The sequence below is a fragment of the Urocitellus parryii genome, chromosome 1 (assembly GCF_045843805.1).
Source record: "Urocitellus parryii isolate mUroPar1 chromosome 1, mUroPar1.hap1, whole genome shotgun sequence".
Lineage (NCBI taxonomy): Eukaryota > Metazoa > Chordata > Mammalia > Rodentia > Sciuridae > Urocitellus > Urocitellus parryii.
In genome coordinates this window covers 281802113-281873549 of record NC_135531.1, presented here as the reverse complement: position 1 = coordinate 281873549, position 71437 = coordinate 281802113, and the positions used below count along the sequence as shown (strand labels likewise).

Sequence of the window (71437 nt, the reverse complement as noted above, 5' to 3'; positions counted from 1 at the left end):
CCAGCTTTGGCATTGACCATGTCACAGCCAAGCCCCGAGGAGAACCAAGGGCCCCAGTGCGGCCCTCGCCCGCTCTCCTGGAGTCCATGCCGCTGGAAACCTCCACTTGGCCATTCTACGCCAACAAAATGTGCAGGAACACAAACCCACTGCCCTAGAGATGAGGGCTCAGCTCACTGCCAACGCCTCTGTCCTGGAGGCAGTCCATGTCCTGATGTCCTGCCAACCCAGACTCCAGGGCGAAGGCTTCTGGGCCAGGTTCTGGCACTTGTGACACCACGCACCTCCTTCCTGCCTCCTGAACTGTGTCGCTGCACCTGAGTCCCAACTGCTGCCACCAGGACACTGTCAGAATTGAGCACTGGGCAGGCCCGGCTTCGCAGGTCCTCCGTTGGTCACAGGATGGCGGCCACTTCACTGCACAGGTGATGGGAGACGCCCCTGGCCTGGCGTGAGCGCTCCACCTGCACATTCCCCACGATGAGGAGACTCCTCGGCCCCTCTGCTACCTCGGGAGCCCATGACAGTCACAGCTTAGAGCCAGCACCCCATCCCACCCACCCCTGCCAGTCCAGCATGCTCAGCTCTCCAGCCAGGACAGCAGTGTCCAGCTGTCCAGGGCTCAGGGGGAAAGTGGCCCCTGGGAATGCCAGCTGTGGGGGGGGATTCAGGTGCACCCTGCAGCAGGGCGCAGAAGCCTTCCTGCGCTGTTTATCCCTGCGCAGGTCTGCACAGCCTGCCTCTCCCTCCTCAGCCAGACATTAGGTCCTGCTTCTACAGACGCACCTCTCCCTGCCGACCCGTGAGCAGGAGCCAACGACGGTGGTGGAAATGGATCCCTCTGGCTCCAGAGAATGTCTTGGAGGGCTGAAGGCCATCACATCCAACTCCTGAGCTGGAGGGTGCTCCCAGGCCAGATTCCTCGTAATTAATCCTACTTAGCTTTTGTACAGTGATGACAACAGAACCCGGTTTATGATCTCATTTATCACCTTCCTGTCACTAAAGTATGAGATGCAAACACCCCACCCGAATACTTGAAGGAAAGCCAGTGAATGCAAAGCATAAATTCCTTCCCCAACACCACGGCTTGCAGTGTGCTCCTGGGGTGGCTCTGAGTGCTGCCTCCGCGCACCTCACCTGGGATTTGCTCATGGAGCAAGAGCGGAAATAGACTCAAATCAGTTTTCATCTTGGGAATCCATCTCCTCCGAAGCCAAATTAAATGCATGTATTCCATTAATGTGTGGTAAGAGATGAAAATGATGATCCACTTGGCTGGTCTTTTAGAACAAAAATGGCAATTGTCTGCTGGTGGGAGGGGTCATTGGTGAGTTTAAAAACTCTGAAAATGAGAATAAACACTCCTCTGACTCATGAGTGAGTCACGCAGGGGGACTTTCCCGACTCCCTGGAGCAGTCCACGTGTCGAGGTGCAGGTCGGCCATGCTGACCCCGCGCTGCCCACACTACTGAGGGCAGTCCACACTGGCTCTCCCGGCCCTGGCCCATGCCCACGTGTGCGTCACAAGACTCTTCTAGGAAACGGCAGTGACAGATGGGCACAGGACGGGCCATGCCCCTGGATGCAAGCCTGGTGCTGCACCTTGGGCTTCACAGAAGGTGTCTGGTGTTCTGGGTAATGGACACATTCCCCTGCAGGTTTTCTGGATCTTTCCCCCAGGAAGCAGGACTGGGGGACGCAGAACGAGCACTCGGGGAGTCCTAAGGAGCGACGGCTGGCGTCCACGCAGGAAGGACGTCCACCGAGCTGCCCCACGGCACTGCTGTCTGGATCACCAGCTCAAAGGCACTTCCTGTGGGACCTGGACAGAGGTGTGAGGGACGCTCCGAGGGTGGCCTCAGCAGTCCCAGCGGGGGGCCTGCTGTGGTCCCTCCTCCTGGAGGCCCCGCCACTCTGTCTGCAGGCTTTCTCCACGGGGTGATCAGGCCGGGAACACCAGGCCGTTGAGCCCAGGGAGTAGCCCTCTCCCGTGACTGACAGGGTCCTCGAAACGCTTGCTTTGACTGACCACAAGTTCTAGTGAGTCAGAGGTGCCCGTGGGAACGGCCGGCCACCCACAGCATCACCGACGTTCCTTCCGGGGCTGCCCGCTGTGTCTCACCTGGCATCCACCTGCACTGCCGCCTGCCCCACCCCCCGCAGTGTGTCACTTCCCCCACGACCTCGGCTCAGCGCCCGTCAGTGGGGCCAACTAGAGGGGGCTGCGCAGCGGAGGAGTGAGATGGGGGGAGGAAAGCTGTGTCTCACCTCTGAACTGCGACGTCTGAGCCTGGAAGGAAGAAATAGAAGGTGACTGACCGTGGTCAGAGGTGACAGGGCTGAAGCCAGGCTCAACTGGGCCACCACTCACCACACCCTGGGACCTGCAAGAGGGCCGGGTGGGTGCCGTGGCCCTCAGAGATCCGCCCTGGGAGCCCCACAGAAGCAGCGGCCTGGGAGGGTGCAGCCTGGGGCTCCGGGACAACGTCCGTGACGCCCCCCAGCCTCTCCTTAGACCCCCGAGCTCACCCTTGAATCCCCAAGGGCCTCTCACTGCGCGTCTGTGCACGTGTGTTAAATGTGTGACGATGGTGGCGTCACAGATCGGAGGAGAAGCATGGGTCACTGAAAGGTTTAGGCAACATTTATAAAGTCATAAAGTTAAACGCTCATCTATGCCTTAAGCTAAAATCATTTCAATCATGATTAAAACATTAAACATGAAAGACAGATGAACTTATGAAAATCCTAAAAGAAATGATCGGTGAATATTTACATGACAATAAGCTGAGATGAAGAATTTTTAAAATGGCACCAAAAACAAAAACTATAAAGAGAAAAATTGATCAGTCCACGCAAACATGTAAAGCTTCTTTATAGCAACAACAAAATAAAAAGGGAGACGACGAGAAGAAAACATATTTGCAACATACAAGACACTTACCAGTGTTTTCATGTACAGAAAGCATTTAAATAACAACAGTGAAGTAAAGAACAGGAATATACAGGCCACAGAAATCAGAGGAGAGTCACTCTTACGAGTAGTCCCAGGGAAATGCCACATCTCCTACCAAGAACAGAAGGCTGCAACCTGCCGTGGGCCATGTTGGGAGGTCAGAGGCCACACAGCGCACTACCTGACGCCAGGTGGGAGCCGCTGCTCAGAGCTGAAGATACAGACACCACAGTGGGGGCCCACAGACAGAGGACCCACAACCCGAGGGCTGGCTCTAGAGCTTCGTCCCTCTTCTCCAAATGTGAGCATCGCCCAAAACTCACATCCTAGAGACAGTAACAATGAGAGTGTCCCTAAGAGAAAACATCGGGATAGAAGTTATGGAACCATCCAGAAACAAGACTGTGACTAGTCCACCTCAGTACATCTACACAATCAGGTGCTATGTGGTCACTAAAATACTGTTAAAGCCACATATCCGTCGATACAGAAAATGTTCGCAGAGTGTGGTTAGGTGAGACCAGAGGCTCAACATTCTGAGGAAAAGATACATGAACCTAAAGGATCTGAAAGCCACCAACAGTGGCTTCACAGTCAGGGGATCATCATGGGTCTGTCCCACTGTGTTTTCTGAGTTTAATAAAAGTCTGTTACCTTGGGGGTAAGAAAAATCCATCCCTGAAATTTCACTTTGAATTAAAAACAATAAACATAAATCATCTATGCATTTAACTAAAACAGAAAGGGAACAAAAATATTACTAATTAAAATCTAAGAGGAAGGAAATCATAAGGAATAAAAAATGAATTAAGAAATTATCAAAGAGAGCAGCACCATTAATAAATAGAGCCATGTGTTCTCCAAAAGGCAATCAATAGACGAAAAGCAAGAGAGACACGTGCTCCTGCAGCATGAGCTCAGTCATGTTCTAAGCATGGAAAACACTCAGAAGCCAACGGCCTGGTGTGGAAGGCCACACCTGGGCGTCACGCTCACGTGTCTGTGTCTGTGATCTCATACTCTCATGGTTTTCCCAGTATTCTACCATGAACATGAGTGCACGTAACAGTTGACAGCAGAAAGCTATATGAGGGGGACAGAGGCAGGCAGAGGTCAGTGAAAATGTTGAAGGTGGGAGGGGTCCGCAGCTTAGACGGGCTGAGGGGGAGGAACCCTGGGGTGGGAGGTAGGTCCCTGCCCCCGGGAAGCACTTGACCCCCAGGAGGGGCTCCCCAGTGCCTCAGGCCAGGCAAGGCAGAGGGAGAGGGCAAGGCAGGAGCTGCGGGGCTGGTGGCAGGACAGAGGGACATGCAGGACAGAGGAGGACCGAGTCTGGAGGAAGGCAGGAAGGAGAGAAGGGCCACCAGAGCCCTGCTGACAAGCACCGGGCTCCCAGGTGACGACCCAGGCAGTGAGGGAGCTGCAGGACCATGGGCCGGGGAGACGTGGGGTGGACCCAACCTCAAGGTCAGCCTCGAAGCCAGCAGCACAGGCTGGGAGGGCACTGCCCTCGACGGGAGCCAGGGCCCCTCCTCCTTCCTCACACCTCTGTAAATGGGCTCTAGGTCCCCTGCTTCGAGTCATCTTGTGGGTGTCTAGGACTCAGGACTCGTTCGTGTCACACATTGTTTCTATATTAAGGTTATAGCCATGTTAAATCAAATGTTCCAGATATTTTTCAAAGACAGTGATCAAACAGTTGAATTTGAGAATGTATTGGGTTTTCCAAGGTTTGATGAAATATTTTTGGCCAGACTATGGAGAAACATTCACCCTCCTCATACATTGCAGAAGAGAATGTAAAATGCAAATCCTCCTACAGAGAGGAATTTCAAGATACTTAGCAAAATTACATATTCATTTAGCCTTGGATCCAACAATTTCACCTCTGGAAACACATCGGAATGGCACACTGGGAAAAACAAGCAACAAATATGCATAAAACTAAACTTGGTGACACTGGTTATAATAGCAAAAGACGAGGGGCCATCCAAAAGAGGGCTGGGGGGTAAGCCATGGCACGTCTGCATGTAAAGCAGTAGAATATTTCTACAAACCACCATGGCATGACATTTAGGACAGAGTTGTCGTATTAAAAAACTGAGGTGAATAACCGTAGTATCTTCAGAATGGTATGCTGCCATGTACCAAAATATGGGAGAATGTGAAAATATCATCTATTATAGTTCTAAATGGGAGGATAAAACGTACGTTCTACTTGCAGAGGGTGGAAGAGACAGAGATAGAAACTGAACTTCTCTGAATATCATGTCGTCTTATAGATCTGACTTAGGATCCATTTAAACAGTGCACATCCTCATACATCACACAAGAGACAACTTCTAAACAGTAAAATGAAGCAAGTGAACCTGATGTGTAACCAGTTGGCAAAGAACAGAATAGAAAGTGACCAGTGACCGTGACTTCACTATTCACCCCTGGTGGGACACACCCAAGGACAGACAGACAGACACACACACACACCCCCACAGAGTCAAACTGTCTTCAGGAATCATACTGCTGGTAGTTTATGCCGGTGTCATCATGCTGAGGTTGTGGTGTGTGTCCTATAGTACAATGCAAATAAGTAACCGTGTTGGAGTCATCAACACCAGGACTTGGGCTTTGGAAAGGAGATATACATGGATCAATCAACTTTAGGAAAAAGTAATAGTACTAAGCTGGAGCTGGAAGTAAATTACTTAGCTCAAGAAGTACATCTTTAAATTTTTTCTTTCCTCTCTCTGTCCACTGGAAAGACCTACAAGTGAGGGACGGCCAGTGGCAGTGAGCACTCCTGGAGCCTCCACCTTGGCTTCTTTGACAGGAGCCATGGCAGCCAGGGATGGTGGGGCTTGCCCGTCAGCACAGCAGCTTGGGAGGCTGAAGCAGGAGGACCAAGTCCATCCTGGACAACTTAAAAGACGGGGTCTCAAATTTTTAAGAAAGTGGGGGGCAGTGGGTGTTGCTGGGGATATACTAAAAAAAATCTTTGAAAAGAGCCACGGTTCTTCAGAGAAATGGCCAAGCCCAGGCACAGGACAGAACAACCAGAGGAGCCTGCAACTTTTTTTTTTTTTTTTTTTTTTTTTTTTTAGTTGCAGATGGACACAATCCCTTTATTTCATTTATTTATTTTTACGTGGCGCTGAGGATTGAGCCCAGGACCTTGCACGTGCTAGGCACGCGCTCTACCACTGAGCCACAACTCGGCTGAGCCTGGACCCTGTTGTCATACCAAAAGCATGAAAGACACCAAGAACTGCTAGGACCTGTCAAAGTCCCATGACTCCACTTGCAGAGGTTTTTATTGGACAAAGATGTGACAATTTGGACATGAATAAGTATAACAACTGAAATAGATTGAGATATGTCAAATTATTATATACATGAATTCATAGTTATACTACTAAAAAGTGTCTTACTGGTCAGCCTTGAAGGATGCTAGGAACCAAATCATTAGAAAATTGATAAATGAAGAGGGAAAAAAGCTCTTATCCTGTCTTTTCTATATGGCCTGGACCTCTGGGTAAGAGAGTTTGATAAGTGGAATTTTTTTTCATAGAAATGTTCACACTGATAATTGAAAAATAAATAATAGATTTGAAATATCAAAATTTTGCACACATGGGGGAAAACATTAAAATAGTGATCTAAAGACTCACTAATGGTTGCTACCATCATATATAGAAAGATGACCAGAAATTGCATGCCTCCTGATGGAAATACACCACTTACAATGTGCTTTTATTTTAAAAACTACAATTGCAAAATCTTGTATTATAAATAAACCATAATATGATCAAAATTCTAAACAAACTTTGCAGATAGAATCTATCAATATGTAGAAAGTATAAAATATCATGCAAAGTTGGTTTCCTCCCAAGAATGCAAAGTTGATGATTCAAAATGAGGATTAAAGGAGAAATTATAAAATCACCTTATAAATATGTTAGGAACACTTGAAAACTCAAAACTGACTCAGAAAAGGTGTAGCAAGCTAATAATAAAAGTGACTTTCCTTAACGTGATGAACAACATCTACAAAAACACAGCAAATATTATAGTTAGTGATGAAATATTAAAAAGTACAAAATACTGAAAACAGTAAAATATACAGATATCTGCTATCACCACCTTCAACACCATGCTACAAATCTAGATCTGAAAATAAGGCAGTAATATATTCTCTTGGAAATAAGGCAGAACATTATTGATATATAAATTGGAAGTAGAAAATTTAACTTATTATTTGCAAGAATTGATTATATATACAGGGAAAAACTATTCTACTAACTTCAAACTATTAAAAAATTTAAAATTACAAAGTTTAAGTAAACAAGAATAATTCTATGTATTAATACAAGCAGCAAAGGATTCTAAGTTGAAATTAAAATGATACTACTTACAATAACATTTAGTATCCTAAAACACCTAGAAAGAACCCTACACTGTATTGTTGAAAGTAATTATGAAAAATCTAAATAGATGGTGAGATGTACCATGTTCGTGGATTGAAAGATTCAATATTGTAAAAGATGTCAGTTCTTTGATCTAAGATTCAATATAATCCTGTTCAAAACCTCAACACATTTTTGGTGAGGAACTTAACAGAAATCATTTTTCAATGTATATGAATAGATAAAGGGTCACAAGTAGACAAGATAACACTGAAGAAAAATAAAACTGAAGGACTTACACTACCAGGTATAATAAAATTATAATGATCAAGTCAGATGAATTGAGAAAAGGATAAGATATAATATAATAAAATAAAATAAACGTAGATCAGTGAACAGAGTCCAGAAAGATTGAGACATACACATGATAAACTTGATCTTACAATGGTAGCTCTGCATTGAATTGGCAAAAGACTTATCTTGAAAATAGATAGCACTAATCAACTAAATATTCATATGGAGAAAAGAGAAGAATCTACACCTGTACCTCACACCATGCAAAAATAACAATAATAATTCCATGCAAATTGTAGACCCATACGGGAAAGATAGAACAGTGAAGACTTTAGAATCCACCATAAGAAAATGCATTCTTAAAAGTGTATTGGGCAAATAACCATAAAGGAAAACACTGATATGTTGGACTACAACAAAACTGAAAATTTTTGTTCAGACATAAATAAATATTTATATAGTAAAAAGTAGTAAATAGTAAAAGTCCAAGCCACACAATATGGGGAGAAATATTTTAAATCCATATAAATGATAAAGGTCTTATACCCGAGAAATGTTCTTGAAGTCCTACAAACAGGGAAGAAAAAGACCCACAGATTTTGAGGTGGGCGAGAGACTTGAAACCGTGCACCTCAAAGAGGAAATGCAGGAGCCAATAAGCATAAGAGGGGGCGAAGATGGCCTTCAGTCAGTGGGCAGTGGACACTGACATTGCAGTGAGGTGACACCAATAGTCACCCGGAGACCCACAGGTAGGAGCATCCGCAGTGTTGCTGAAGGGCTACAAATGGAATGACCCTTTGGAACAACTAGTTGGCGGTATCTAGAAAGCTACTGCACACTGACAAGCTGGCGATTCCACTCCCAGCACAGACCCAGGAGAGCTGCACCAACAACTCGTACAAAACACTCACTCGGGCTTTCTCAGTGGAAGCCTTGAGCTGGAACAAACCAAACGCCCCTCACACCTGGAGTCAGAAAACGAGCTGAGATGTTTCTATACACCGGAGCTTCCTCCACTGCAAGGGGCATGAGTGGTCCCGCTCCCTGCGTCAACATGGCTGGATGTCACAGACAAGTGCTGGGTAAACGCCAGGCGCCAGGCGCCCCGACTGTGGGATTCCACTCATGCAGATGTCCAGCATGGATCTGACTAGCAGGTGGGGCTGCAGGTCAGCAGGCCAGTTGCCCTTGGGGAGGGGATACAGCCGAGTGAGTGGAAAGGACAGAAAGGGACCCGAGGGTGTCAGTGGCATCCCATGTCCTGATCTGGGTGGGTGTTGTATGGATGTGTTCTTTGTGATACACATCCCTCCAGCTGTACCCGTGAGATGCGTGCCTTGTAAACATGTGTTTAGTAAAAACAGAAACAACACCACGTGCCCGGCAGCGATACTCCATCACTAAAAGGTGGAGGAACTCGGTGTTGGTCCAGGTGTGACGGCATAAGCACCAGGTGGCATGTACACACAGTAGTGTGTCAGTCAGTCCCAAAGGGAAGGACTTCTGATTGTACAACATGGATGGACCTCGAGGGCATGATGCTGAGCCACCTACCTCAGCCAGCGGCAAGCTTGCCCGTGCCTGGCCCTGGAGGAGTCAGACTCGTGGAGACCAGGGAGGAAGGGAGGTGACCGAGGCTTTGGGGAGGGAGGCAGGGCTTACTGGAGACAGAGTCTCAGCTCTGCGGGTTCCGGAGACGCTGGCTGCCCTACAGTGTGAAGGTTCGTACTGTCACTGCACACTTACCGATGGCTCGGTTGGACACAATCAGAAAAACTGTAGACAGGTGGAAATGGGGGGAAGCTGCCCAGGTCAGCAGCGATGGCAGCACTGCGGCTTAGGTCGTCTCTGACCCTCTCGCGCTGGACTTGAGGCAGGGGAAATTCTGAGGCCAAGTACAAATGTGGGCATGGGTCAGGTTGCCAGGCCCGTACTGACTCGCTAGGGAAGGAGTTTCCTGAGGAGGGGCAGATGAAAGACCCGTTTGAATGACTGCTACTTCGAGTCCTTATTTCACCCAGCGTACCTGCAGGGCCTCGCTGTGCCTCGAACCTGGGTGGCCTCCTGCCTTCCGGACCAGTGCCTCACCCCAGCCCTATCTGCCCAGCTTCCTGGGAAGAGCCTGAGCTGGTCACAACTGAAGGCAAGGGACGGAGAATACAAAAAGTGACCGAGACAGACCTCAACGGATCAGCGCCGCCTTATTCAGCACGTTTTCAAGAGGAAAATGGCCACTGGATATAACAAGTGTCTGTGTTTCACGGGGTTTAGCAGGGCCACACCACGGGAGGAGTTTGTCCGGTAGTGTGGTGGCTGGCTTTGGCAGGCAGGGGAACTGTGGCAGATAGAGAAACCACGACAGGTCAGTCCTCGTGTCCTTTCCCTGCGGGGGTTGTAAGTCTCCACCTCCTTCAGTAACATCGCCACCCTGGTCCACGCCTGTTAGGGTTCGTATCTGGAATGTCCCCCAAGGCCCACGAGTGGGGGCTTGGTTCCCACTGTGACAATGTTCAGAAGTGGACCTTTAAGGAAACGGATGGACCGTGAGGGTTCTGACATCATCCCGGATTACTCCCTGATAGGTTCCTAAGTGGACAGCGTCGTTGGGAGGCATGGGCCTGGAGGAGAGGGGCATGGTTAGCAGGAGCAGGTCGCTGGGGTGTGCCCGTGAGCACTGACTCTCGTCCCTGGCCCCTTCCGCCCCCTCTCTGCCTCCCGGCTGCCGGCTGCCACTGCTTTGCTGGGCCGTACCCTTCTGCTGGCCATGCAGTTCTGCCTTGGAACCAGCCGGCCATGGACTGAAACCTGGGGAACCGAGAGCAGTACGCAGTTTTCCTCAAGTGTCTCTCCCAGAGGGAAGAGCGTCTAACCCGGCGGCCTTGGCCCAGCTGGCTCTCTCTCCTCTTCCCTCCATAGGCTGTAGTTGATGGCCATGTTTCGGCCAGGACACTCACTGGCCTATACTCCACATAGGGACACAACGGGGAATGAGCTAGGAACGGGCCAAGCGTCACTGCTGCCCAACGCTGCCCTCAGCTCGTGTTCCAGCCGTTTAGGCAAAGACCACCTGGGGGGGAGGACACAGATGGTCACAGAAGCTAACAGACCACAGGAGCCTCTGATCCTCAGACATCACCTGATTGACGTAGACGGCTGGTCAGACTAGGGTCCCAGGGCCAGGGGAGTGGTCACCTGGTGCTCAGCAACGGCACAGCTGGGAGAGCAGAGTAGATATCCCCCATCTCAAGGCACAGCCGCCTCCCACCATTCCCAGAGAGGACTCTAAGGACCCGAGGGAGGACTGGACAGGGCTGTGAGGAGCTCGACCTCGGGACCCTCCGATTCCAGCATGGAGGTGCCCTGGTGTGTGGGCTGGTGTTTCCTAACATCTCAAAACCTAAACCTTGTGTTCAGGCATCCCATGTACACGGCGCTGCTTCAGCTTTCACTGTTGACTACAAATCACCACAAACTGTGCGAGCTCACGGCTCTGTAGGGGAGAAGCCTAGCAGCGTGACTGGGTTCAGCTGGGCTAGGATCTTAGCTGGAGGTTGGATTGAGGAAGAATCCTCTTCTGCCTTCATTAAGATGTTGGCAGAACTCAGTCCTTGCCGCTGGGTGATGGGGGTCTCATCTCCTTGTGGCTTAGCGATGGGGGTCTCATCTCCTTGAGGCTGGGCGATGGGGGTCTCGTCTCCTTGAGGCTGGGCGATGGGGGTCTCGCCTCCTTGTGGCTGGGCGATGGGGGTCTCGTCTCCTTGAGGCTGGGCGATGGGGGTCTCGTCTCCTTGAGGCTGGGCGATGGGGGTCTCGTCTCCTTGAGGCTGGGCGATGGGGGTCTCGCCTCCTTGAGGCTGGGCGATGGGGGTCTCGCCTCCTTGAGGCTGGGCGATGGGGGTCTCGCCTCCTTGAGGCTGGGCGATGGGGGTCTCGCCTCCTTGAGGCTGGGCGATGGGGGTCTCGCCTCCTTGAGGCTGGGCGATGGGGGTCTCGTCTCCTTGAGGCTGGGCGATGGGGGTCTCGTCTCCTTGAGGCTGGGCGATGGGGGTCTCGTCTCCTTGAGGCTGGGCGATGGGGGTCTCGTCTCCTTGAGGCTGGGCGATGGGGGTCTCGTCTCCTTGAGGCTGGGCGATGGGGGTCTCGTCTCCTTGAGGCTGGGCGATGGGGGTCTCGTCTCCTTGAGGCTGGGCGATGGGGGTCTCGTCTCCTTGAGGCTGGGCGATGGGGGTCTCGCCTCCTTGAGTCTGGGCGATGGGGGTCTCGTCTCCTTGAGGCTGGGCGATGGGGGTCTCGTCTCCTTGAGGCTGGGCGATGGGGGTCTCGCCTCCTTGAGGCTGGGTGATGGAGGTCTCGTCTCCTTGTGGCTGGGTGATGGAGGTCTCGTCTCCTTGTGGCTGGGTGATGGGGGTCTCATCTCCTTGAGGCTGGGCGATGGGGGTCTCATCTCCTTGTGGCTGGGCGATGGGGGTCTCGCCTCCTTGTGGCTGAGCGATGGGGGTCTCATCTCCTTGTGGCTGAGCGATGGGGGTCTCATCTCCTTGTGGCTGAGTGATGGAGGTCTCGTCTCCTTGAGGCTGGGCGATGGAGGTCTCATCTTCTTGAGGCTGGGCGATGGGGGTCTCGCCTCCTTGAGGCTGGGCGATGGGGGTCTCGCCTCCTTGAGGCTGGGCGATGGAGGTCTCATCTCCTTGAGGCTGGGCGATGGGGGTCTCGCCTCCTTGAGGCTGGGTGATGGAGGTCTCGCCTCCTGTGGCTGGACGATGGGGGTCTCGCCTCCTTGCTGGTCACAGCCGGGGTCTTTCTCAACTCCCGAAGCCTTGCTGGGTGCTCTGAATTGTTCATTCTTCAGTTCTCCGGCTTTCCCTGGCTCTGACTTCCAGACTCAGATCTCGTGTCAGGAGCCTGACTCGGCCATCTCTCCTTCCTCAAGTCAACAGTGCTGCATAATCACCTAATTGTGGGGGTGAGACCCATCGTATTCCCTGTGGCACATGATATGCCCAGGTGTGCACCCCAGGGCAGGTCTGGGGGCAGCCAACAACTCTTCATTCTGCCATGTGTCCCAAAGCAGCCCCAAAGAACCAGACACCCGGTCCACAGACCTAACACCCACCTTTAGAGATGTCCACGGGCTGCAAGGACCTCAGCAGTCCGGAGGCCAGCCTCCCCACGTGGGGGTGGACTTGAGCTCGGTCAGAGTGTAGCCAATCCCCGCTCTGCCGTCCTGGTCTGGCTCAAAGTCTTCGCATTCCCAGCTTCTCCCTCCACCTGCGAGAACCCTGTGGAAATTATTCCTAATGGTCCATGAAAAGATCAAGGACAACCAAACTCAGATGTCTTCAGTTGCTAAACTCTAATTTATTGGCAACATGTAGAGTAATGTTTTCCTGATTGTTTCCTGGTTAGGTTACTTTACCAGATGAAAAATGGCCAACGACAGTTATTAATTAAATAAAAATTCAGCAACTCAATGTGAAGAGCTCAAATTCTTTTATTCTAAACTACCCCCCCCCCGCTTTTTTTTTTTAAAGAAACACTGGGCAGAAAAGAAAGTTGACATAACTCTTAATTTATAAATTTATTTCCAACATCCATATGCAACTGGCTTCTGTTTTCATTTCCTATCAAACGATTCTTTGAACTTGTTTGCCTGCTAAGATCATCCCAAATAAGCCCATATTAACTCATGAGTCAGGCCACTTTGGTTTCAGAAAAACTGTGGAAAGAAAATTGAATCCATCTCCAGGTGTGAAGAGGAACAGTGCTGAAGGGACGCTCTGCCGGTCCCGCGGCTGATGGACAGCGCCGTTCTTGCAGATTTTATATCGTGCTCCAAACCCTGGCACTGTACAGGCCTGGAAACCAGGGGAGTCTCGGGCACCATCTCTTTGTTTGGCAGATGGAGAGGTCAAGGCGAGAGTTGGGGTGTCTCAGAGCTGCACAGTGGATTCCCCAGGGATCTTCCCACAGCCAGGTCATCTCCCGACCCCGGAACAGGGCAGGCGGCCCTCCTAAAGCATCTCCAGGCCGCCCCTGGCTTCATGCAGAGGCTGTTGCTAACGGAAACACAAAATGACGTAAATCAGGCCGACTCTCATGTGTTACTGTTTTGAACAAAGACAGAACATGTGTCTTCACTTTGCCCTTGTGGAGGGCCCTCTGCGTGAGTCTGCTGTGCGTCTCTGTGATGATCCTTGCAGGACGGGCCAGAGCAGGGAGTGAAGGGGGCCAGGCTGGGGGCCAGGCTCCAGAGACTGAGGACCCTCACTCCAGGAGGGGCTGATAGAGACCCCCAGACAACCTCCCAGCATGCCGTTCCACTCCCATCAGCCTTCACACCAACACCTCTCCAGTCCTCAGAAGCTGCCAGTAGCTTCTTCAGCTATTCAATGCCATTATTTTTATTAACAAAGCACATTTTGAAGATTAAAATTGCTTGTAATAAATCAATTTAAGTATTATGTGTTGGCATAAAAATCATCGATAATACTCTTCCTGTACTAAAGAGCGAAAAACAATTATAAAGGTTTATAAGTTTTGCAAACAAGAGCTTATAAATCCCTGCATGTCTAAGCCAGCGTCTGTCCTGGTACCCCTCGCATTGGGGTCTCACAATCCTGCGTTGTGGGGCACGTGCCTTGTGAGGTGTTAGCATCATTCTTGGCCTCGACTCACCAGACACCTACCCCTGGCCTACCCCTGCCCCTGTGACAATCAGCAATGTCTCCATGGACTGCCAAACGTTCCCCGGGGGCCAAACACACTGGCTGCACACTTCCAGGCTTTTCAGATTTGAAAGTAAATAGCATCTGCCACTGTCCAGAGCCAGGAGCTCTCAAAGGCAGTTTTACAACAAAGTCACTAACCAATATCACCAAATATGTCTCCACGGTTCCCACCAGAGGACTTCCCCTGAGGCAGAGGGCCCAAGGAACCAGCTGCCTGAGAAGCTGGGGTTCATCAGCGATGTGTCTAAGAGGACAGCCGGAAACCACCCGCTCAGCTGGGCTGGAGGGAGAGAAGCTGCCGGGGCGGGTGGAAGTGGCCAGGGCCACTCAGCTGTCTGAAGACTCGGTCAGAAAACTGGCATGGGCCTGTGAGAGCGTCCACCCTGGCCAGGCTTGGGTTCCCATCACGTAAGCATTTTAGATTGATTATAGTAATAATGTCACCTTGTAAAAAAAATTGGAAAGTACATGAAAGTACAAAGAGACATAAAAAAATGATTTCCCCCAGTCTCACCATCAGAGAGGTGGCTCTTGACGTGTGCATGTAGCTCTGTCCAGATGATGCTCTGGGCACATTCTTGCCTTGTTAACATTCCATTTGTTTTGCTTTAAAATTCTGTATTTGGGAACTTTTTCCTCCTTCAATAAAACTCTTTGGAATAAAAATGTATGGTAATGTAATTAACCATCCATGTATAAATACATGGAGATACAGCAATCTTGGTCTCTGCACGTGTTTCACACCTGTGACGTACACAGACCAGCACTTGGGGAACGCCGAGTCGGCTTGTGACATCATCATTGCACCGTCCCACACTGCCGGAAAGTTGCCTTCCTGCCGCAGTGCAAGAAAGCCTGTCTCACTAAACATTAACATCTCTTGAGTTCTTGTAACTTTATGAGTGAAGATGATATTGTTATCTTAGTTTACTTCGCACTTCTTCACTACATTTGAGGTTGAATAATCAGGTTATGAAACACTCTCTGAAACTCCTGTTTTGAATTTCCTGGGACTCACTTTTTTCTTTATACACCTGTGTAAGCTCTGCTTTTAATAAAGTTGTTGGATATTAACCTTTATCTTTTTCTGGGGCTTGCTCACAGCTATCTGTAGTTACACAATTAAACACAATTTTGCTCCAGGACCTGGGTCCCAGGCATAGTAAACTTTTAAATAAAAGTATAAAACACTTAACAAAATCTATTGCCATAGGTAATTAATAGAACCACTCATTGGAGAATTCTTACTTATTGATATAAGAAGAAAATGGAATGACTTAAAAAGAATTCTAAAATTAAGTTGTTGGACTTCATGGCAACAGAATGAATAGCAACTATTATGTGGAACAGAAATTTCAGGTTTAAGAAAGATCCATTTGGAAATCCTGGCACAGTTACTGAAATAAATAATCATCAAAAAAAAAATCCGTAGGTGGCTTAAACTGTATACTAGACATAAATGAAGAGAGAATCAATGAATTAGAACATAGATCTAAGGATATCACCCAGAACGCAGCATAGAACGATGAAACATGAAAGATTGGTTGGATGTCTTTAAGAGGCATATAAGAGGAGTTCTGGAAGGAGAGAGTAAAGGAAATGCGATATGGGAGCGTTTAAGAGATAACAGCAGAAAATCACCCTAATTGAAAAATGAGGGCTCAAGCTGAAGCTCACAGAGAGATGAGAAGCCTCCAGAAAAGACACGTGATGAGAAGCACCAGGGAAAGGCAAAACATTCACAAAACCTGAAGGAAACCAAAGACCAGCAGCAGAGGCTTTGTCAACGTGAATATGCCAAAGTCTTTCCGTAACAGACTCAAAATGCTGAGGAAAGAACCATCAGCTTGGAATCCTTTGCTCAAGTCAGCTGCTGTAGACATATTTAAACCCGCAGAGATGGGAGTGTTCACTGTGAAAGGACAGCAGTCCCCACGTGTCCATGTGTGGGGTCGCCTAGGGAGCCTCATTCAGTGGTGAGGTCTGCACTCACCCCAAAGATGGGGTTTCATGGTTTAAATACGGGTGTTCTCCCAGAGCCCGAGTGTGAGCCACTGCAGCAAGTCTAGAGCCTCAACCTAGTAAGTGTGTTGATCCCCGGGTAGGGATCAACTGGGGGGTAAATGCAGGCAGGTGGGGTGTGGCTAGAGGAGGTGGGTCCCTGGGGTCTAACTGAAGCTGAGCCTAGGGTTTGGAAGTTTTCTAATGTGAATACGAGTCTGATTTCCACTGTCTAGACCCTTGCATTAACTTCTGAAGAATGAACTTTAACATAAAGAAAAATGAATCCCCCAAAACAACAAAGGAGTGTAATAAAGTTCAGTGAACAAATAATTAAAAATGTTATTCAGTATTGAACTTTAAATATTATAAACAACCCAGGTTATATCTTCATTATAAAAAAATAATGATGATGAGCAACAAATTATTTTTAAAAATAACAGGTATTAAAATTCTGATTAATAACATGGGAGAAAAAGAAGCAGGAATTTCAGAGGAAAATTAAAGTCTTCCTAGATTCCTATTTTGTTTGTGAAAAATATAGAGTAAGTCACTTGTTAAATGCTATAGGTGACCACTTAAAATGCCAATAAAGAATACTTAGCTTTCAAAAGGTTGAGCAAGGAAATAAGGAAAACTTCCAGTCCAGCCAAGTCAGGGAAGAAAAAACAACAAGGAAAATGATAGTATATAGAAAATAAAACCAAAAAGCATGTAAAAAAAAAAAAAAAACAAGCCCAAATGCATCAATAAACACAATAAATGTAAATGAATTAGATTTACATTTCTAAAGACAGATTTCTTTTAACTACCACAGATCCTAAAATTCTAGTTTTGACCTCAATTGAAATCAATGTGAAAATCCTAAATGAAGTGCCAGATTCACAAAGGAAATGGTTGAGAGCCAGCCTGGAGCTTTAAGCCTACACACACTCACAAAGCAGCAGAGCTGAAAGAGGAGGGGGCATGGGGTTTGGGAGGTGTCTTTGGTGACGGTGGTGCTTACAGCTCACCACCCCCCAAGAGAGACGGGGAAGGACCACACTCCTCCACAAAGAGGAGGGATTTGACTGTGCCCTCAGAGAACCTGGCCGATCCTCTTCAGGTCCTGCCAGAGGACCAGCTGGAGGACTAAGGGGCTTGAGCCACAGACCCTGAGGTAGGAAGGAGGGAGCAGCCGCAGCTGGATGGGCCCCTGAGGCACAGCCCAGGGGAAACATGAGAACATAGGCCTCCAGAGGGAAGGGGCAAACGTAAGCCCACTTTCACCTCCGCAGAAACGTGCTCATTGCACACTGTCACCAGTGCCCCCACCATGCACCTGGAAACAGGCCGAAAGCAAAGAGACAGGAAAAGATACAGTCAGTTGCTAAAGAAAAGAAAGTTGGATGTCTTATAAATGTTAGAAAAACACAGATTTTAAGGCAAAAGTATTGTTAGGGATGAAAAAGACTATTTTATATGATAAAAGCAATAACTCTCCAGGAAGGTCAGTAATGCTCGACCCACACACATCTCTCAACATCATCCCAACACAAGAGACAAAAAGTTGGCAGGACTGCAAGACGTCGGCAGATCCAGAGTCAGAAACTGCTCCACTTCTCCTGCTAAAGAGGAATTAAGCTTCAAAATATCGGTAAGAATAAAAAAATATTGAAACACCATAGCAGACAGACCTCGGTATATATTACTGTATGTCCCATGCTCCTACTAATACAGAGGACACATTCTTTTTGAACACACATGTATGCTTTTAAATCAGGCACATGTGGAGTGATTCACAAAGGAAGTCTTGCAAAATTCCCAAGATTAGAAAACAAGCAGCTGACAAAGAATTTAGAAAGCTTTGGAGTCAGCTAAAATGCACCCATACATTTGGAAACTACATAACACTTAAATAATTCATGGGGCTGGAAGGAATTGTAATGGAGATTATAAACAATGAGAACCGAATGACAAGGAAGAACTCTACATAGAAGTCTGTAGAAGGCAGATGCAGGGTGTATCACAGGAAATTTAAAACAGTAAATATACACACATATTTAAAAACAAACAAGATTTTTAATTAATGAGGTAAGAATTAAATAGTTAGGAAAATGAATCTGTGGGGGAAAAAGACAATAAAAAAAAGTTGAAATCACTGAAATAGTAATTAAGTAAGCAAGAAGGGGAAGCAGAAATCAAAAGCTGATTCTTTACAAATGACTAATTAAAAAGTTTATTCTCAGGAAATAAAACATTAATAAAAATATTAAAAAGAAGAATGAAACTAATCAGTAGTGATTAAAAAGCAAAAATAAATGAACAATTTGAGCTCATGTATTTAAAATCTTGTGTGTGGTGGATGATTTACAATTTTTGATTACCAAAGCTTCTATTTTTACCAGTGTGCTCCAAGGAGCAGAATACCAGGGAAAACTATCCCCCTTCATGAGGCAAGCATTCCTGTGGTAGGACGGTAGGTAGCTAAACAAGATAGGGCAGAAGGAAAACTACAAACACAGACTCAACTATTCTAGATAAAATACTAGCAAATATAATCCTACAATGCACAGGAAAAAAATGTAAGTCATGACCAAGTTGGATGTGTCCTGGGAATGCAAGGATGGTTTAACATTAGAAAATCCAGGACTAAATCGCAACTCACCATGGAAACAAGCCAAGAAAAACCCTGTGGTGATCTGAATGAATGCAAAAACCATGCATTTGATATTAAATATCCATCAATGACTAAAGGAAGAGAAGGTAATTTCTTAATCTATTATATGTATGCAACAAGAACCTTCAAGAGATATTCTAATAGGGATATATTAATGTGTTCTCCTTAAAAATCCAAATTGGAGGTTATGCCCCCTGCCACATTATGCCTGGATTCTTCAAAAAAGATCCCAAAAAGCCAAAAAGGGATTGAGGATCTGTTCTTAATTAAAAGAGATTGAAGAGTGACAACCAAGTGCAACATGTTATCCTTGATTGTATCCTAAATCAACAACAACACAAGCAGTTGTGGAGGGTCTTATGAGACAGCTGATACAATTTACATATATATAGTACAATAGGTACTAGTCTTATCAAAGTAAATTTCCCAACTCTGGTTCCATAGAAGAATGCCCTTATTCTCAGTTGATGATTACTAAAATCATTAGATGAAATATCATAAAGTCTGTACCTTATACTTTTGTGGTTTAGAAAAACAGTGATAGAGCATTTAAAATGGACAGACATAATAAGATTGCAGTGTGGTTGCGCCCATTATCCACAAGAGATATGTTCCAAGACTTCCAATGGACCCGAGACCACAGATAGCACTGAGCCCTGTGCATACACCATGTTTATTTCCTATACATAGATACTTATGATAAAGTTTGATTTATTAATTAGGCACAGTAAGAGATTAACAACTAATAACAACATAGAGTGACTACAAAAATACTGTTACAAATTGCCAGTATCACAACCGTTATGCTTTATTAAGTTAATACTTGATCACAGGCACTGCACACCATGTCCATCTGATAACCAAGATGCTACTAAGTGACTAACAGGCGGGCTACATAGACAGCATGGACACACGGGACAAAGGGTAATTCACATTCCAGGAGAGTCAAGCAGGGTGGTGTGGAGTTCAGAAAGGCACAGGGTTTACAATTTATGAACTCTTAGACAGCAGTGGATCATAGGTAACTGAAACTACAGAAAGCCAAATGGTGCCTTAGGAGGTCTAAGGGAGAAGATGGTAGGACAGAAAAGAGAGCCAGAAACAGAGCCTTCTCCGTGTGAGATGGCAGGCACCAAGATGCCACTCCCCTGTGGATGGGGACTGGGTGCACTATACAACGTCTTCATACTCTTCACCAAAGCATCACTGTAGTTCTGAAAAATGTAAATTCCAAAGGGGTGGACTCACTAAAAGTAAGAAGCAAACCTTAAAATTTCTAAAATAAAGCATAGAACAGAATCCACATCTGACAACAGGGAAGATTTTTTTGAAACAAGCCCCTAAAGTGCACAGCCCACCCGGATGGCCGGCGACGGATGCTCTGAGGACCCACCTGTGTCCAGCTGCAAACTTGAGGCAAATCCCAGGAAACTGCTGGAATTCAGCCGATCATTAGTCCAACATGCTCTGCTCAGAGGCGGGTGCTCAGGAAGAGATGAAGCAAGACCTGAGAAGAGAGCATGGTCCAGAATAGCCAGAGGACATGGTCACCAGCATCAAGTTGGCAAGTGGGTAGTAGCACCCAGGGGACGTTGGAAAGCAGTGGGTGGCCCCATTGGCTATGTCCACTGTGTTCTAGCTCTCCAGGGGTACCCATAGGGAGAAGGGCCAGGCCTGACTCGTGTGGTGGGTTCCCACTGGGCCCCGGGAAGAGCTGTGGGTGGGACCTCGGGAGCTGGTGAGAGTGGACGGGAGGGTGAAGGGAAGCGGGTCTGGAGCCAGCAGGGGGTGTGAGTGTAGGCCCCTGGATAGGGGGTGACAGGGGCTGCAGGGGTGGGGATGGATGTGGAGATGAGAAGGTCCAGTGTGTGTCCAGGGTTGGAGCTACAGGAGGAAAGTGGCAGGCCAGCTGGCCAGGGCTTCCTAACAATTTCCTGTTCTAGGCAATCCCAGAACCTCTCCTCACAATGTCCAGACTCATTTCTGGGAGGGTCACAGAGGACAGACACACTGGACAGACACATTGTCCACATCCCCATAGCAAGGACATACAAGCCACCAGAGCCCTCTGTGCACTGTCCATCATGCACAGCGAGGGAATGGCCAGTGGCTCTCCTAAGGCTGCCTTAAGGGAGCAAACCAGGCCCAGTACAACCAGGAAAAGGAGGCCAGTCTCAGAGGCCCTGCCCCAAAGGCCCCCTGGCTCCATCACAACTCCACCTCCTCACTCCAACCCTGCCCAGGGCAGGGCTGCTGTCCTGCACAGGTTTATAGGGTACTTGTGACCCGGAACCCAGCGTAACCGGCTCCCTGGGGCTGTGCAAAGCCATGCCCTGCCCACCTAGGCTAGTGGAGGCCCACCCACTGCCCCGGAGGGCCACTGGAAAGAGCCCTTAAACCAAAGGTCTCTGGCTCACCCACCAGCCTGGTTCAGGCTGAGGAAGGCCACTAAGGTCAGACCCTGTCCTCCAGACAGCCCTGGCCCCTCCTCTGGTCCCTCCTGGGAGCTTTCCTGATACCTGTGGGTCTCTGTTCACAGGGGAAAGAATTCTGTACAGCATGGATTTCAGAAGGTGGAGACCTCCGAGATCTCCAAGGGCTGGAGATTGGCGAACCCTCTGGGGATGTGGACCGCTGGGCTGGCTGGACAACGGGAGATGGAAAGACCCATCCGCTCCTACCACGTTAGACGGAGAGCTTTCCTCCTGGGCACTGAGACCCTTCCAGGGAGAGCCCCGCCCCCCACAGCCACCTGGGGTTCCTCTCGGTAGTCACGGCACTTCTGCAGCTGGCAGATGAGGTGGCTCCCGTCACAGCTCAGCCTCCTCCATGTGGCTTCCCACACGGCCAGCTTCTCTGCTAAAAATAAAACCCGCTCGTCAACAAATGCTTGAGTATTGACTTGTTTCCTGAGCCCGCTGCTTACAGCTTACGTCACCGTGTACAAGGACATGCCAATGGTGGTGAAGGATTAAATCAAGTGACACTTGGGAACATGTGCCTCCTTGGAGCTTTCCTCACGTGCAGGACACAGTGGGCGGTCCTCGGGCAGCACTGTGTGGGGCAGGGGGCTTCCTGCCTGGTTCTCCCCACCTGAGACCTCCCAGACCACCCCCTGCGCCCTCCTGGAGCTGATGATGCGCATCCCACACCCACACAGAGGGGGGCAGTCTGCCCAGCCTCAGAGATAAGGGACTTCACCACTGCAGACCCCCTGGATGAGAGCCCGGCTGTTGACCCTGAAGCAAGGTCGAGAAGAAGGCCAAGGTGACCCTCCCCAGCAGTGCACCCGCCTCCCGCTCCGACTCCGTCTCCAGGAGTCCTGTGGAAAGTCTGCCCTCAGGTTGCTTGTGTCCCTGGGTCTGCCCCCTCGTCCCTGGATCTGCCCCCATGTTCCTTGTCTCTGTCACCTTCACGCCCATTCGTCTCACCCTGTGGCACCACAGCTGAGCACTCTGCCCTCTAGGAGCCCCTGGTCCAGCTGGAAGGAGACCGGTGACCAGAAGCAGCCATGTCACGTGTGCAGGAGCCGGAGGGTGGAAGGAGCAGCAGGGTTACTCCTCGGGCCAGGCCCAGCGGGCAGTCCCCAGAGGACAGGCACAGAGTGGCCTCAGCACCTCCTTCTCAGTAGCCTCAAGGCCCTCCCGCTGTCCAGTGCCCTGGGTTCCTTCCCGACCGACTGAGTTGTTGGCTTCTTGCTTTGGCTTCTTCCGGAGCGTCTTCTCTCCAGAGTGACTCCAGTCTTCAGGAAGCGGCCTCACACCCCAGCCCCACCCAGCCAGCACCGGGCGAAGGCTGCAGGTCACTGTTGGGAACTCTGCCACCCCAGCCATGGGGAGGCCCCAAACTCCTGACCTCTGGATCTGACACATCGCAGAGCAAACGAATGTCCACTTTTTAGTTTGACTGTTGGCCATTGGACGATCTTCCAGATCCACACGGACTAAAGCACAAGCAGCCAGCAGGAGACATAGACAGAGACGGAGGTCGCGTCCCCTGCTGTCCACCAGGACAGAAGTCCCTTATCAGTGACATCCACATGAGTGCTGCCCAAGGGTCTCCAAATACATTTAAGTGTCTCCAAAATGAGAATCTTAAAAAGAACCGGTGCTTAGGGAAAGGGCAGTGTCGGGGCGTGGTGCCGTGGGACAGGCCTACCCCTGCCGCAGTGTCCCCACAAGTCCCTGCGAAGAGCCCAAATGTCAGGCCTCACAGGCTGCTGACACTGAGCAGTCATGGTCACATGATCTCAGCATGGCCACCGCACATCTGCCCACCCCAAGGAGCAGGGCAGGTGTGCCTGCTACCAGGATACTGGGCCCCTGGGGTCCTGCCTCGGGTGCACCCAGCATCACCTGGCAGCATGGCCTCTCACTGGCTCCTGGGAGGTACTGCTGTGCTCCCAGCCAGAGAGCCAGCTGCCCCAGGGCCTCTGCTGGCCCCCTCTGGGCTCCCGTGACTCCTTGCTGCCCTTTATAAAGTGGTGGCCACTCACCCAGCACGGTGGGGGCTGGTCCTGGTCAGGGGTGGAGTCACTGAGATATGCCAAGTTTATAGAATAGAAAATGAGCAGGAGGAGCAAGAGGCTGGTGGCCCTGATGTGGACGGGGGTCACCACAGACTGACTGGCTCTGCTGGTGGACGTACCTGGTCCCCTCTCTCGATGACAGAACAGGGCTAAGGACTCCCCAGGTCCTATTTGGGCCTGGTGTTGGGACCCTGTTGTCCTACTCACCTGTGCTAAGGAAGAGCAGGAGGGAAGCCCGTGGGCCTCATTAGACGTGTTCCCAGGTCACTGAGGCTCACTGGGGAGACCACGAAGCCGGCTGGAGCCTTTTAGTCCCGACGGGCATTGAGGGCAGCGACTCTCATGGCCGGGAGTTCCCGCTGCCCCTTGAAGGGGGCCAGTACTAGAAGCAAGCTTCTTGGAGTCCCCCATGCAGGTGGACAATCCAGGGAAGACGGGCCTTGGAAGGGGATGCCGCAGTCTGGCTGGGCACAAATCACGAGCCACTCAAGCAGGAACGAACTTCATTTCCAAACTCCCACGCACGCGGCTTCTCCGGGACACACCACACACCCACCGGAACTCCCACCACCGGAACTTCCCCCACCCACGCGAACTCTTCAGGAATCCCCGCGAGAGCGCAAGGGAACTCCACGGGAACTCCGCGAGAACTCAAAAGTCATCATCGTCCTGGCTCGCTGGCGTCACCTCTCAACCACTACTTCCGGCAAAAACGCCATGCGTCATCCCGACTCGGCTGTGGCCCTCAACAAGGGGATACCCTGTCCATCTGCTCGAGACCCCCCACCTGCAAACTGCTGCCTCCTAAGCAGAACCCCACCCTGGGGCTCCTGACAGACAAGGGGCTGCTGCCCACCGTGGCACACGGAGAGACGCCAGGCCCAGACCCCGCAGCTGCTCCCCAGAACCCAGTGAGCCCCAGGGAAAGAGCCGACACCCGCCAACAGACGCAGGGGAGGGCTGCCCTCTACCCACGTGCCGGCTCCGCTGCGCTCTGCGCCTCGTAAGCTCTAACTGTGCCAAGTGTTTACGTGACGGCGATGACAAAGGCTAAGTACTGAGTCGGCCAAAATGACCCAGCACATCCACACCTGCCTCCACACCTGGGGAGAAACGCCACACAGGACTTAGGAGCACGCAGCAAACACCTCGGGAGTCCCACAGTGAGAGCAGGGGCTGGCTGTTCAGAATCAGCCATTTGCACCAGTGTTTTAAGTAGAAATCACCACCTGAGGCGTTCCTTAATCTCTGGGGAACTTCTGAAAATTTTAAACTATTAGATTTTTTTGTGACTGAAGACACCTCCTACGAAGCCTGGCACAGAGACATTTTCCGATTCAGACCCTCACCCTGCACACACAGCACCTGTGCACACACACATTCCCTAAAAGCTTTGTGAACACACCACAGGTGGATGATTCGGATGCCGAACTGAGAGTGCAAACGTATGGAAGATGTGGCAGCTAGTAATATGGACAGTGATAAGAGCAGTGTGGTAAGAGGATGAGTCTCTGGGCATGGTGGCACATGCCTCTCATCTCAGAGACTCTGGAGGCTGAGGCAGGAGGATCACAAGGTCAAGGCCAGCTTGGGTAACTTAGTGAGACCCTGTCTCAGAAAATAAATAACAGGTGGAGACGTGGCTCAGTTGGAAAGTTCCCCTGGGTTTAATCCCCAGTACCAAAAGTGATTAAAGTAAAAGGATGAGTTTAAGTAAGTACCACTAGAATATTTATGAAAATATCCAATTATTCCAAGAAGAGAAGTCGCTGATGTGGATTCAACACACTTTGGATATAAAGTTCATAAAACAGAACAAAATCTTCAAAGCAACAAAATGAAATCTTCAAAGCAAGGATGAGAGTTCAAAGAGGTCTTGACATGGACACATTATGTCGTCCTTTTAGTGGCCTTTCTACAGGGGAAAGAAAAAAAAGAGCCACCTCCACGTGTGGACAGAGAGGATCAGACAATCTTGGTAAATCCAAAGGACGGTCTTGCAGGCCACTCCACAAGGTGGCCCAGGAGAAGTGTCCAGCCATCCTTAATGCTCAGCAGCCCCTGGAGAGGCCGCAGAGGCCAGCACCACCTGCAGAATGTGGCCACAGCAGGAAAGGCCACGGTGTGCCCAGGGCCCGTCCATCCTCCAAGGTGGCACCTGAGCAGCGTCCCCGCAGAGCTCAAGGCTGCCCCTGTACGGGGGTCACGTCCACTGTGTGTGGGGTCATGTCCACTCTGTGCTGGGGTCACGTCCACTGTGTGCAGGGTCAGGTCCACCCTGTGCAGGGGTCACATCCACTGTGTGCAGGGTCAGGTCCACTCTGTGCTGGGGTCAGGTCCACCCTGTGCAGGGTCACGTCCACTCTGTGCTGGGGTCACGTCCACTGTGTGCAGGGTCAGGTCCACTCTGTGTGGGGATCACATCCACTCTGTGCGGGGTCAGGTCCACTCTGTGCAGGGTCACTTCCACCCTGTTCAGGGTCATATCCACTCTGTGTGGGGGTCACATCCACCCTGTGCTGGGGTCAGGTCCACTCTGTGTGGGGTCAGGTCCACCTTGTGCGGGGTCACGTCCACTCTGTGCTGGGGTCAAGTCCACCCTGTGCTGGGGTCAGGTCCACCCTGTGCGGGGGTCAGGTCCACCCTATACTGGGGTCAGGTCCACCCTGTGCGGGGGTCAGGTCCACTCTGTCTTCTTTTGGCCTTGCTGTATTTCCCAAGGTTCCTCCGGTGACACTGCTGTTCTCCTGTGGGTCACAGGAAGCTCCGTGGGCACAGAGCCGCTGGTTCCAGCTGGGAGGTGTCCTCTTCCTGCTCTCGGCCTCTCTTCTTCTCCTTTAGAAAACTGAAAGAGAGTCCAGTGGTGCACTTTGACCTCCCAGCCACTCTGCCCTTGCCACATGGTGGTGTTGGGTGGTGGGACACTGGGGGAGGCTCCTCTGGAGACCAGATACTGGAGCTTGGCTGTGGACGACTTCTGAGCTGCGGTCAGTGCGGGTGCGAGGATGGTAGGCCCGGGACCTCGGGGTAGACGTGAGCCGGCTTTCCACCACCGCACAGGCTCCCGGGGGAAACCAGACCGCGTCCGACCTCGGTGTCATACCCCAGGTGATGAAGAGCCCCGTCCCACTCCCTGGGATGCTGCAGGCCACAGTGACCCAGGCAGGGCCCCTGCCCACTGCACACTGAGGCCGCTGGCCGCCAGCCAGGCCTCCCCGCGTCCCCCTTGCTGCAGGATGAGGGGCTTCTCTTCCTCCTGCAGCTGTGGCAAGCTCTGCAGTCCCTTCACTGAGGGGGATGTTTGAAAGGCAGTTTAAGCCTGAGGGGAGATGGCACCTGGAAGTCTGCATGTTGGCTCGGACCCCACGTGCCATCTCACCAGGGCCATCGGGGCCCCTCCGAGCTGTCCCAAGTGCTGAGGATGCATGTGTACCTTCTCAGGGCTGGGCTCGGTGCTGACCCTTCCTGGGCAGCAGGAAGAACCAGCCAGCCAGCTCACCACGCAAGGCCTGGCCCACACTCGCTCTCGGCCTCGGGCGTGGGCAACCTGGCTTCTGGCAGCCAGAAGTCCAGCCAACCCCTGGGGCCACCCCTGGCCAAGGCTGCCCAGAAAGCCCTTTACACAGGACAGTGACAAGTATGTGACCTTGCAGGATCGTGTCATTCACTTCAAAGGCCACTTTACAAAAGAAGAGCAGAAGTTTGTCCCTTAAAACAAATCTGTGTGTGTGTGTGGTGCTCGGGATTGAACCCAGGGCAGAACGCAGATGGCTGGTACCAGGCCTGGGCAGACTGGGGAGATGGGGAAGAAGCTGCTTCTTTGCGGGGTTGCTTTGGAGTCATGGAAGTGTGTTGAGACCAGTGAGGGGCGCTCGCATCACCTGGTGCGCGCACAGCACCAAGGCCCGGTTCACTTCCAAAGGGTCGAATCCATCTCGTCGAGTACCTCAAAATCCATTCCAAGTCCTCTCCCTCTGAACGGCAAGGCTCTTCAGTGCGGGCACTGGATAGGACACACATAGCTGGCTCCCAAGGGCCTGGAGTCCACTTCCCAGCCTGCTCTCCAGCCCAGGTGGCCTGGTGCAAGATGCTGCTGGGCAGAGAAGCCCTGTGAACCGGGTTCCTCTAATAAGGCGATGCTGGTGTGTTGAGACGTGCACAAATAAGGACCACAGGCCCAGCCAGGCCCCTGCTCAGAGGGGAAGCCCTGCGCTGTCGCACAGGCTTCTACCCTCCGTCCACCTGTGCTCAGGCGCCCCCCTGCCCCCATCACTGCTCCTGGGCTGGCTCCAGGACTCATGGAGTCCCCCGCCTGGCCCTAGGAAGTGCTTCCTAGATTGGGAAGGGGATCGGAAAGACCTGTGAGTTGTACCATTGAGATTGGCTCTTTTAAATCCTTAGGTTCTTTGTGCCCTCCTCTGTCTCCAGTGCTGGTTCAAACAGCACCGCTTTTCCCTCTCCTCAGAGCATCTGTTTATTTTCTCTTCTTTGACTTTCAGAAGCCCAAGGCATGACTCGTCGTGTGTATGCATGTGCGTGTGTGTGCGTGTGCATGTGCCTGTGTGTGTGTGTATCTAGCAAAGCAGTGAAGGGAGGGCCATCTAGAACAGCTATGGGAATCTGATTCTCCTGCAGATATCTCAGTGAGAAGCACATGTAGCTTCCCGTGACAGGAATCTGCATGTTCGCTATGAGCCAAGCAGAAGGTTGGCTGCGACTCTGAATGTGGCCAGCTGCCCTTCTGTTGAAGGGAGCAGTTCTCTGAGGCCCGGGTGCCAGGAGGCCTGTGTCTGCACTGCTGGCCTGCAGGACCCGACCCAGCCCAGCTCTCCCTCTGGGCCGTCTCCACCCCTGCAGTCCCTCCTCGCTCTCCTCCCATTCAGTACCTATTCATAGTCCCCTGTTCCCAAAGGGCAGCTGGTACCACCTATCCCCACAGTCAAGTAGCCGCAGCCCTGGAAGGGCCACTTCTCTCTGGCAACAGAATAACTAAACCAAATAGGTCCCCGTGGTGGAGTCCAGGGGACCAGGCAGAAGTCAGTGGCTGCGCTGGGACAAGGGCCCCGGAGCTGCTGATACTCTGGTTCGTGGGAGGGCAACCCAGGAGCCGTGCGGCCTCAGAGCCCCACCTGGGGCCTCTCTGTCCCTCAGGGCCAGCCACAACACAGCCGGCCCAGACCAGGACCCAACCCTGCCCTGTTCTCCCCGGTCCCGTGCCACCTGCAGGGTGCCGCTTCTGCCTGTGGGCCGCTCACGGGAACCCGGGAAGGGGCGCATCAGGGAGCTCGCAGGCTCGAGACCACAGCGACCTGGGGTGGACCTCACTTCCCACCTGCCCCAGCTGCTTGTATCCATGGCTTCCAAAGCTTTAAGTTTTCCAAGAAGTTTCCTTGAACAAATCAATATGTCACTGTCACCTAAAAGCCCCCCCAACCCAGCACTGCCTCTCCTCTCCCTGCATCTGAAAGGCAACCAGAAACGAGAAGCTCTTTCTGACACTCTGCACCCCTCCAGCCTCCAACAGGGCTGCTCCAAGGCGGGAAGGCCGGGCCCAGCGCTACCCAGCCAGCCGCTGCACACCTGAGGGTTTCCGAACCAGGAAGACGCACAGGCCACCTCCACGATGGGAGCCAGTCCCCACGGACAAAGCCGGCAAAGGGTTTGGGTGGAGCCAGAGGCCCCGTCCAGGGGCTGGGACAGACTGGCTGCTCTGCTCCTGTACCTCAGCTTGGAGCCCAGGCCACCCCAGCGCAGGATGAGGTCATCTGGACCCGGACCTGAACTGTGCCCATGGGGGTCGGGGGGCACCAATCCCATCAGCCCTGCAATGCTCCAGAAGCCACATGGGGAACCCAGGCCACCCCGGGCACTTTCCAGCATTTCCCCACCCAGTGCTCAAGGTCATCATGAAGTTCAACCACCCAAGGAAGGACCGCTCCCCTCGGTGTGCAGGAACCCGCTCCCGAGGTCCTAGCAATTTGAACCTACAGACAGAACGTTCATCAGGCCTGTGCGCCTCCTCTCCAAGGACGTTTCCTATACGCTGTCCATGGGAGTGACCAGGAGGAAGTCCCTCTCCATGGATGGATCCCGACTGATTAAACGGAGGAGTGATGGGCTGAGAAGGGGACCCCCTGCCTCCACTCCTGAAATAGTGGCTCTGCACAGAGGCAGCCGATGGGGGGCCAGGCCCCCGGGAGGTTCCTGGCCACAGTCTGCCTCTCTCGGCATGTTGGCCACCGGTCATTGGCCAGGCCAGGAGAAGGACAATCTTTTTCTTCCTTCTTTTTTTTTTCTGGTTTAAGGAGACTTTGGGGACACTGTAGGACCCTGAATGTAAAGAGTTTAAAGAAATAATAAAATGCATAGTTGGATTTCAAAGCACAAAGCCCCATGAGATAGATACCCTTCCTAAGCATTTTACAGCTGCCAAAATCCACAGCTACCTGACGGAAGACTCAGCTGTAAATCAGAACCTTCCCCTTCCATCTCAGCTCCCCTCAACAGTGAGAGTTGCTTAGGATTCTTCGACTCACCACAAATACAAGTCTCAGGTTCTTTTCTCCTTCAAGTGACAATTATCAAGGTATTAGAAAGAAATTACATACTTGTGAATTTAGCATTTTATTTATATATCGTTAAATCTCATTTCTCTAAAGAATAAGCCATGTTTGCCTTGCAAATCCCAGACGTGCAGGAAAAACAAAGAAAAAAAAAAAAGCTTTTAAACATGTGTTGCTCTTAAAACCAGACAGCAATGGCCGTTGCTGTGGTCCTGGAGAGCCGGAGCCGCCCGGCAGTGCCCACATCAAGCACATCTGAATACGTTTCGTTGAATCGTTTCCCTCAAAGCCGTCCCTCTGGTTGATGTCTTCAGCATGTCCTTTGGTTTCAGCGTCATGGAGGAAGGGGAGGAAGAGGACCTGAGGTGCACTTGCATTTCCTGAAACTTTCCATGTGGTCCTGTTTGCTGAGTTTCCTGAAGTCATGTCAGTGTTGACGATCTGTTGACTTTCATGCTTGATAGTCATCATGCTGGCACCTGCTAGGATCCAGGTCACCACCAGGAGCGTGCTTCTTGGCTCTGTGTCATTCTGATGGCATCTGGAAGGCGGTCACTAGGGCTGCTCCCCGCAGTCCTCTGTGCCTCTCCTGTGCACCACTGCAGGGTGGGGCTTGCAGGACGCAGCCAGCCAGGCCGACACCCATCCCACCAGGAAGCCAAAGCTGCTCTCCCCAGAGGCCCCTGGGACAGGAGGACAAGGAATCCTCCACTACCACCTTCTCAGACTCTGCTGAGAGCTGACCACCCAAGGATAGAAGTCAGCCAGGCTAACAGACCAGAAATCATAAACTCTGGGGACACACAGGGGATGGTGGGTAGCATTTTCTGGAAAAGTGGAGCTACTCTTCAATCTCTTAAAATATTGTAGTTGACTTCTCTGCCTAAATTTGTAAAGGAAAAGTCACTGAGTGTATTTGATCAGTGCGCAGCTGAGTGAGCTTGGAGGACCGTGGAGAGGAAGATTCCCACAGCTCCATGTGGCGGCTGTAGAGAGAAGAGTTGGTCTACACGCCTCCGAACTTCCTTTCTCTTCAGTGAATCCACAAGATAAATTTATTCCTTGTGCTTTTCTTCTTTCTCCTAAAAAGTACAATGTACTGAATTTTCCTTTCCATTTATTCAAGGCTTTCAACATCCGAACTCCAATAGTCTCACCATCTCGTCTGTAAACTGAGTTCTAAAATGTTCCCGACGACTCTTTCCACAGACCTTAGATTCAAGGTGGAGAAGGACCAGGAATCCCCCTCTCACCAGAGCTGAAACTGGGACGTGGATGCTCAGAACCCCAGCTGTTGAGAGCTGCCGGGGGAGCGCATGGACATGAAAGGGGCTTTGGTTCTTCTGCTCTTGGGGACGCCTAACATCTGGGCACATCTCAGACAAACCAAAACTTGAAGAAAATTTACATGAGAGTGAGATCCTGGAGAAAACCTGGGCCTCTGCGGGGGTCTGCCTCCGAGGGGGTCTGCCTCCGAGGGGGTCTACCTCTGAAGGGGTCTGCCTCCGAGGGGGTCGGCCACAGGCCTCAGGCGAGGAAGAGCAAGTCGATCACACGCAGCCCGAGGTTTCTCTGGAAGGAGCGGGAGGAGCCTGTCCTGCCGCGGGGACTTATTCTTGCTTCAGCCAGCTGGCCACACGGTCTGTCTCCTCTGGCCTCTTCTCACCTGCAGGGAGCGGTGGGCACACCATCCCCTCGAGGCCCCCAGCCAGTCCCCTGAGGGCCGCGGCTGTGGTCCCTGAGACACACAGGACTCCGCACCTTCACCTGGATGCAAGATGGACAAGAATGACCACAGACTGCCAGCAAGGGCCACCAACAATACGGCCCTGGCACCCAGGGCACTGCTGGACGAGGCGACGATGGACCTGTGCCTCAGTCTCTCCGTCAGGACTTCCCCACGTCCTTTTGAGGGCGGCCCCCACTTCCCAGGTACATCCACTTGCACTAAAGTGAAGACCACACGCCTCCCCCGGAACAGCCCTGCCAAGAGATGGGGGGCCAGGGTGGGATCCGCACACGTCAGTGTCCCCAGGCTGGGTCAGGAGCTCCTGAGAACCACCCTGGGCGCCAACAAGATGCACAGTGCTGCCCAGGCGCGAGAGCCACCCGGGGGACGGGCGCTGCCCCACTGTCCCAGCGTGCAGCACTCCGTCACCCCGTGTTTCCCAGCTGCTCCTCCCCCGCGGGAGGCCAACCCTCTGAAGGCCACTGCCGCAGGAGCGCCAGCTGCAGACCATTTCACCTGTCCGTCAAACGCTGGCCCGAGTCGCATCCACTCATGAGCAGGCATGACTGTTAGATGTCCCAGCTGTCAGGACAAGTGGCAGGCTCAGCAGGTGAGTCCCAAAGCCTTCGAAGGCCAGCGAGATGCTGGTGGCCTTCCCTGCAGTGCCGAGCAGAGCAGCTGTCTTCTCCTGTGTCACCTTGGTTCACCACAAAGAGGCACGTGGTCCAAAGTCAAGACGGCCTCCGCCTCGAGTCAGCAGCAGGCCTGCCTCAGACCCAGCGGCTCCGTGGCTGAGACCCGGGCTGCCTGACTCCGGGAGAGCACGCCATCGCCTCTCAGGCCAGGAGGGGCTCACACGGGGCGCTGCGCGCAGACAGGACTTCAGAAAGTGCAAGCTGCCCTCGGGAAGCCCCGGCCTCTCCTCATTCTTTCTCTTGCTCAGCTTCATGGAACACGGGTGCAGAACTCCAGTGGCAGGCCTTGCTCCCCCGAGGACGCTGGTGCAGCAATGAGGCCAGGCTCAAAGGCCCCACAGAGAGGCTGCGCCTGCCCCTGGGTCAAACCCACGGGGCAGACGCCAGGAACCTCACAGTTGGCATCTTCAAGTGCAAATGGGATTCGGAGATGGAGCCTGGCCGCCCAAACCACTGGACCTAGAGATAAAGGAGCTGTGGCCTGAGGGTGGCACTCCCCTGCTCCCCTGCCCAGGGCTCATCTCGTGGGTGGACCACTGAGAGACTGCCAAGCCCTGGGTGGAGGCCTGCCAGCCAGGTGAGCGGCTGCCGGTGCCTCGGCTGCCTGAGCCAGCCCCTGCTCTGTGGCGGGGACACAGCTCTCCATGACCTGAGCTCTCAGCTCAGTACACTGTTCCCACTCCTGACAGGCCATCTGGAAGCCCTGGGGCCTCGTCACCCACTCTCCAGACATGGCCACCAGTGCACTCCAATTCCTGGTGGCTCCACCTTCTTTCCTAGTCCCTGCCTTGGTGCCCGAGGACATTCCAGCAGTCCCTGCTCACAGCCCTTGGCAGGTCTCCCGCCAGCCCTCAGGGCCATGGCCGACAGATGGCTGACCTCCACAGCTTCCAGCCCTCCCCACCTGCTGCGGCCCTCGCTGTCCCCAGGCAACCCTCTCGGTCCCCACTGCTGGCTGATGTGACAACCAGGCCTCTGGCTCTGGTGCTGTCCTCTCACTTCACCCTCAACCCGCAGGAGCTTAGGTGACATCCTGCTTACTGCTGCAGCAGGAGCAGCTGGCAGCAACCCCGAGAGAGGCTGTGTCTCCTGCACAGGGACAACCCCACCACCAGGGGTCAGCCCGCAGGCCAGGCCTTCAGGAGCCGGCCACTGTCCTACCAGCCTGCCTGTGCTGAGCACCGAGTCTCCCCATCTGGGCTGCTGACAAGGCGGATCCCTAGCTCACAGGGCTCAGGGCTAGGAGTCCTGCAGCTCGTGGGCCACCTGGCTCTGACCACACAGCCCCTCCATGGGCCATCCTGCAACCAGCCAGATCCCTTCAGGGCCAGCAAGGGTGTGTCTGCCACTGGCCTTCACCACAGGGTCTCGGGACAACAGGGAAGGACATCCCAGCCCTGTGCCAATCTTTTGCTGGTCAGATGTAGTCAGATGCCAGCCACAGGTCACCCCACCCGCAGGTGAGGGGTCATACAGAATGCTGAGGCAGGATCATCCCTGATGCTCCCACCACTCGGTCCTGAGTCAGCCCCTGGGTGGCTCCTCTTGTCCTCAGTGTCACCTCGTTTGAGCTGACGGGAAGGCCAGTTCCCGGAAACATGGAATGGCAGCACTGGAGCCAGAGGGGCCAGGGAGGGTCCTGGCAGAGTGGGGGCAGGACTGCAGCTCAGGACCCCTCCATCTGCCACACTCTCTGCAGGAGCAGTGTGTCCATCACATCTCTAAGTGGCAATGTGCCCCAGGCCAGCAGAGACAAGTAGACATCGTCCTTTCGGGCCACCTGCATCATATTGTCCCTCTTAGCCATGGCCAACTGCTCACTTCCAAATCCCAGCGCTTCCCTGTCTGGAAGATCTAACCAGGTACAGATCTTAAGGAGGACAGTATTCATGTCACCCCGTCCTTGGTCACATCCATATTGATAACAACAGTCACAGCTACTTGTCAGGAGTGCCAAGCCACCTTGTCCGCAGCCTGGATGTGGAGACTCGGTGCTCAGCACAGGCAGACTGATAGGGCAGTGGCCGGCTCCTGAAGGCCTGGCCTGCGGGCTGGCCCCTGGTGGTGGGGCTGTCCCTGTGCAGGAGACACAGCCTCTCTCGGGGTTGCTGCCAGGCCCTGGGAGGGAACAGGCAGGGCGGCGGACACTTTGAAGGAAATCGAATCTCTTTGGCATCCTAGCTTCAACATTCTTGGAGACGGCTGAGGCCTGCTGAAGAGGGACAGTCCTAACGCATACAGAATGTGAGCCACAGGGCCGAGTCCAGGAGGCCAGGGCCTGCCCGTCACCCACATGTCATGGCTGTGTCTGTGTCACGGGAGAGCGTCGACACCTGCAGGCACGAAGGAACACCATGCATTTGCCACTTGGAACACAGTGCTATCTGTGCAGACTGCCAGGGAGGCTCCACACGCAGGATGGAGACCAGAGCCCACGGGGGGACTTGTAGGCCACGCCGGCCGCCCGTCAGGCGGGCTGGGGTCAAGCGGCAGTCCTCTGCTTCTTCCTGATCTCCGCAGGAAAACAGATTGAAAGTCCCGCCAGCAGATGGGAAACAGAAATCCCCCTTTTGCATGGGGATTTGAATATTTTTAGATACCTAGCTCAAGCGCCCAAATGAGGTGTGTTTCAATTAAAGTGGATTCAACTCCCAGCCCCCAAACAAGAACCTCATAAAGAGCCTTCCGGCAACTTCTAACCCTGTTCTCTCTGCCTCTCTCCGGGGACATCTGTTCGGAAAGCAGATTGCATTCAGCTGATGTGTTCACCAGATGAGAGGGCCATGCCCTCCCCGGCTGGAAGAGGCCGCGTGTGTGCTGGGGGTGCAGGAGACACAGATGTCGGGCCGCGCTCCTTAGCACACAGACCCTCTGACGCACGCGAGCCTGTGATGTTAATGCCGGGCGGCATCTCTCCTGGTGACTCACCAGGGGGTGGGTGCGTGGGCCGCCTGCTGACCTCTGCAGCCACTCGGCCCTTTGGAGTGTGAAATCTCAATTTCTACATCAGAGCTTTGCGTGTCAGTCCCCAAAAATGCTCCATGTGAGAGCAAGGTTGATGCTTTCCAGGTCGGCGCTGCAGCGGGGAAGCAGGGAGGGAGACAGAGGAGTAATTTCCACCAGGCCCGCGCTGCCTTTGAAATTGTGCTCTGCGAGCTCACCACGCGCTCGGCAGCCCACTCCAAAGACACCCCCCACAGAGCCACAGGAGACGGAGCGGCCTTCCAGTGCCGAGGATCCCCCGGACTCCAGCCGCCAGGCTCCCCAATCCTCTCTACAGCTGGCCAAGAGCAGGATGCAGGCCCAGGGCCGGGCCAAGGGAGCCCGCAGGGCCCACTGGAGGCTGGCTGTCCTTGATGGTCGGCAGGAAGGGGAGGGACAGGTTGGTGTGGCTACCCACAGCTGGAGCCCCAGCACAGCTGCCATTCTGTGACCCCAGACGCCTGGCTTCACCCCCCTGCCAGTCCCCTCACGGTGGCTTGCCCTCCCTGCCTGCACCCACACTGCTGGCAGGTGCCATCCTGGGCCCAGGAAGCCCTTCCTTCGGCGTGAAAGCCAGGTGCATGTCTGAGCCTTCTACTCTGAGGCCAGGTGTTGAAAATATGCCCACCTCTGTTCCAGGGGATGAAATGACCATTCTTCTCCTGCACACGGTACAGCAGAAGGGAGTGGGACAGAGGGACAGGACCCCCACTGCAGACAGCGCGACCTCAGCCACTTCCTCTGGTACGGAACTCTAACACATGCTGGTGGCCTGAGGGTCACCCGTCTGCCCCAGGAAGGGAGGTCTGGAGGACTTCCCTGAGTTTGGATCAGTCACAGCCCCTCTGTCGGTGGTGGCCAGTAGCACAGTCGTGCCTGTCCCTGGGAGCACCTTACAAACCAGCCCATTCTGTCCTCGGAGGGAGGATTTGAGGGCATTAGGAGCACCAACGGGAGCCACTGGCACCTGAAACTAAGGTTATGGGGACCCAATGGAGCCAAGGCACTGGGCCGGAGGTGGCTAGGGCTGTGGATCATCAGGGAGATAAGGAAGGGAAGGAGCTTGAGGTCCCCCAGACGTGGACTGCACCCCCAGGAACAGAGTGGCCAGAGTGCAGAGGAGGTGGCCTGGCTCCCCGGGGGCCCTGTGCCATACCACTTCCCAGGCTGGTGTTGGGGCCAGAGTTCAAAGTCTTGGATTCAAAGCCATCAGAGCAGAAATCCCAGCAGAAACTTGACCCCAGCTGCTTTTGCAGGAGGACCCTGAACTGGGAGACGCACTGGCACCCTACCCAGCTGCGCCTCCTGCTGGCTGCAGGGGGGAGTCCTGTGCACACACACGTCAGGTGAAGTGAGTAGAGTCGCGTCCCCAGGTCAGGTCACGTCCCCAGGTCAGTGGGCCCCAAATGAGCAGTGATGCCCAGAGGGCCTCAGAGAACAGTGCATGGGAAATGCCAGGCATTTAAACACAACAAAGATGAAGCTTAGCCAGATCTGGATCAGCCTGAAACACCAACACCCATGCCTACAACTCCGGCAGAGAGGGGTCTGCGCCCGAGAGCCTGGGAAGAGAGCCGGTCTTGGAGAGCCAGCGCCCCTCCAGGGGACCAGGACCAGGGCCTCTCTTCATGGAGTCAGGGGGCTTCACTGAACAATTCTCGAAGGACTTTTCATGCTAGATAGAGCAACCCAGGGTCCCGGCTCCTCAGCGCATGGATAGGGCTGCTCACAGGCCCTGGGGCTTCCATGGTGGGTCCCTGCACCCACTCACCATCCACGCATGCCCACCCCACCCACACAGGCCACACCCGCACTGCATGCACCACTCACTCCCAGCCCTGGTCAGGAGGGGCAGGAGCGCAGGTGAACGGGTCCCAGGCCCACTCTCTCCCCTGTAGGTGGAGGAAGGGGTCCTTGGCCACACAGATGGGAAAGCTCCAGTCCCCACCATCAGTCCCCCTGCATGTCACCAGGCCCCCTCAGGGTCCCCCCACCTCCTGTGCCTCAGGTGGCTTGTCCAGCTCCCCGTGCCTGTGCCCCAATAGCAGCTCAGCGCCTCCCCCTGACCCCCTGGACAGCTCCTGGCCCTGCTCCCCTGCTGCTCCCCTGCCCTGGGCACCTCAGCACTACCTCTTTCCCTGGAAGGGCATGGCACCTACAGAGGGCACAATGACCAGAGGCAGCTCCCTGAAGGCCCTGAGCCACTATGGCACACAGTGGTCACACAGGCCTGGTGACCACCAGGTCAGGTTTACCCAGCTCTGTCACTGACCTGCACGAGGTCTGGCTTCTTCCAGGCACTGAACCTCCAGCTCCTCTGAAAAGCAAGGAAACCAGCTGAGCAATGAAAGGCAGCACCCAGACCAAACCAGCACCCCAATGAAGCACCCCAGACCAAACCAGCACCCCAAGGAAGCACCCAGAACCAAGTCAGCACCCCAATGAAGCACCCCAGAACCAAGTCAGCACCCCAAGGAAGCACCCAGAACCAAGTCAGCACCCCAAGGAAGCAACCAGACCAAACCAGCACCCCAAGGCTGCACCCAGACCAAACCAGCTCCCCAAGGCTGCACCCAGACCAAACCAGCTCCCCAAGGCTGCACCCAGACCAAACCAGCTCCCCAAGGCTGCACCCAGACCAAACCAGCACCCCAAGGAAGCACCCAGACCAAACCAGCACCCCAAGGCTGCACCCAGACCAAACCAGCACCCCAAGGCTGCAGCCAGGCAAAACCAGCACCCCAAGGAAGCACCCCAGAACCAAGCCAGCACCCCAAAGCATCACCCAGACCAAACCAGCACCCCAAGGAAGCACCCAGACCAAACCAGCACCCCAAGGCTTCACCCAGACCAAACCAGCACCCCAATGAAACACCCCAGAACCAAGTCAGCACCACAAAGCATCACCCAGACCAAACCAGCACCCCAAGGAAGCACCCAGACCAAACCAGCACCCCGAGGCAGCAGCTATCTCATTCTCATTGATGCCTCAAAATGTGCCCCAAAGCAACTTCACAGCCCTCAGATACTGGCCACATGTGTGACAGCCCTTGATGGTCCCAACTAGCCATGTGGCTCATCCTGGCCTCAACCCATCAGCACCCTAGAGAAGGCCAGCACCCAGGGAAGGCCAGCACTCAGGGAAGACCAGCACCCAGGAAGGCTAGCACCCAGGGAAGACCAGCACAGCCCAGGGAAGACCAGCACCCAGGGAAGGCCAGCACCTAGGGAAGACCAGCACCCAGGGAAAGCCAGCACTCAGGGAAGGCCATCACCCAGGGAAGGCCAGCACCCAGGGAAGGCCAGCACCCAGGGAAGGCCAGCACCCAGGGAAGGCCAGCACTGCCCAGGGAAGCCTCTGCCTTGGATCCACACGAGTGTCCCTGCCTGTGATGGGCGTGTCAGAGTGCACTACATCAGTAGTCCTTTCTCACCAGAAGAGAGGCACAGGCTCTGTGGACAGTAAGCACCCCTTGGGCCCCAGGGTTCCACGCTTGATGAACACACAGAGCACTCACAAGAGATGAACTGCAAACCAGGGGAGGCCTGCCCAGGAGGAGGCCCCGTGGGCAGTGAGGAGGATGTAGGGGCACCCTGTCCTCCAGGGCCCAGGGCAAACAGATGCCACAGAGGAGCTCCCCGGCCCGCCATCACTGTGGGCAGGGACCTGACTGGTCCTTTTCCCTCTCTGGATGACCCTGCCAGGAGGACCTCTCAGCACCACCATGCACATGCAGGGACGGAGATACGCAGGCTCCATGACCTCCCCAAGGCCTGAAATCCGGGTCTGTCAGCCTTGCAAGGTTCTAACCCACAGCAACGTGCCGTGGTCTGTACTCGTTCAACAAGCATCGGGCAGGGCTCCACCTGGACAGGCAGAGCCATGCCCACAGCAAAGGGAGGAGAAGGGCCAATGCAAGCGCCCACCCTCACCCAGGAGTCTGGGTCCAGTAGCACCCGCCCAGGCTGCCCTGTGTCCACTGGAAGCACCCCTGGACATCACCATGGAAGGAGTCTCAGGCCCAAGCCAGAAAAGGCCCGGCCAGACTCAGTGGACCTGGGGCTCCCACGGGGGCTGCAGGAGCCCTCTCAGGAAACATCCTCGACAGGTTTCCAGCAGCTGAAATGATTGTCACCCAGTGATGGTCCCTGGTGGATCAGCCAGGGTGACTTCAAGTCACCAAGCAGGGGCACCGCCTGCCTTCCCACAAAACAGCAAGGGTATATTTTTATTTTTTCAATAAATAAATAGGGAGCCTTTAAAAAGTGAGAAGTCATTTAAAATAAAACATTGAACAAATCAGAAATCACCAATTGCAACCTCTCCAGCCTGTCACCTGGTTGGATGCAATTTAACATCTCAAGAAACAGAGACTAGATTCCAGGGGAGAGACAGCTATCTGGGGACACAGGCCTGGAAGGGGGACCTGCCCACTCCAGGAGTGGCTCCAAACTGGGATCTTCAGACAAGGTGAAGCACTAGGTGTGCTCTGGGGGAATGAGCCCAGAGACGGGTGGAGCCCAGAGGCCCACGCTGTCCCGTGGGACCTCCCAGCAAGCACAGAAGAGCCTGGGAAAGGGCCGGAGACACATGGCGAACGGTGGCAGTGGGTCCCAGAAGATGGTGCACAGAGCAAATGTAGGGATGCCTGTGTTGTGCCAACGCTGGTTCCAGAGAGTGCGCCCGGAGTCAGCGCAGATTCTTCTCAAATTTGCCAGGAGATGCCACCACCTGGCCTGGGGCTGGGCCTGGGGCTTCCCAGGAAAGGACTATGCCCCCACTTACACCATGGTGGACATGCCACCTCCTGCCACTTGCACAGGGCCTCCTGCTATCCGTCGGTGCAGAGGAAGTCCTCAAAATCCCCACTGGGTCATCAGCCCTGACGAGGGCCACTGGCACCCTCATTGAGCACCCAGGCTTTTGCTGCAGGTTTGCCAGTTTCAGTGCAAGACCATCACACCCGGCCACTTCCAAGGCACCCACCTCACAGCAGAGGAGCCTCTGTGGACCGTGGAACCCGGCCAACAAGTGCTGCCAAGGGACAGATGGAGGGCTTTGCTCTCCCAATAAATCTTCAATTTAAAAGTTTAAAAAGGCCATCGTGACATTGGCCAGTTGTGTGGCCACTGATAAGCCTCCCCAGTCCTCTGTCCCCAGATCCTCTGCCAGTTGTGACATCCATGTTCTCACCACTCCCCAGCACAGGGTAGACCAGGAGGGAAAAACGCCAACCTGACACAGGAGGGACCTCTGCTCCTTAGCAGTTTTCAAATAGCTTTTCTGCTGCCGTGAGTGTCATTACCGGAACTGTCACCACGATCCAGGCACCGCAGGGCACTTCAAACCTCGTCTTACCTGTCCCTCTCAACCCCCCCAAGACGTGACACGACCTCAGAGTGCTTTGCCGGAGTGCCAGGCATGGCCCGCAGTGCCGTGCTGGTGCCAGCCGGCCTGCTAGGGGAGGGACGGGGAGCACAGCCTGGCGTCAGTGCTCACTGGGCTGAATGGCCTCATTGCCCTGCCCTGCCGCCCCCCGGCAGTCCAGATGGGGGACCCGAGGACCAGAGTCAGCAACACCAAGAACACGTCACTCAGCACGACCACCCAGGAGGCCACAGAGGTGTTGGGATTTGCACACAGCTGACACCCTCTACAACACGTGATGGACACGCTGTGTGATGGACATGCCGTGTGATGGACACACTGTGAGATGGACACACCGTGAGATGGACACACCATGTGATGGACACACCGTGTGATGGACACACCATGTGATGGACACACCGTGTGATGGACACGCCATGTGATGGACACACCATGTGATGGACACACCGTGAGATGGACACACCGTGTGTTCACTGAACCTTCCTCAACACAGCAGGCCCAGCCCACTGAGCATGTTGGTCCAGCAGCCCTTCCAGCTGCATCTCTGCAGGCCGCACACCCTCCTCCTGCCCAGCCCAGGGTGTGCCCAATGCAGCTGGCCACACAGGAGTCGGGGCCAGGTGGCAACAGGGACGCTCTGCACTTAGAGCTTCCCTGCCAGTCTAAGGTCACACGTCACCCCCTCTTGGGAGTCAGCATGATTCCACCCCAAGCCACCACGGGGCGGGCTTCTGGAATGGCAGGAGGAGGGAGCCAGGCCACCTGGGGACACCCCTGACTGGGCCAAGGACACGGCCTCTCCTGGGGTGAAGCCAGGCTGCAGACTCTGGGCCTGTTCTCGCTCCCGAGCTCACGGGAGCACCACCTTCCATGGGCGCGGGGACCAGATCACAAACGGAGGTAGGACATGGTCCCCGGCTTCTGCTCTCCAGGGGCCTCTGGCTGCAAAGGCAGCTGTTACCGAAAATCACCTCCTCAAACGCCTTAGTCCTCTCTGTCATCACGCGCTGGTGGGAAACTGAGCTCAGCAGTGACACTGCAGCACCCTGGAGCAGCCGGCCGAGTCCCGTCTCTGGGGTTTGTTTGCTTCTGCTGTATACAGATGGCGTCCACTCTCGCCACCCTCTTCCCTCTCCAGCCGCCTGGGTTTCTCTGAGCAGGAGACGGCTGAGCTGTGCTGGCCCAGGGCAGAGGCAGAGCCTTTCTGTGCGGGCACAGGGAGGAATGCTTGGGCCCACAGGAGGCACCTCACACGGCTCACCTGAGGGGCTGGTCCTCACGGTCACAGAGACAAGTGGACGCCGGGTGGCCTCGGTGTAGTGTGAAGTCTGCGAGTCGGAGAATGGGTGTGCAGACTCCAGGCCAAGTCTGAAGTCCTGAGAGCAGAAAAAGATGGCCGCCCCGCACAGGCAGCCAGGGACAGCAAGGACACCCCCCTCCCGTCTTTGTCCTATCCAGGCCCACTCACCCTGGGAGTCCGTCTACACTCAGTCCCCCAGTTTGAATGGATCTCTTCTGGACACTGCCTCTCAGACACAACAGAAATGATGTTTAAGTCGGCAGGAGGGCATCCTGTGAGCCCCGTCCAGCTGACATGTCAAACTGACCACCACTCTGGGGTCTGCTACCCCTGCTCCATCTGAGGCCGCGTGGGCACCTGCATGCGGCTCTGCCCTAACACAACGTCCATCATTTGCAGTGAGCCAGACCCAGCCAGCAGGACGACGTTTGCCAACCTGTGGTGCGTGGTGCTGATGCCCTGGTACAGGAGTCCAGTGAGCCCCAGGGCCCTGGCAGAGGTATCCGGGGCCTGACCTGGGCTGGTTAAGGGCTTACAAAAGGGTAGGATGGGCCATGTTTGACATGTCGACTCGGCTGGTCTTTGAACGTGGTGCCTGGGCTTTGTGCTGTCAGAGCCACTACCACATCTGAAACTGCCTCAAAGCACCTGTTCCCACAGCCTGTAGGGTGCCGGCGTTCGGGACATTCAAGATGAAGGGTCACAGGTGAGCTGGGTCAGTGTGAAAAGCTAAGAAGCATCTAGAAACATGTCAGTACCAATGAAGATCCTGGGTGCAGGAATTCCTCCCCTCCCTCCTGCCTCCTAAAGTGCCCCCAGCCCCTGTCCACGTCACCATGTTTCTGGTGGCCTCTGGGTCTCTCTGTGTGGGTCATGTTGCGCCCAGCCCAGCCCAGCAGCCCAGGCCTCTGCTGCAAACTGCAAAGTGAGGCTTTCCAAAGGAGTGTTCCCAGCACCACACCCCTGGACCTGGCCACGCCCCTGGGTCACACACCCCTGGACCTGGCCGCTCCCACGAGGCTGCGGTGTCAGAGAGAGTCTGTCCCCCTGGTCCCAGGGAAGCACACAAGAGCAGAGCTGGGCAGAAGAGGGGAAGGCAGTCTGCCACGGGCTTGTCCTCACCAGGCCACACTGGGCCCCCTCTCTCGTCCCTCTGCATCCAGCCTTCCTCCTCCGTAAGTCGGGGAGAGCCTGCGTCCACCTCACTTCCAGGCTCGCCGGGCAGGTGAGGGGAGGGTGGGCGGTGCCCCAGGGAAGCTCCGTCACCCCCTCCTCTAGCTGACTCTGTACCTGAGCCACAAAAGGGCAGGATGAGCCACACCTGACATGTCCAAGAGCTAAGCTCACTGAGAGGCAGAGGACGCAGGGGACAGTGGCCAGTAGAGGACAGTGGACCCACCGCCGCGGCCTCAGGCACCTGGTCAGTCATGAGCAGCTTTCCTTCCTCCTACTTCCCACTCGGGACTGCCCAGGGGAACAGCAGCCCAGACCACCCAGGACTCTTCCCAGGCCAGTGACCCCCAGCTGGGCACCCTGACCTCCTCCATGGCGGCCCCTAGCTACAGGAAGCCCTGAGTGGACGGGGCTTGTGCCACCTGGGTGGTCCTTACTGATGGACACATCCTCAAACACTCACTGACCCTGAGCCCCTCGCCTGTCACCAGGCAGGCCAGTCTCTCCAAAAGAGCTTCAAAGTCACGTTGAGTGAAAGTGCCCGTCACTGAGGGCCTGGCCTCCCCACAGGGCTCCTGCGCAGCTGCCCAGCAACGGACCTCAGAGGCCTCCCTCCCAGGCCCACAGCTCGGGGCCCTGCTCGCTGCCTTCAGGACCTGCTCAAACCCCCAGCCACAGCCCTCACTGTCCCCCACAAGCCCACTGTGCCCCACCAGCTCCCACCTGGTCACCTCAGTGATACTGGCCACTCCCCATGGGTCCTCTGAGGCCTGTTGACTTGACCCTCCTCAGCCAGAACGGGAAGCTCAGGCTGTTCCCTCCCACGTGGGTGAGTCCACTCACCCTCTCCACGCACACTGCTCTCCTTCTGGCCATCACTAGCCCTTGGCTGGATGGAAGAGGCCCTGCGAGCAGATGCTCAAGCCCAGCAACCCCTGCCCGACCACCTGGCCTCTCCCTACGGGTGGCCACAGTGACCTCTCTAAAACACAGACCTGGTCCAACTGTCTAAACACCTGCAGTTCCAACGGCGGAGAGAGATGGTGACTAACTGACCTCCCAGACCAAAACCATCTCAGTGGGGTCACGCCAGGAGCAGCAGCTTGAGGCCACTGGGGTACAGGGAGAGTGTCCCCTCTCCAGGGTCTGCTGGAAGCCTAGAGAGAACATCCCAAGTAAGTACAGACCCACAGAAGCTTCGAGATTGGAGGCATCTTGAGGGACAGAGACTGTCATGACAGAATAAAACACGCGTGAGTCACCAAAAGATGACGACGATCGATTTGTACCAGCAGCAGCAACAGATTGACACCAGGACACCGGAAGGGACAAGTCCACAGTCAGCACAAGTCCACACAACTGCGACCACCAGGCGAAGGCCATGAGAACCCTGGGAAGGCACCAGCCGGGCAGAGTCGGCAGGCACAGGGCAGCAGGCACGTGGGCTCAGCTGCCCAGAGGGATGGCCTCCTCTAGGCAGGAGCCCCGACCCCTCGCCACCCCGGAAAAACCAGGTCCTCCCGCTGTGCGCTCACGAGGCACACCTGAAGGCATTTTCTAAACATGGGCCCCACAGGGAGGGAACCCGGTTCAGGTCCCGGGGCCATACTCGGGAGGAAGTCCAGCCAGAGGCAGGCTCCCGCAGTGTCCAGGAACGTCACCCCACAGCCTTGTTATGGACACTTAATGCAATCGAGTGGGAGACAGGTGTGTGGGCAAGGCCACACATTGAGAAAATGATTCTGAAAACATTCATGTGAACATGTGAATCGTACCCGGATCAGAAAGGCTTGGCCCTAAGCAATGATAAAGATGCCATTCACCAAGACACAGCCGCAGTGGCTCTCTGGAAAGTCATCGGATGACAAACTGGAGGTCAATGACAAAGTGTCCAGTTACGTTGGGTTTTTTTAATGGAGTCAATTCAAAAAAAGAGAAAGTCATCCACAAAACTATAGAGAAGTCGGACAGCACGAGGGACCGGCAAGCCGAGACGTGACTGCTCGGGAACACCGGCCAGAGGAGAGGAGAGTGAGCCGAGGAGGTGGCAGAGGGGCACGGGCACAGCCACAGGCCAAGCAGAGGCTGCCACAACCACGGGCCGTCTGCGGGGCCCCAGCCGGGCAACGCTGCTGACCCCTGTAAAGGCTCCTTCCTATCAGGGACGTCAACTCTTGCCTGCCACGCTGCTAGGCCACCTCTGACTAAGACCCAGAAAGGGCAGTATGAGGGTGAAGAGCAGGGTCTGTGGGGCCCGCCCTCCGGACGGACTGAAAGACACACGCAGCATGTCAGCAGCAGTCGGCTGCGCCCAGGAGTGTCCATGGCAGGCCCGCAGGCTGTGTGGCTGGCCTTTGGTCTCCAGGTGAGCTGGGGAACGCTCGAGCGGTCTCCACGTCTTACTGTCTTGGGACTGATGGCAGCCTGCCTGGCCCTGTGGAGCACGTCCTCCTCTGACGGTCACTGCCTGGCCCTGTGGAGAGCCCCCTCCTCTGACGGTCACTGCCTGGCCCTGTGGAGAGCCCCCTCCTCTGACGGTCACTGCCTGGCCCTGTGGAGAGCCCCCTCCTCTGACGGTCACTGCCTGGCCCTGTGAGAGCCCCCTCCTCTGTCCTGCAGGTCTCTTGCTGCTGTCTGGTTGAGTAGCTCAGAAGCTGTTTTGGTGCTTTTCTTAGCAACAGTTATTTTGAGGAATGAATTTTTTAATCTACTAACACCAGCTTTGCAATAAACAAATCTCTATTTAAACCTTTACTACTTTACAAAAATCAAGAAAAGCTCCCTCTGTCTTCTATTACGTGGAACCCAGAGCATTTCCACCCCATCTGTCCACAGCTCAGCTATCAGTCCCTCCCTAAGGCCATCTGCAAAGCCAGCCGGCGCCCTTCTCCTACGGAACCTCTAAGTGTCCAGCCAGCGGTGGGCTCAGGCTGGTCTTGGTATTGGGTCACTACTTCCTGACTCTTCTCCCACTGAGTTGATGTGTGTCTTTAAGAAATGACAGCACGGTGGCATCTGAAGGCTGGATCTGACAGCCCTTGTTCCCGAGGCTCTTGCTGTTGCCCTCACCTGTGACTGCGTGGTCACTGTGGGGATCTGAACACATTGTCCCCTCCCCTCGAACTCAGGGCCAATGCCTCGCCCTTGCACCTCCTGCACCCCCCACTCCCAGCTCCGGGGACACTGCGTGCAGAAGCTGAGCACAGGGCCAGGTTCCAGGATCTGGCAGGGGCCAGGACAGGGCCAAGTGAGCGGGCAGACCCTTTCCTGATTTTCAGATCAGAAAGTCTCAACCCACGTTAGAGCCAGGAGGAAGGGTCCGGAGCCCAAACTGTTCCTGACTGACCGTCCAAGATCAGAGCTGGGCTGACCAAGAAGGTGTTCCAGGAGTTCCATGGGCAGCCAAGAGCCGTCCCCGCGCAGTGGTGGGAAGAGTCTCAGACACCCCAGGAGGATGCACCCAGAGGCCCTCTGAACACTGCAGCCAGCAGAGGAGTTCAACAAACGGATGCTGAGGGGCAAACATGGACGGCAGGGCTGGTGTAAGGAGGACCCGAAATCCAAGGCCCTGGGCCCAGCACGGGGCACGGAACTGACGTACAGTCAAAGCCATCGCTCCAAAGTACTGACCGAAAGGTACAAGTACGTTACATGGTGATTCTAAGCTCAAAGGCACAGGAACAGGGCTGCTGAGGGGAAGGGAAGGCTTAGCCTCACCCAGAGTGACCTCCCAGAGGGACAGCAGGCTCGGCAGGATGACCAGGTGCTGGAAGGAAACCCGCAGCCCCCAGTCTCACCGGGAGCTACTCGGGGTTAACTGAGGAGTAGAGAACCTAAGTCTTTACATGCCCAAAGAGTTTAAGACCTTATTACCCCGAAATCTCATCACTACACACAAAATTACGTATTATAAAGATTTTTAAAAATACAAGAAAAAAAGTAACATGAAATTAGCTGTAGTTTGGGCTGGGGATGTGGCTCAAGCGGTAGCACGCTCGCCTGGCATGCGTGCAGCGCGGGTTCGATCCTCAGCACCACAAACAAACAAAGATGTTGTGTCCGCCGAAAACTGAAAAATAAATATTAAAAAAAAATTCTCTCTCTCTCTTAAAAAAAATTAGCTGTAGTTTGAGGGACTACATGCAAATTACAGCTTTCTTCTGTTTTTGATCATTTTTCCTGATAATAAACATGTATCATTCATTCTACCACAGGACACTAGCTGTGATTCGATGAGATCATAAAGTGATGTTTATAGTATGATTCGGAACACAGCTGAGTTACGAGAGCCTTCTTAGAACAACCTGGAGAGAGGAGGGAGCAGCGTGGTCAGAGGAGGACAACTGACCACGTTCAAATGAAAACCAAAGATATGACAGCGCAGATGTCTCTGGGCTGGAAAATACAGAACACAATGTGTAGAGGACAAACTGCCCGCCACTCAAAGAGGAACTGACCAAACGTAACTGCGTGGGCACGTGACCCTGTCCCACAAATCAGAAGGCAAGTCTGCGGGCAGGGTACTGAGCGTCTGAGTGACTTAGACAAGAGTCTGCTCGGCTGATGGAAACGGTCCCTCTCCATCATGGGGCACTGCTGCGGTCATCATGGGACACTCACCAGGATACATCATGTGCCAATGAGGAGCACTGTGACAGGTCTAGAAGAAAATGATAAGTCACATTATCAATCAATAGTTCAAAAACCGTAAATAAGTAGAAATTCACAGCCAAATCCCACCCCTTGAAAACCATGTGCACGTGCGTGTGCATACGTGGGTATCCATGGAGTGACTGACAAACACTGGAAACGCCTGATTACAAGAAAGGGCTGTTACCGAGGAAGCAGCTAGGACGCCAGCACGTCTTATCACCGCACACGGGACACGTTGAAGCTGCACTCAGAGGAACCCGCGCCACAAGCTGTTTGTCTGATCTTTGTGCTAGTCGGCTTTCCGTCACTATAACAAACACCTGAGATGACCAGCTTAGAAAGAGGAAAGGTTTGTTTCCGTGAGCGGTCTGTCACTTGACTCTGCTGCTTTGGGGCCTGTGATGAGGCCGGGCGTCATGACGGGAGCACATGGCAGAGCTAAGCCACTCGCCTCAAGGCAGGTAGCAAAGCACCGAGCTAGAGGAAGGGACTGGGCTCTGTCCCCATCAAGAGCAGCACCCAGGACTAACCCCTTCCCACCCGCCCCCCCCCACAGGTTCCGTCCTTCCCAGCAGCACCAGGCGGAGCACACCTCCCCCCACGGCCCCATGTCTGTGCCTTGTTGGTGACGACTGTCTGCTCAGTGCTCACCGCGTTCCAAGCACAGTACCCAGCACTGAACACACCCAACCGGACACGATTATTTTCTGCATGGCCCCAGGAGACGTTAGACAGCCAGCGTGAACGGGAAGGGCACCCCCCGACCCCGGAGGGGGACATAGAACACATCACAAGAATCAACAAGATGGAAAAGGAGAAGCAGGGGGGTAGGAGAAGGGGGTCAATTAATCACCCCCTCGCCGGGCTTCCCTGTTCTCCCACAGGACACACAGGTGTGGAGATCGAGGGACAAACAGCGTTTGGGAAGGAGCAGCTCAGAGCAGCAGCTCTCGTGTGACAGCCGCCAGCATGGTTCTGAGCAGAGCCTTCTGGGGGTCTGAGGCTCAGGAAACCCCCGCCGCTGAGGGCCGAGCAGCAGGAACGAAGGCAGGCGCGGGCCCATCTCCCCTCAAGACTGACAGCCAGTCGGGCACCAGACTGGAGGCCAGAGGGGCTTCCCAGCCCTGTCCACCTGCTGTCCCCCAAGGCAGCCCTGAGCACACCTGGCCCTCCCCTGGAGGAGAGGGGGAAGAGAGGAGACCAGGAGCCATCGATTAACAAGTGATCTGGACAATACTGTCCCCACACCCACCCACCCACCACAAACTCCTTCCCCCGGGACCTGTGAGCAGGGGGGTCAGTCCAGGGCCAGGAACTGGAGCCTGGTGACAAGCTGTCCTCTCTCGAGGGACTTGGATACAAGAGGGAGACATCTGTCCACAAAGCTGTCTCTTGAAGATGGCATTAACAGAAAGTCATCCCAAGTCTTAAAATAACATAGAACCCCTGTGTCCCAGTAGAAAATAGCAATTAATACAAAATAGAAATGTTCACAGTTCATCCTGAACCAAGCACCATCCCTTCTCCAATCCCCCTGTGAGCACACATGCCTAACCCCACCACCCGGAGCTGGGGAGGCAGACCAGTGGTCCACGCCGGAAAACACTGTCACCAAGGAGACTGTGCCAGGAATGCAAGACAGGAAATCTGGGGTATAAATCACGTCAATCAGGGAAGGGATGAAAACCATAGGATCATCTCACTCGGTGCCAGAAAGGCTTGTGATGGAATTCAGCCCGCGTCCTTCACCTCGCACACGCACACACCCAGCCCGGCACTGCCCGCCAGCCGGGAGACCCCATCTCACTCCTGGTCACACTGCTGCTGAGAATAGGGTGTCCAGTCTGGACACGTTGAGAAGGGGAAAACAGAGCTGGGCAGAGCCAGCGTGAGGGAGCAGGGGGCGCGGCAGGAACCTGACCCTCCTGTGCAGGAGGCCCCAGGCTCTCCCAGTGAGAGCCTGCGGAAGGAGGGCCGGGGAGGGCTGCCATGCAGAGCGCGGCTCGCCGCAGCGTGGATCCCAGGTGGACCAGGCAGGATACGCCCTATTCCCAGCAGGGTCCACCCTAAACCTGGATCCACCCTAATCCAGCAGGATCCTCCCTAAACCCGGATCCACCCTGGTCCTTGAGCAGGGTCACCTTTCTCAAACATACATGCAATGTCACTGCAAATGACCTGGGTCCAAGGCAAGCCCATTTCCACAATGGAGAGTCCTTCCTCTAAGCAACATTGGGTAGGCTGACAAGGAAATTGCCATGCGTCATTCCTACTTAGCTATGGCTCTCAGCATCTCCCCCCTTCTGATTAATTAAACAACAAGCAATGTGGCTTAGGGACCGTGCCTGGTAGGTTGTCCAATTCAACATATGGTTCTTACCCGTCATGGGATGAACTGACCTCTAGGCATCAGCCTCCTGTCTTAGGTTGATACCACTGCAATTGGATCACTGACTACCGGTCCAGCATACAGCCATGCTTGTGGATAGGCCTATGCACCAGTGGGGGGGTGAGATTCTTTGCCTCACCTCTGTTGGCCCCCACATTTGGCCTTGGTGCCAGTGGGGGGGGTGAGGTTCTTTGCCTCACCTCTGTTGGCCCCCAAATTTTAGACCATCACTAGCAGAAGGGAGGAAGATACAGAAATGCCACGACACCAAACCAATTGACTGCTCCTTTGGAAAAATTGCATCACTGGTGACACCATCAGCAAAGATATGCCAGCAGTACCACAATTCGCTGCACCAAACAATAGTTCACAATGCATACAAGTGATACATAGTCCAGGCAAGTTCTGCAAGCAGTTCAAAGTGGAGGAGTCTATCAATATGTCCATTTCCTCCCAAAGTAAGTCGACTCCTTGACTGAGCATTACTTGTTGAGTTATATTCATTGATGCATCAGTTTATACAGTTTACTGTGATAGCTATCGAAGAAGCTGTAGTTTGATTTTATCTTTGTCTTCACTGGCACTGGGATGAAGATAGGAATTCTGGCAATGATGCTAAAGAGACATTATCGTGAACAGAATTATTAAATATAATGAAAAGGAAAGGTGAAAGTTAACAAACAGATCTGTTAACCTCCTTTAAAAACAATCCTTAACAGCTGTTTACCTAATTTAAATTAAACCATTTAAATCACGTGAATAAAAAAAATTTGGATCCATTTTTTCATGAGCGCTCCTCATATATGAAATATGGACATACACACATACAGACATACAACACAAAACAGAAGTGTGCACACATAACATACAACACATAAGACAATAGTAAAGGCCTTGTAGCTTTACCTAGGTGAAATTTCCATTGCAATGTTTAAAAATTCCACAGTCAAAAAATAAAACTGATCAGAAAAACATTAACCTAGGTTTGTATGAGCTCAAAAATAAAATAGAACTTTATGATGTGGGAAAAGTCAATAATAAAACAGATATTGGAAAAAAAAGCATCCTGGTTAATCACTGTCACAGATGTAAGAATAGACAAGCTGGAGCTCTGGATATCAGCTGTTATGGATTTGAGTCAAATCATCTTCTTTTTGGTCTGTAGAAATCGCTTTGGTTAGTCTCTCTGGAATCCAAATCGGCTGCTGTTCTCCCTGTGGAAACACACAAACAGAACCCCGACTCCAGACAATCACTGGGTCAGAACCTTTCCATTGTCCTGTTAGAATATTTTTCCAAAGTACCTCAGGCTTAGGTACATTTTTTGGATACATATGTCTTTCTGCAGCACTAAGCCCTGATGAATCCAAATTTAAAAAGTTTAGAGTAAAAAGGGTTATTTTAAGTTTATCTATGGGGGATATATACCCCTTTCTAATTCCCTCTTTTTGTTTTAATAAATACATTTTAATAGTTTGATGAGCTCTTTCAACTATGCCTTGTCCCTGTGGATTGTATGGGATTCCTGTTATATGAGTAATGCCAAATGATGAGCAAAATTGTTTAAAAGAGGTAGAGGTATAGCCAGGACCATTATCTGTTTTTAACTGTTTTGGAACGCCCACAGTAGCAAAATTTTGTAAGCAATGAGCTATAATATCTTTAGTTTTTTCTCCATCATGAAGGGAGCCCATCAAAAATCCAGAAGAAGTATCAACTGTAACATGCAAATATTTTAATTTTCCAAATTCTGGAAAGTGTGTGACGTCCATCTGCCAAATATGGTTAGGTATCAGTCCTCTAGGATTGACTCCAAGATTAACCTGTGGTAAAAAGGTAACACAATTTTGACATTGTTTTATTATTTGTCTGGCTTGTTCCTTAGTTATTTTAAAACACTTTTGTAAAGTATTAGCATTAACATGGAACCTTTTATGAAAATTTGTAGCTTCTTCTAGTGTAGAGAAAATATGTATGTCATGTGTAGTTCTATCTGCTAAATCATTGCCCAAACTAAGGGCTCCAGGCAATCCTGTATGTGCCCTGATATGTCCTATAAAGAATGGATCTTTTCTGTCCCAGATTAGTCTTTGTATAGTGGAAAACAAAGAGAAAACAGTAGAGGAAGGAGAAATCCTACCAGCATCTTCAAGGGATACTATAGTATTAACTATATACTGACTATCAGAAAATAAATTAAATACAGAATCTTGAAACATCACAAAAGCTTGTAATACTGCATTAAGCTCTACCTTTTGAGCTGATTGTTTGGGTACTAAAAATGTAAAAGTTTGATCAGGGGTAACTACTGCTGCTGTACCATTATTTGACCCATCAGTGAATATATTTGGAGCATTCATGATAGGGGTTTTCTTGTCATTTTTGGAAAAACTACAGGATGCTGAGATCAAAAAGACAACAAAGGATTAGATGGTAAGTGATTATCAAATGAAACATTAGATTTGCACATGATTATTGCCCAAGTATTTAACTCATTAGCTAACTCATCAATTTGATCCATAGTATATGGAGTAATAATTTTATTGGGAGAAATTCCAAACACTGCCTTTGCTGCTTTTATTCCCTTGAGTATTAATTGCCCTACAGCCTCAGGATACCTAGTAAGAATAGTGTTAGGAGAATAAGATAAATGTATCCACAATAATGGACCTTCTTGCCAAAATACTCCTGTAGGAATATTTTTTGTTGGTAGTACAATAAATAATAAAGGCAAACTTATATCAATTCTATCCAAATGCATATTTTCCACTGTGATGCAGTGGGACCGCTGCATGCCCCCCCTCCTTCTCCGAGTCCTCCCTACGGCTGCTTCGCACTGTTGCTGCAGGGTTTAGACCACATGGCTCACAAAATCCAAAGGATTCACCATCCAGCCAATTATGGAAAATGTTTGCTGGCCTTGTTCCATAGGATTAGTTTCTTTTTTAAAATTTTCTTCTACTATTTTGAAAATTATCAATCTACATCGGCACCCTAAGTCGTCATGACTTAAATTTTAACTTGTAGTCAGCAGGACAAACTCTAAAGTTAACCCATCTGGTCATTTAACGATTTAGGGTCCTTGGACTATCCTCCTCCCAGCCGGGGGCGTCCTACCTCACTGCCTCAGCTCCAACAGGCTGCCAGGCACTTCAGGTGTCACCAAGGTCACTGTTGTGGCTCCCGTTGGCCCCACCCACACGCTGGCAGACCTGTCCGTGGGCCGTGGCCGCACAGCCCTAGAGGCCCTCTGGGGAGAGTCCGCAGGTGATGAGCAACCTCGGGCTTCTTCTCACCCCCCTTCTGGGGTGAGGGCCATCGAGGTGGGGATCTCACGGCAGCAAGCTGACTGGCTCCCACAGAGGTGGTCTTGTTGCTGGCTGTCCAGGGCTGTCCTGTCTCCCGTGTTCTCACGGAGCCTATGCCATATATCGATGGGACTATTTTCCCCCTGAATCAGAGAATTCAGGACTTTTCCCAGTTTCAGAAAAATCCCCAGCCCCCTTCCTGCTGCCCACTCTCTTCCCTCCTCCTGGACCCCTGTTGGGCTTCGGCTGGACCTTATCGTCCTCCGCTCCCCACCTCCAGCCTTGCTTCCCCGGGGTCCCGCTCTCTATTCTGTCTGTCCCCAGGGAGTCTCCCCTTCTCTGACCCCGTCCCCTGGTGCCCCTCTGCTCTCTGGCTCACCAGGAGGCCTCGTCCCTGTGGAGGCTCAGGCCCCCTCCTGGTCCTCCTGGAGTTGTTCTCCTTCTTCATCCCTCGACCAACTTCCCCCTGGGTCTCTGACCTACTTACAATCCCCTCCTGAGAGTAGCCCCTGAGGCTCCGAGGGATCTGACCCACCGTTTGTACATCTTCTGACTTACTTCTTGAGTTGGTCCCTGGGGTCTCCTCTTCCCCGAGGTGGTCTTAGGGAATCCCTAGTGTCTTCACCTGCCGGGTTCTCCGAGGTACCGCCACCCGGGGTTCATCTCATCTCATCTCTCACCAGGGACCTCAGGCCACTCGGATAGTATGAACTCAAACCCCAAATAGACTATGAGATCAGCTCTGGGTGCAGATTCCAAAGACAACCATGTCTCTCTGCGCATAAACGGACCCGGCTGGCAGCTGCCTGTCCTCTCCCTGTGCCAGGGGCTGGTGCTAGCGGTGCCATTTCCTAGCCCACAGCAGGGTGACTCGTGCAACCATCTCCATTCTCACGTCCAATCTCTTATGAGCTCAGAGATCCACTTCCTGTTTCTGCATGACCATCAGATTCAAAAAGCTCATTAGTTAAAAAGACACAGTGACCTCAACCCCGCCCCTGCCACCCACTCCTGCCCCCAGTGCCGACACAGCTTCACCTCCCATACATGGCTGGGTTCTGCTTCCTCTTTGATTTGGGCCCTTGCAGGAGATGGACCACATGTTTTCACTTGTAATATTTTATCCAAAATTCCTAGGCATTTTGAAAAAGATGCTTTTCAGGTTATCTGACTCATGAGATTGTTGGAAACAGAATGTAAAATGTGCACTCACATCGACCGCTGTAGACGTGATGAGTTTATGTATCCTACACCCTAGAGCCAGCTCAGATACCTACACCAATGCATCCCTGGTTCATTCATGAAGACACGTGGTGTGGGAAGGGCCTTCGCAGGGTGAGGAGCCTTTGTCATTGGTCCCCAGGCCTCTGCCACGCAGCCGTGCCACTGAGGTCTCCCGATACTTTTAATTTCTGGAAAGGAGACGGGACGTGGGAGAAGTCGCCTGCTTCCATGAGCCTCAGAGGGACACGGAGCTGCCAGGAGGTAGGGCTCTCCCACCTTTCACAAAGCCAGATTCTGTTCTGGTTTGCTTTTGTTCTTTCTTGATCCTTCCAAAACACCCGAGATGCGTGCCTGTTGGAATACCGTCTCCTAAGCAGAGGTCTTTCCCATGCCATGGTCGTAACGCGGAGTTTTAAATCAGCCAGAATGCTTCTGACAGCTCAAAAACACTTTCATGCCATTAATGAAATACAGTTTAGCATCCACATTAAACGAGGCTCTGGGGACTCAGCCAATGACTCCCTGGCCAACTGGGGGCAGCAGGTCAGAACCTGACTATCGTGAGGGGAAAACGTTCTCGGTCCGCTACACACACAGCACCACAGCTGTCACTGCGCCAGCCAGACACAGCCTTGAGGAGCACAAGTCACAATCAAACAGCTCTGATGTCCCGTCCTAAGAGGGCAGTTGTGCACCTTCCCGGAGATACCAGCCAAGGGCCAGTTCCCAGAGCTCAGAGGTCACGCACAGGGAGCAACAAGGGGTCCAGGCATGGAGAGATGGATCCCAGAGGGAGAGGCTTGGGGCATTGGACACCACCCAGTCCTGGGCCACATACTGGGGCAGGAGCTGCCGTGGGGGCCCTGCGACTCAGCTGCTCCGGGGGTGGCCGAGGCCACTGACTCCTGCAGCCCTCATCTGCATCTGCTCTGCTCTTGGCCAGAACGGTTTTCACCGTCCCACAAACTCAGTGTCACCAAACCCCTGGATGATGCCCTGAGGTGCTCCTTGAGGAGAAGGAGCTAAGGCCAGCTTCAGAACACAGGGTCACTACTGAGCCTTGGCTTCCCACCTTTCCCTCAGACAGACGTTCAGAGCCCTGCCTTCCTCACTGGCCTGGGAGAGGGGCTGATGCAGAGACCCACAGAATGGATCAGGCCCGGGTGCAAGACTAAGGGGCCAGATAAGACCGGTGAGCTGGGGAGCAGCCCCAGGTCTGCAGACGGGTGAGGTCAGCGCCGTGAGGGCCAGACCCAGGAGGTTCCTAGGTGGCTGTGGCTGCAGGCTGGTGTCCTGGGACATCAGGTACAGGGCGCCACACTGCACACTGGGGTGGTGGGCAGGCTCCGGGCTGGGAGGTGGAGAAGCCGGAGCAAGCGCTGGGGGCACCTGGGGGTCTTCCTCCCCCAGGCTCCGTGTCCTCCATGGCTCCCCAGCACTGGCTGCCCCTGAACACGCCCTCTCCTGACCCATCCTACAGTACCTGCCCAGGCACCCGCCTGCAGCTGGCTCAGAGTGCCACTCTGAGCTGGGCGCCATGGCTGGGCTCAAGCCACGTGACATCCTGGGTCCTGAGCAGGGTGACACTTTGGGGGCTTCCAGCCTCAGGCCTCCCTCAGGCCCAAGCCCAGCTCACCCCAAAACCAGCGCCACCTGCCCCCAGACCTGGGCACCAGTCCACAAAAGTAGGCAAGTCCCAGGCTCAAGGTCCTGGGAGGCAGCAGCTGGGTGCCAGCCCCCGTGGCCACCAGCACCCCTGAGTCACTGAGTCTCGCGGCCCCTCACATGGCATGGCTCCGCGGTCTGAACAGAAGTGATTCTAAAGAGATCTCAGGTTGTGCATTTCTACAGGATCCTCAGGGGAGAGCAGAGCAGGACAGGAGGGGAGGTAACGGCACTGCCCATGCCCAGTCCCCAGTGGACCACTGTGGCGTCTCAGGGAAGGCCAGGAGGGCAGTCTGCAGGCCACTGGTGACACCAACCTGGACTTCACTGGGGCTGGATGGCTCAGCGGGGGCCATTCAGGCAGACAGGACAGGACACCCCACAGCCAGCCTCCGTCCGCCCCCCATGGCCGCCTCCTCCACCCTAGCACCACTTCCTGGCATCTGGCAGCCAGAGGACCCGCCCACTCCGAGGAGGTCCCCCTGTGGGCCCAGCATGGCTCCCTCCAGCTGTCCTACGCCTGGAGGCTCCCGTCACATTCCTGGCAGGCCGCTCCCTGTGGCAGGTCCATGTGCGCCCCATTTGCAGCGGCACTGCGCTGGGGTAGGGGAGCCGACGGGTGGGTCGTCAGGGCTGGCCTTAAACACTTCCACCTGAGAATGTGGAGCGGACACCCCCCACGGCGATGAAAGGACCCGAGGGCAGGGCTGCGCCTGCCAGGGGAGGAGCAGGGGAGCCTGACGTGGGGGCGTCCTCGCTGAGCCCGAGACCCCCCAGCACGAGGCCACCAGGGGACAGCGGGACAGGAAGGCTGGGCTGCCACACGAGGTGCCCAAGGAGGCTGGTGGAGCTGTGGCCCTGGCTCTGCGCCAGCAGCATCCCCAAATCCAGCCCCCCAGCCTGCGTTCCCTGGTCCTCCACAGCTCTGCAGGCTTGGAGCTGCCCTGGAACTGCCAGGCGCTCCCCGCAGGCGCCAGGGCCACCAGGCCCCATCGTGAATTCCCAGAAAAACAAGCCAAGCCCAGGTGAGTGATAACACAGGGGGGCGGACATTGGTGTCCCTGCTGTCCACGCTCTTCTCTCCACACTGAGACCCACTGGGGGGCCACCGGCCTCCAGTGCTCGGCTCAGCTCTGAGTGCAAGGCCTCCAGCTGCAGGAAGGGGCACCTCCCAGCTCTGGGCCTGCCTGAGCCCTGGCCTTGCCCACCCCTGCTGGCCACCTCCAGAACCAGCTCCAGCCGGGGGGCTCCAGGCCAGGCCAGGGCCAGCCCGACTCGGCACAGGCACCCAGACCTGGCACTCCCTCTGCCCAGGAAGCCCAGGCTCCTGACACTGCCCTCCTGACTTCTTCAGACAAATGAGCACTGACCCTGCCCTACTGCCCCGCCTCCCTCCTCCCCGTCCACCTGCAGGGTCGCTCCCAACACTCCTGAGCTTCAGACCAGTACAGAGACGTCTGTCCGGGGTGTAGGGCCTCGCTGAGGTTCAAACCCAAAATCCATCGCTAGACAGAATCAGAACTCTCAAAGAGGGGACACCGTGGGACACACAGGCCACCAGCTCACCTGGCCTTCTTCATCGCACACTGAGGAGGAGCAGACTAGAGTCTGGCACCATCTGGGCTCCACACTGGTGGACTGGAGGGAGAGTCCAGCCCCCAACCCCAGGGAACACTCACACACAGTGTCACAGGGCTCTTGCCCAGGTGCCAGCCTGAAGGTGGGCAGGGTGAGGGGACAGGGCAGGGTGAGGGGACCGGGCAGGGTCAGGACACCTCCATGTTCTAGCCAGGCCTGGCGGGGAGTGGTGAAGGGAAGGGACCCACTCCTGCCAACTGCCAGGAGCCCCTCTGCTTGGGGTGGGGGGACAAGCATGGGGCATCCAGGGACCCCACCAGCACAAGCCTAGGGGTGACAGCCTCAGGGATGCGGGAGGAAGGGTCTGGGCAGGAGTGAGGGGTGGTCCAGACCCACGATTACATGGACAACAGCATGACTGACCAGGTGTGGACCCCAGCTGCCCATGGTGCGTCTCAGGTGAGTGGCACTGGCACGTCCCAGGGGGACACTGCCTAGTTACAGACAAGGCCCGTGGAAGATGGGCAGGAAGGGACAGACCTGAAAGCAGATGTGGCAGACGGAGAAGAGACAGGGCCCAGCAGCACTGAGGAATTGTGCTGGTTAGGGGCAGGAAGCCGGGAGGTCCCAGCCGTGTCGCAGGGGAGCTCAGAGCTGGACGGGGAGGTCCTCAGGAAGAGGAAGGGCAGTTCTGGGGGGGGGGGGGCTGAGGGTTGCAGAACACTTGCAGGACATCACAGAAGCTGCATGCAGAGGGTTAGACCCCTGGTCTGGACCCCAGGCCCTGAGTCATGGGCCCCCAGCAGAGTGACTGTGAGGGCTGGGAAAAGGGCTTCCAGGTCTCAGGAGACCCCACACCAGGATCCACCTTCCCCACCACCCGCCAGGGCCTAGAAGGCTGGAGCTCCCACCTCCCAGGAGAGGGGGCTGGGGGAGCACAGCTGGGGGCCTGTGCACAGATCCACGGAGGACCACTCACTGGGAAGGGCAGGAGGAGGACTCAGGCCAGAGGAGGTCGGCCCTGTGAGGAGCAGGGAAAGCAGGTCAACGCAGGAGGAGGCCTGGGGAGCCCTGGACATTCTGAAGATTTAGAAGAGGAAAGCAATCACTCTGCTTCCGATAAGTGATTTTCCCTTTTGAAAAAAAGTTGAGGAAGAAAGAAATCTTACAAAGGGAAAAGGTAATGATCGACCTCTGGGCAAATTCTACAGGAGAAAGGGAAGGAGGCGGGCGGGTGGGAAAGGCAGTTCCCCGCCCTCCCGCAGCCCCCCGCCAGCACCGAAGGTGCAGCCCCTTGGCCGGTCGCCTGCCTGCCGACTGCAGCTTTGAAAAACAACTTCCTGTCAATAAATGTGAACAAAAGTTTGGACCCATCTTCAAAGTGATGAGTTATGCTGAAAATATGTTCCTGCAAACGGAGGGAATGGATCCTTCATGGCGCTTTGGCATTTGGAGAGTTTATAAATAACCACTGGTCTGCTGGGCTTCTGCCTGCCACGGGAACACGCCCTGGAGACAGCAGCATGTGCCGCAGATCGGGGTGAGCAGATCGGGGTGACGAGAGCGCTCTCGGCTGGCCAGCCTCCCCAGGGCAGCACAGTGTGCTGGGCAAGTCCAGCACAACCTGGCGAGCAAGGAGGAGGACCCTGGAGCCAGCGTCCCATTTAGGTTTTGGAGGAAAAAGGGAGAGAGAGATTCTACATGTGGTTTCCATTGGCTTAGAAAAGCAACACCCGTACCAGCCTCCCCGGCCACATGGGCCTTGCTCTTTAAGGAGACAGTCCCATGAGGGCCAGGGAAGAGCAGCGACGAATTCTTCCTCACCCAGAGGGGCTGGTGCCATCAGCAGGGGAGGACCGAGGACTGGGCAGTAAGAACTCCCGACCCACAACCCGTTTCTCAGGGTTGCAGGCGCCACCCAAGCGGTCCCCTCACAGTGTCTGGACATTGCAGCCTGGCGGCCTCGCCCAGGTCCAGAGTCCATGGTGCACGCCCAAAAATCAGAGCACAGCAGACCGGACTCCACTGAACCTCAGCCCATCAGAAGTGAAACTCCAACACTTTTTACAATTCTCTGCTTTCTTCCAATTATATTAGAATATTTATTTGCACCCTGCACGATACGTATAAATGTTTTATTAAGAACATTTGAATCCTGGCTCTTTAAACAGGAAAAAGACACACAGGGCGCGTGCCAGCTGGCAGAGGCTGGCCACCGGTTCCACACAGGGAACCTGGGCTTATGGGGTTTGCCAGGAATTATTAATCAGATGATAGGTGAGTGCGAAGCCTGCCCCCCATAGGTCCCTGTGGTGTCCCCAGGACTTCCTCGGGCTGCAGCCTACATCCTGCCTTCAGGCACCTACCCAGCGTGAGCAGGAGACACCCAGGTGGGGACTCTCCACCAGGCCATCTTCATGGCTGGATGTAGACAGCAGCAAACCCAAGTCCCCCTCCTGGGGTGCTCGGTGGGCTGCCCTGCCCTGCCCTGCACTCAGTTCCTCTGTCTTGAAAATGGGCATCACATCGAGCCCCCTGGGAGCCCCAGCATGGCACACCCCTGAGTAGAGGGTGAGCCCTGTGCATGCCAGGAGCTCTCCAGCCTGAGCCAAGCACCCTCCCTGAGTGCCATCGCCACCCCGTTCCTTCCTGAAGGTCCCCTGTTGCTCCAAGTACACAGGGACGTGGGTGGCTCAATGCAGGCCAGGAGGGTGCCGAGGCACGGGGCTCCCTCCATGGTTTCACAAAACACCAGCAGGAAGGGGGCTCACCCTGACTGGGTACTGGCCAGGTGCTAAGTTCTGAATGCCTCTGCAGTCGGTCCCCCTCGTAGCTCCTGCTGCAGCCCAGGAAGGAGCATCTGGGAGAATGGGAGGCTCGGCCGAGGGGCACAGTACCTCACGCTCCCCTGCCCGGCACCAGCATCACCATGAAGTGCTCAGGGGCTGAAGGCCAGGCTCAGGCCCACTGGGAAGGGGTAGCCAAGCAGGACACCTGCAGGCCGGGCCAGGGCAGCCAGAGGAGCAGCAGGGGTGCTGTACCTGGGGGAGCACCCAGGGGCTGGTCACCGCCCCCTGCCCCCGGGGCCCACCCTGCACAGGGCCTCACCCACCTGAAGGGCCCCAGCATGGAAAAGCAGCAAGCACACTCTTGTTAGAATGTCCCTGACCACAAAAGCAGACCTGAGGTGCACAAGGGCTCTGGTGCTGACCTCTTGTCCTTGTGACTGTCCAAGGCAGCTCCTGGGCACACATGGTGACCTTCCCACAGGACTCCAGGGAACAGCAGCCTTCTTCCCTGTTGTTCACCTGCCTGCCTTGGGCCTCACCATGGTCAGCAAGCAAAGCACAAGGAGGGTCGAGGGCCAGGCCTGGAACCAACCCAGTCAGTAGCCACACCTGGCTGCAATGACCTTGAGAAGCCTTGGAAAGGCTGTGGTTACCAACTGGCCGTCTCCACAGCAGGACCCCCAAACAACACTGTCACCCCAGAATTTCAGGCTCTGACTTTATTTGGAAATAGAAGAGCCCAAGACACCAAAGAGAGGGAGGACAGGTGCAGTGGCTAAGGACAGAGTCCGAGTGGGGCAAGGGGGAGCAGAGCCCAGGGCAGAGCTCTCTCCAGGGGAAGAAGGAAAGCAGCCAGGGAGTCTCCAGGGGAGGCAGCCGCCGTGACGGGGCCCACCCAGCCCACCCCAGGGGAGGCTCTGGGAGCTCAGCTCTGCCAGGGGATTGTCAGCCCCATACAGGGCAGCGAGTCTAAGAGGACTGGCCACTCAGGCCACGGGGAGGCTCCTGCCTGGCTGACACACACCAGCTCAGCTCCGGCTGCCCCATCCACCCTCAGGCACCCAGGTAAGCGGTGAGAGCACTGGTCTGCCAAGTGGGCTGCTTGCCCGCTAGGCTTCAGCTCCCTCGCTGTAAAACAGGGGCGACAGTAGCACCCAGCTCATAAATGGCTGAGAGGATGGAAGGGGACTTTGCAGGTGCGAGTCCTCTGCAAAGCGCTAGGCGTGCGGCGAGCATTCTCGAGAAGCTGCTGAGCAAGGGGACTGTGAGCTCAAGAACACCCCAGAGGATTCGTGAGAGCAATCCTTTCCAGGCTGCCCCACAGGCAGGCAAACCACCAAGCAGATGGCAAGGGACAAGAAGGCCAGGGGACACCAAGGGACAAGTACGTGGGATGGGGACCCAGTGCCAGTCCGGGAGTTGGAGGTGAGTAGTGGAGATGTTCCCCCCGTTGTGATGGCGCTGTTCCTATAAACCCACCCTAAGTTGAAATCAGCCCAATCCTACAGAACAGCATGGCTCAGAACCACAGCAGAACCACACTGCAGAGCGTCGGCTGTCCCCTCCAGGCCATGGGGCTGACTGGGAGCCTCAGGCGGCCAATGTCCCACGTGGCAAGAGACAGCCCACATGGCACTAGACCAGAAAAATATGAGATTCAGAACTCAGAGTAAGGCTTCTCCAGGTGCATGTCACTGCCACACCTTGGTGAAGTTGAGAAATCGCAAAGTCGAGCCATCCTAAGTCAGGGACCATCGGTACTACAAACGCTGGAACTTCAGGACTGAGAACTCGCCAGCAAATGACTCCAAAGATACTGACGTGAATGAAATACCAAATAAAGAAGGATTATAAGAATGATCAATTAATTCTAAGAGAACACAGGGGGCAAATGGGGTGAATTAAGGAAGCCAGTACAGGACATGAATGACAGATTTAAAAAGGAGATAGAGATATTGGAAAAGAAGCAAATAGAAATCTTGAAATTAAAGGTACAAGAAATCAGATAAACTTTCCGTTGAAAGTCTCTCTAGTAGAGTAGATAATGCAGAAGACAGAATCTCGGAGCTGGAAGACAAAGTGGCTGACCTCAAACATTGAGCAGGATCAAAGAAAAGAAAATAAGTAACCATGACCAGAGTGCACAAGACAGCCGGACTCATTAAGAGACAATATTTAAGGATTATTGGAATTAAAGAGGGTAGTGAGAGGCAGGCTAAAGGCTTGATAACCTCTTCAGGTGAAATAGGTGAACATTCACATACAGGAGGCATTCAGTACCCCAAATGGGTTATATCAAAGAAGAATGTCTCCATGACATATTGTAATTAAAATGTCTAACATTTGGAACAAGAACAGAATTTTGAAAGTGCAAGAGGAAAACATCAAGTCATATTTTGAAGGAAGTCAATCAGAATTACTTGTTTCTCAACACAGACCCTAAAATCCAGAAGGATTGGAATGATGTGTTCCACGCCCTGAAAGAAAATAACTGCCAACTGACATGGCTATATCCAGCAAGGACATCCTTCAGAATCAAATAAGAAATAAAAAAAAAACTTCCAAAAAAATAAGCATAACCCAAAAGAATTCATGACTACTACAAGTTGGCTCTATAGAAAATACTATAAAAAGTACTCCTCAGAGAAGAAATTAAAAACAAACTCCAGAGCTCACCGATGGACAAATCTCATTTGAAGAGTAGCTTAAAAAATGTACAACAGGGCTAGAGTTGTGGTTCAGTGGCAGAGTGCTTGCCTCGCATGCATGAGGCCCTGGGTTCGATCCTCAGCACCACATAAAAATAAATAAATAAGTGAAGATTTTCAAAAAAAATGTACAATAGGACCAAATTAAACATTAGAAAACAAAATGGCAGGAATTAATAGCACTGAATGTAAATGTCTTCAACTATCCAACTAAAAGACATGGGCTAGCAGACTGGTTTAAAAAATAAGGCTTGAGGACTGGGGATGTGGCTCAAGCCGTAGCGCTCGTCTGGCATGAGCATGATGCTGGGTTCAAGACTCAGCACCTCATACAAATAAAGATGTTGTGTTCGCCGACATTAAATATAATATTTATATTTTATATATATAATGTAAATATTATATATTTATAATATAATTTATATATTATAAATATATAATATTTATATTATATATAAATATATATATATATATAAAATAAGACTTGACTACATATTGTTTGCAAGATATTCACCTTATAGGCAAAGACAGCTACAGGATGAGAGAATGGAAACTGATACACCATACAGATGGACACCAAAACCAAGTAGAAGTAGCTATTCTCATTAACAAAGCAGATATCAAGCCAAAATTAATCAGAAGAGACAAAAAAGATCACTTCATACTACTAAAGGTAATAATCCAACAATAATATATAATAATAGTAAATATTTATATCTCAAATGTTGGTGCACTTAATTATGTAAAACAGACACTATTCAACTTAAAGATGCGTATAGACCCCAGTATGATAATATTAGGTGATTTCATCATGCCTTTCTCACCAACAAATAGGTCATCCAGACATAAGCCCAGTTAAGATCTATATATATACATATGACTACTACTACTATATATAATCATATATATGTATATACATGACTACTACAAGTTGGCACTACAGAAAATACTATAAAAATGACCGACATTGTACATCATGACTTTTATTTGTAGTCTTTTTAAGGCACATCCTTCATATATATATATATGAAGACCTTAATTGAGCTTATGTATATCTATATACATAGATAAATAGATATCTCAAATGAACTTAATAGACATTTATAGAGTATTATAGAGTATTTCATCAAAACAACAGCTGAATTCATTTCCTTCTCAGCTGCTCATGGAACCTTCTCCAAAATAGATCATATTTTAGTCCACAAAGCAACTCTTTTCTAATACAATAATTATTTGCATCTTTTCTGATCATAGTGAAATGAAGTTAGAAATCAACACCAAAAAATGCTACAGTTACTATATAAACACATGGAGACTGAACAATACAATTTTGAATTATAAATGAGTGATGGGAGAAATTTTTAAAATCTTAGAATCAAACAAGAATTATGATACAGCATACCAGAATCTCTGGGACACAATGGAGGTGATTCTAAGAGAAAAGTCTATGAGTGCCTACTGAAGAAAATCTCATGGCCCTGGAGAAACAATAGTAAACCAATTCCAAAAAAAATGGAAGTAAATAATAAAGATCAGAGCCAAAATCAATAAAATAGGGAATAAAAAAATACAAAGGATCAATGAAACAAAAAGTTGGTTCTTTGAAGAGAAAAAGCAAGTTTGACAAACATTTAACCAAACTGACCAAAAGAAAAAGAGAACATCCAAATTTATGAAATTAGAGTTGAAAAAGGAGAAATTACCATAGCCATCACAGAAATCCAGAGGACTATTTTGAAAACCTGTACTCCAATAAATTGAAAAACCTAGAAGAAATAGAAGCATTTCTAGACACATGTGGCCTTCCAAGATTGAATCAAGAGGACATAGAAAACCTCAAAAGACCAACAACTAACAGCGAGAGAAGCCGTAATAAAAAGGCTTCCAACAAAAAAGCCTAGCACCAGCGGGGTTCTCAGTGAACTCTACCAGACCTTTAAAGAAGAACTAATACCAAGGCCTCCCAGATTATTCCATGAAATATAAAGGAGTAAGAGCTCTTCCAAACTGATTCTATGAAGTAGGTATCACCCTAATACCAAAACCAGATCAGGTCACATCAAGGAAAGAAAACTACAGACCCGTGTCCCTGATGAACGTAAATGCAAAACTCCTTAATAAAATATTAGAAATCATATTCAACGACCTATTAAGAAGATTGTACATCATGATCAAGCTGGGTTTGCTCAGGATTGTAAGAAAGGTTTAACATATGCAAACCAGTAAGTAAAATTCACCCCATAAATAGAATTAAGGACAAAAATTACTTTATCATCCTTAGATGAAAAAAAATCCTTTGAAAAAATTTGTGATAAAAATACTGAAAAAACTAGGGATAGAAGGAACTTGCCTCAGCATCATAAAGGCTATATACAAAAACCCCAAAGTCAACATCAAAATGAATGGTGAAAAACTGAAGTCATTTCCTTTAAAATCTGCAACAAGACAGGTATGCCCACTCTCACACCTCTATTCACTACAGTACTAGAAATTCTAGCCAGAGAAATTAAGGAAGAAAAAGAAACAAAAGAGATAAACATGGGAAAGAAAGAAGTCAAGTTATAAGTTGCAGATCATACGATCCTATACTTAAAAGCTCCAAAGATCCACCAGAAGACTGCTAGAGCTAATAAACAAATTCAGCAATATAGCAGGTTACAAAATCAGAATACAAATATCAATAGCTTTCCTAGACACCAATGACGAATCTGCTGAGAAAGAAATCAGGAAAACAATCCTATTCACAGTAGCTCAAGAAATACCTAGCAATTACTCCAACCAAGGAGGAAAAAGACCTCAACAGTGAAAACTATAGAACACTAAAGAAAGAAACTGAGACGGCCTCAGAAGATGGGAAGACCTCCCATGTGCATGGAGAGGCAGAATTAATATTGTTGAAATGGTCATTCTACCAAAGCAATGCACAGATCCCATGCAATCCCCATGGAGATACCAATGATATTCTTTTTTTTTTTTTAAGAGATAGTGAGAGAGGGAGAGAGAGAGAGAGAGAGGGAGAGAGAGAGAGAGAAATTTTTTTTAATATTTATTTTTTTTAGTTATCGGCGGACACAACATCTTTGTTTGTATGTGGTGCTGAGGATCGAACCCGGGCCGCACACATGCCAGGCGAGCGAGCTACCGCTGGAGCCACATCCCCAGCCCCACCAATGATATTCTTAATAGAACTAGAAAAAAAAACAGTCCTAGAATTCATTGGAAGAATAAAGACCCAGAATAACCAAAGCAATTCTAAGCCAAAAAAGCAATACTGGAGGCTTCATAGTATACCACAGAGCTAGAGTAACAAAAACTGCATGGTACTGACATAAAACACAAAGAGCAATGGTACAGATTAGAACACACAGAGACACACTCAGACAGATACCATCATCTGTCCTTGACAAAGGTACCAAAAACATTTGGTGGTGAAAAGAAACAAAAGAGATAAACATGGGAAAGAAAGAAGTCGAATTATAAGTTGCAGATCATACCATCCTATACCTAAAAGATCCAAAGATCCACCAGAAGACCGGTGCTGGGAAAACTGGTTTGCCACATTTAGAAGAATAAAACTAGATCCTTATCTCTCACCCTGCACAAAAATCGATTTAAAATGGATCAAAGACCTCAGAATTAGACCAGAAACTATGCAACTCCTAGAAGAAAACACAGGCTCAACAGTCCAACCTATAGGCACAGGAAACGATTTCTCAATAGGACTTCTGAATCTCAGGAAATACTACTAAGAACTAACCAATGGAATGGCATCAAGTTAGAAAGTTTTCACACAGCAAAAGAAATAATTAAGAATGTGAAGAGAGAACCTACAGAATGGGAGAAAAATCTTTGCAAGTTACTCCTCTGACAGAGCATCAATACACAGAACATATAAAGAACTCAAAACACCACCAGAAAAAACCTAGTTAATAAATAGGCAAAAACAATTGAACAGACATTTCTCAAAAGATGAAATAAAATGGCCAACGAATATATGAAAAATGTTCAAAATCATTAACAATTAGGGAAATGCAAATTAAAAAACACTGAGATTTCATCTTCTACCAGTCGGAATGGCAATCATCAAGAACACAAATGATCAATGCTGGAGAGGACGTGGGGGATTGAGCGCTTTCACACTCTCGTGGGACTGTCGATCAGCACAACCACTGTGGAAATGGAGGTTCCTCAAAAGACTAGGCATGGAGCCACCCCAGGACCCAGCTGCACCCCTCCTGAGTGTTTACCCTGCAGTGGTACCTGCACACCCACGGTCACAGCCACACAGTTCACAGCAGGCAGACAGGAACCCGCCTCCGTGTCCCTCAGTGGATGAATGGATAATGAAAATGTGGCACATACACAATGGGACTTTATTCAGCCATAAAGAAGAATTGAATCATGTCATCTGCAGGAAAATGGATGAAGTGGAGAGCCTTGTGCTAAGTGAAGTCAGCCAGACTCCCATTTCCTGCTGGACTTCTGGAAAGGGACAAGCAAGGACGAGCCTGCCAGGGGAAGGCCCTGAGTCGCGCGTCCACTGGTCTGCCAGACCCTGGGTGTGACAGCCAAGCTCCTGTCCCCCCTGCTGCCAGGAACCCTGCTGCCACCAAGGTTCCCAGGACAATACCAGGTGGCACCCAGCGACCCAAGAAATGACCATCAGAGGTGGTTCCTGTGGCCAGCGGCTGCTGCCCAAATGCCCTCCCCCACCTGCGATGAAAGCGTGGCATGCTGGCTCAAAGTCCCCTCTCAGTGCCACCCTCTCCAGAGCGGCACCCCCCCTGCTCCCTCTCATCACCCCTCGGTCTCCATAGTTCCCATAGTTCGCCTTCCTCCCTGCTCTGGATGGAGGCTTCTGCCTGGTGGGGTCTTGGTCTCTTGCCCCCTGCTGTCCCCACGCCCCCAGGACACTGCCCCAGGACAGGGAGCTGGTGCTGGTAACTGAACGATGGGTGGAGATGGGGTCAGCAATGGCCAGCCTCTCCTCATCACCTGCTGTGTCCCTAGCCTCAGCTTCTTCTGGGGTAAGATGGTGTCCCAGATGCACGTCTGCCCCCGACACCCCTCAGCTGTGCGGTGGGTGACACGTGGGTCCCAGTGCTCTTTGGCTGTGCTCCCACACCTGGGGCCTCTTTCCTGCTGTGGGAGGCTGCTCAGCCCAGTGTCGGGCAGCCCGGAGGCAGCAGGGACTTACAGCCTGGGCCGCTGAAGGCTGCAGTCCCTGGGCAGACACCCCAGCTTTTGAGTCCCGCGGGGAGGAGTTCTTGGGAGATCCCGGGGCTGAGCCCCAGTGACACGTCAGGGCCCTGCTCAGTGATGACACCATGGGTGTTGCCCCCACCCCGTCTCCCTGTGCACCCCGTCTCCCTGCGCACCCCGTCTCCCTGCTTGCTCCTGGCCTGGCACCTCCTCCCAGCGAGCCCTCCCCCCAGGGCCTGTCTTCAGGGCAGCCCGAGCTCTTGGGGGGATGGTCTCCCCCAGCTGCTGGAGCTTGGTGATTAGATGTGCTCTCTGCAGTTGGAAGTCACATGGGTCCTGAGAATGAGTCTGGAGAGATTTATTTCCAAAATCACCAGATGCTTCACATTTTCTGGTAGTAATCTAGATTCTGAATTTGTGAAGAGCTGTCCCCTGCCACGCAAAATAGCCATTCAGAACACGTTCTTGGCAGGCGAACTGCTAATTCAAAGTCCCGAGACACAGACCAGAGGCCAGCATGCCTTCTATTTATGTTTGAGAGGACTAACATGGACACCGTGGGGCTCAGGTCCACCCAGAGAACAAGGCCTGCCCTGCCGCGGCTGCTCCAGAGGACAGGAGTCACAGGCAGAGGTTTCCACGGCTCGCTTTCCTGCCGACTGGGAAACATTGCCACGGCAGGAATTCTGCAGTGGAATGTCTTGGGTCAGCTGGGGAGGGGGACATGCCGGCCACTCCCTGGCCCTCCTGGCCAGGCCACTCCAAGAACAGGCTCCACTCTGCCTGAGTGTCCTGGCTGAGGTCCCCGTGGTGTCTCAGTCACCCTGAGAATCAGCTGGCCGGGGCTCGGGGCTCTGTCAGGAGAAGCTAGCTGCCCAGGACCTCTGACGCCTGAGTGGAGAGCACAGAACAGGAAAGCGGGAGCCTGCTGAACTGCAGGGGGAGGCCTGTTTAGTGGGCGCTTGGCCAGGGACCAGGAGGCCTGGCAAGAAGAATTTTAGAGGAGGAAAAGCTCATTGGGTTCGTGGTTTCAGAGGTCTCAGCCCATGGACACAGGCTCCATTATCTGTGCCCAAGTAGGCAGAGCCTCATGGCAGAGGGAGCAGCTCAGGACACGATTCCAGGAAGCAGCGAGGATGCTGCTCACCAGGGATGACACATAGACCCCAAGGCACGCCCAGGGGCCACTCCTCCAGCCACAGCCCACTGCCTAGAGTAGTCAACTGTTAGTCCACTCAAGGGGATTAATGCGCTGACCAGGTCAAGGCTCTCGTAACCCAATCATTTCACCTCTGAACGTTCTTGCCGTGTCGCACACACAACTTCTGGGGACACCCCATCTCTAAAACATAACAAAGCTGGAGGTCAGCCCGGACAGGCATGGAAGCCACTCTCCTCCAGCTAGATGGGCCCCACCAGAAACTCCATCGCCAGCTGTGCCTAGCTCAGCTGCCCACACAGAGGTGCCCTTCCCCTGGGAGTTGAGCCCCACTGGGCCCTCAGTGGGGACCTGGCCACAAGAAAGCAGGTGCTGGGGGAGGGGGAGGGGGGAAGACTAGAAGGGCCTTCCGTGAGGTCCCATTTTATGACATTTTTCTAAACATTAAATGTAACGAACATTTGCATCATGGAGAAATTGGAATCTAGAACTTTTCCAGGGCTAGTTGATGACTTCATCACGCCTTCTCCTGTGGCCTTCCAGCTGGCTGCACCCTCCCCACCCTCATCCCCTCAGAGCTGCTCAGTGCAAGCTCCTCCCACTGCGAGACCCTTTGTGCTCCTTCCGGATCATTCTGGATGACCACCATGAGCATCCTGCCCCTAAAGCTCATCTCCCTTTATGTAAAAGTGTCATCACTGGGTCACAGATACCACACTCCATCTTGAATGTTTAAATCACAGGTTTCCACAGGACTCACAGATGCTGAATAGAAGAGGAGCCCAGTGTTAGAGCAGCAGCAGGGACCAGGTCTGTGTCTCCACGTTAAGGAGCCGAGATCGGGGCCTGATCCCAACAGGTGAAAACCTGAACACATGGGAAAAGCAGCCACGTCTCTGGAATCCATCAGCCCAGGAGGCCACGGGGAAGGCTGCTGGTCCCAGCTGGAGCCGGGTGGGTGGAGGTGAGGCCTCCAGGCACAGCTTCAAGCCGACCAGAGCAGAGCCTCGGCAGGATCGGGGCCGGAGAACCGACCCACACTGACAAACCGCTGGGGCTCTGTGTGGCCAAGTTGGGGAGTTAACTCTCGGGGTCTGGTCATGAGGCAGCCCTCCCTCACCCTTGTGTGAGTTTCCTTCGGGGGTCCACCAGGTTCTCCCAGGAACCCACGTTCCTGGCCGAGTAGAGGGAAGGGACGCACTCTGGAAGGCGCCAGGGCATCCTGCTCGTAAGGAGGCTGCCCACGGCCGAGCTCTTTCACCAGCGCCCACCTGCAGGGGTGGTCAAGTCTACCTGGCCTGAAGGGAGGCAGCCGTCCACTCCAGCCCCTCTGTCCCCCTTCACCACCTTCAAGGGAA

The 71437-nt window shown here is 52.9% G+C and overlaps 2 long non-coding RNA genes across 4 annotated transcripts; both read right to left on the bottom strand.

Annotated features, from left to right (window-relative positions):
- Positions 1-13199: 13199 nt before the first annotated feature.
- Positions 13200-61493, bottom strand: LOC113187941 (uncharacterized). 3 transcript variants are annotated; one of them, XR_013342161.1, is made up of 5 exons: positions 61433-61493; positions 37815-37859; positions 21798-21904; positions 20439-20552; positions 19853-20259 (listed from the first exon to the last, which is right to left on the bottom strand). It is a non-coding gene; the product is annotated as an uncharacterized LOC113187941 (long non-coding RNA). The 3 variants fall into 3 exon arrangements; XR_013342162.1 differs by lacking the exons at positions 19853-20259; positions 37815-37859; positions 61433-61493 and adding an exon at positions 13200-13713 and having other exon boundaries at positions 21565-21890; XR_003301476.1 differs by lacking the exons at positions 37815-37859; positions 61433-61493 and having other exon boundaries at positions 21565-21890.
- On the bottom strand, positions 49342-54440 carry LOC144249115 (uncharacterized). The gene is made up of 3 exons (XR_013342163.1): positions 54313-54440; positions 53564-53897; positions 49342-51660 (listed from the first exon to the last, which is right to left on the bottom strand). It is a non-coding gene; the product is annotated as an uncharacterized LOC144249115 (long non-coding RNA).
- Positions 61494-71437: the final 9944 nt, after the last annotated feature.